We start from the raw sequence: 72,089 nt of genomic DNA, 5'->3' as shown, positions 1-72,089 counted from the left end.
GCCTAAGTAATGAGAAATAAAAGGCTGTACAAAAGGCAGGTGCAACAGCAGGAAGCTGCAGTCACACGGAGGAATCTGCTGTGGAATTACACAGCCCGCCCCAGTGGAGGAGGAGTCTCCATGCCAAGGCTCACCAGCGGCGATGTCCGGCTGGCCCTACCTGTATGTATGATAAGAACATACATTTCTCTTCCTAGCCTCTCTACAGACTATAATGACTGTAACTCTAACTCCATCTGGATAGATATGCACTGCCACAAGATGAGTAGAAAATTACCAAGTAAAGAGTGAGTTCTGTGCAATTACCCTGAGTAGAAGAGCACAAATCTGCTTGCAGTGTCAAATATGGATCCTTTTTCTCCCCCGGATATGAGTAGGGACATGAATAGAGTGTTGTTCATGGAATCAGGCCCAGAGAAACAAGGCTCTCACTATAGATGAAAGAGAAAGTTAATTAAAATTTTAACATACAATACATGACATAAAAATTGAAAAAAAAAAAGGATACAAGAGATTCATGTATTACAGGGACATTGAATGCACAAAATTTGTGACTTTAAGGTGAAGGGAAAAAAGCATTCAGGAAAATAGATTTCCATTTTTAAACAAAAGTGTTTATTTGAAGAATACTAGCAGGTAGCTAAGCAAAAAGAAGTCTTCCTAAATTCAGACTCTAGGTTCTTCAGTTTCAAACCTTGAGTTTAAACTTTTAGTTTAAAACTGAAGAAAGTTTTAGGCCATCTGCAGATGGGGACCTCTGTAAGAATACAAGTGTATTACCACAGTGCAAAATTTATGTATTTTTTAAAAAAATTATTGCTAATACAAAGTTATCTCAGTCTACACAGGATAACTCTGTAAGGTAACAATGCTAGCAGTAGATAAATTAACTTTTGTTCTTCTACCTGGTAACAAATATATTTATCACTTGGTTTGTGACCTGATTCCTGACTTCTGTCCAAGGGGAGTTTGCCTCACTTCTTATTTCTTCATCTTCTTAACTCCAGCATTTTCCAGTCATCCTACTTCCTACTAGCAATACTAAAACCAAACGGGGCATATGCTGTCTACAATTATTATTCACATTTGCTAAGCTGCCCTTCATATAGCTCTTTCTCTTAAAACTATCCTATAATAGTTCTTCTATTACCTTACACTAGATAAGGCGCTTTGGCTTCCTAAAAAGTTACGCTGGAACATCAGGCTTATACTCCTCAATTCTCTGGTCACCACAGCAGCACAAGGCAGAGCAGTCTGGGTATTAAACCAAGCAGTACCAGCTGCACATGTCCTCACTGGAGTATTTATCAAGTAAAGACACTTCTCATTACACAACAACTAAATGTGTTTGCAAATAGAGTGCTCCCTCCACTTGTACTCAGACAAAGGAGTCTTCAGATGCAGCTACAGTTCCAGAAACGTGTTTGTAAGGCCTCTCCAGAGCGTGCTTGCTTGCACTTCACTACTCACATAAACCAGCACGGACACTTTATTCCTTCAGTGAAAGCAAAGCTCACTCCATAAACCAAACATCTATCCTGCAATAGATTTGAATTAAAATTGAAATCAAATTGTCACCAAAGAATGTTAAGAGGCAAATACAAAAATCCTCAAAAAGTGAAACAATTATATAAAAGATCACTAGGACAATAATTTCATTTTGTAGATACAGAGGGTAGTGGGGGTTTTTTTCAAAGAAAAATGGTTTTGAGAATCCAGACAGCAGCATCTGTGTGAATTCAGGATAATTCCTAGTCACATTGCTGCCATCATAGCTGTACCAGCCCTGTGTTACCCCTGAGTTTTAGAGAAGAGCAGCACTGAATCTGTCAAAGAAACTGTTTTTAGTGAAAAGCTGCTGGGATCCCAAAGAACATTTCTCATTTAAAGAGTTCATATACACATTTTTCAGTGTTTCCAATGGAAAAACTGCAAAATTTCTGTTACTCCTTTTGGCTTCTTATTTATTTCTTTCTCAAGCCAATTAGACATCACAGCTAATTTAGTCTTTCCATGTACAGTAATAACAGTACATCAGTATATCAGCTGCATATCACCATCTGCTGTGAAAGAGATGATGGATCACAGCTTCAGGAGTCAGTGTGTCTAGGAAGAGTAGATATATCCAGCAATAGCTGCTGTCTTTGGCTAGCTTCCTATCTTTTCCTGCCCATTAGATCTCTGAACTTCCTTTGCATTGCTGAGCAGGTGAAGTGGGATACCCATATCTGTTTTCCAGTCCATGCTGTTGAGCAATCCCGGACCAGGAGTTCCCTTAATCGACAAATGCAGAGGAAAGTCTGAATAGCAGACCTTTGAACAGATCATTCCTTCTAGGCATCAGGAAGGAATCTCTGGTCTGACATTCCAGCACAACAGTGCCACCTGCCCAACAGCTGTGAGCAGCCCATATTGAGGACAGAAGTGGGACTGGATCGGAAACAGGATTTCATAATTACAATGTCAGTGAGAAAGAAACTCAGTCGTATTGAGCTATAGCAGCAATTCCTATGTGAAATAAAAAAAAAGTGCAAAGTGCCTGACACATGCACCATTGCTAAGCAGAAGCAGAACATTATCCCTTCCAATCTCAAGCACTATGGAGGGTAAGCAGTAGTCAGCCACTATGCAAATAGAAAAGGGGACTCTGTCTGCTCTCCCACTCCATGCCTCTCCAGAGTATGCACAACAATTATTTGTTTGAGCACCCTCATACACCTGTCCCTTTTTGCAACCAAAACCATAGGTGGCTTTAGAGAAAAGTGAGAGAGGGAAAGGGAAATCCCACCCTCCTCCTCTCTTCATTTCCAGTCAGAATCTTCAAGAACTTTCATTAGCTACACTAAATCAGCCTTACTACTTTGAAAGCCATATAGAAAACTAAAGGAAAAATAAACTCTCTTCCATTCCCCTTCTTCTTCCTCAGACTCACATATCCACACAGGTGTCCCTCCCTAGTGCCCCCCCCAACATATGACATAGAAAGAGAAGGGATCCTATGATGTATTTCGTTGCACTTTCAGAGAATACGGTATCGGAAAAGCTCAGGTTTGAACTGGACCACAAGGACAAGAGACCTACATGAATGGCAGCTAAACCAGGGAGCTGTTTTCTTACATAGTAATGTTATCTGGACAGTTTGTGGCAGAGTAAAAGACCAGATCAAATCCAAAGCAGGGGAAAAAAAAGTTCCACAAGAGCAGAACTGACGGTCCAGTGGGACTAGCTGAAGGTTTAGGTAATTTAAGAGGTGCAGATTGAAGATGTAATATGGCAAGGAATCATAAAAAAACCTTCTAATTCAGCCTGTACTTAATTGTTTTAAAATTATTTGTGGGCTAGACCAGACTGTGACTAAACTGTTTAAGCGGGGTCTTAATTCACGTAAGAGCAGCTGACAATGTCAAACCAATGACTTTGTGCAGCTAAGACTGTAGAGAACTGTAGAACTGTGGTATATTGTAAGTGAAAAGCCAAGTTTCACAAGCCTAGGAGAGATTAGTGGGAAGAGCAACTTTCAGACATGTAACGGTTCTAGGCTGCTAGATCTAAACATTTGGAGAACTTACCTTAGTCACGCAAGCAACCTAGGCAAGCAATCTGTTTGCTGCAATGGATGTGAGGAAAGCATGCTGCATTTCCAGCAACGCCCACATCCACCCTCAACTAAGGATCGACACTTAAGAGAAACACCATCTTGAAGGCAGGGCATACAGTGGGACCGCAGTTGGGAAAATATTCAGAAGCTCGGCAAGTTTTCTTGCAAGTGAAAACCAGAACAAAATTTGAAAGAGATGAAGAGCTGAGGTTTCTGCAGGCCCCAATTACATTAGGAGAACGAAAAGCTCAATCTCTCTTCTCTTGCCCCCTTTCTTCAGTTCCCTCATTCCTCTCCTTTCGGACACCTGCCTTAGCCACCTGGCATCAGCTGAGATAATACCAAAATAAGCCTGGAATGCACATGGGAGATCATCTATTTCACTTGCTTTCTATAGAGAATATATACACACTGTTTTCAGAAAAGTGTGGACTCCAAAAGGCTGAACTATTCCAGCACATTCACTGAAGGCTGGAGTCTTTAAAAATCAGTGGCATTAACTACCAAAAAGCCAAGTGCTGCTCATATTTACTGACCAATTTCTTCTGCATAGCATTGCAAGGGTTCTTAAGTGGTTACTTTTCAATACACTGTTGACAATATTGAGGTTTTCCGTGAATTTAAAAAAAGGAATTAAATCCTTGGAGGAACTAATAATTTAAGTAGTTGGCTACGTGACCTAAATGAATTGAGTTGTGGGCCATTTAATACATTCGACACTCTCCTTTTAGGACAGAAGGTGGCACTTGTTTTGTGTCTATTGGGCAATAAAGCCACACAAAGAAGTAGGCGGACAGATGAGAGTGTGCACAGCTTGGCATCAAGCATCTTGATCAGATAATATAATTACTTTACAAGCATCATGCGATAGCCCTGGTAACTGTGCCAGAGCCACTGCGATGTTAAGGGGACCTGAAAACAGAATGAGGTACCCTAGATATGCCATGGAGATAAATGACTAGGCAATTTTTAAAACCTATGTATAAAGTAGATTATTTAGGAAGCTGAAAAAAAAGGCGGAGGTATAGCTTTTTGACATTTCCCCCTCCTCCTTTCCACTCCAATCCCCTAACCCATGATCATCTATACCTGTCATTCACTCACTCCTGTCAAGTCCAGGAAGATAAAAGCGTAATAAAACAGTACATGTGCTAACATGCTTTGCTTTGTGTTAGCATGGTTACTTTGCTTCTCTGTATTCAACAAGTCAATTTGTGTCCCATTTTGTTTCTACTGAGCAAGCAAAGTCATTCTGTGGTCATTTTCCTGTGACTTTTCAGAGGGTGGAACTAATCGCTTCTACCTTTATCTGCTTGGCAACTGCATCAGTATATATTGTGTTATTACATTACAATGCAATATGATTGTTAGCTGTATTTCCTTTAAATAGGCCTAAATGTGTGATGACTTTCACATAAGTAGCATGACAGTGGTAAAGTAATTCATAGATGCTCCTCTCCCCCTGCTTTATTTCCACACCTGTGGACTTTGCCTCAAATCCTCTACAAGTTCATAGTTAAGACTGGAATTTGAATAGCATGCTGACCTATTGTTATCTAAAATACATACAATTTAAAAGTAGCACTGAAAAAGACAAATTGAGACTTCTCATTTCCCTTCTCCTGTTTCTTTGCAATGGAGAATCCTAAAAAACTGCTTCTTCTCCCTCTGTGCTTGACCTATTGTGCCTTCCCCAGTTCGTTCTCATGCACTTCAAGTACTCAAAAGGATCAGATCCCCAGAGAGAGGGAAACTCCAGGTACATTTCTCTCAGCACTACCCCATTTCAGTATACGCAATAGAAAACATCAGACTGGCGTTGCTGCTGCTCCCCTTACAGGGCTGACCTCCCAAATACAGCATTCTGGATTTAGTGATATCCATTTAGTGATACACATACTGATGGCCACACGTAGCCCTCAGTAAAAGAAGAAAGCAAAAGTTTTTTCTTTGTGAGTGCTCAGAGAAAGTATGTTTAAAAAAATGACTGTTTGCTGGAAATCCACCTTTGTATAGTGGATTTCTAATATATGAGAAATGGGTCGAGAGACCCAGAACACCTTGCAGAACACTAACATGTTCTAAAAAGAGAAAAAATGTTTCCTCAGTCAGACACCTTGTTTTTCAGTCAGTATCCCTCAGTACCACTCCTTTAATTTTTTTCCTTTTCAGAGAATAAATTCTTGGCAAACAAATAAATGAGCATTATCTCTAGAGTCTGCTGGTCTCCCAGACCTAGGTTTAAAGAAAATGCAAGGGATACAGACTTCTACATTATACAGTATCAAACACTCCTTTAGTCTGATTAAAGTTGTGATTTTTTTCTTAGACCATATGACTGGTAGAGTCATAACTCTACCAGTGCTGAAAAGATGAGGGCTGTGCAATTTTCATCCTGTGATGAGACAACGGTTGTTCCATAAAAATAAAAGTGCCAACACTGTGATGGATCTGCAGCTGAGAGCATACCCTCTATGTACCATTTTAGCTCTGGTTCTCTGTGCATATCTTAGGAAATATTCAATATCCCTCTCCCTTCTTCCTCTCCCCCTCTCACTTTCTGCAGTTTTTGATTAAGTATGTGCTTTACACTTGCAATCTGATATCTAAATCCCATCCCTCAGTGCAGCTACACTACTATTATATTAAAACTATGTCGCCCAGCTACACACTGCTCCCTCTTTTATCAGAAAGATGTCACGGATGCATTAAAACCTCTCCCTAACAAAGCCATATCAGTTCTTTAGGGCCAGATACTGCTGGATCTTTTATCCAGCCAGGGAACTATCAGCCCCTCAACACTGTTAGGAAAGTAGCAGCTGGCTAGATCAAGGCTCTGGAAAGGTCACTATAAAGATTAGTGATCAGTCAAAACTATCTGGCTACAGCAACAGAAAAGAGTTGTGTTTGACCTTTATGCAGCAGGAAGAAATTATACTGCAGTGGCACGTTATCAAGGTAGCTTGCTCTTCACGTGACCCATTACACTCCTAGTTTCTTTGCAGGAAAACAGAAAACAACGATCCACATTGCAAGATTCCAAATCATCAACATATCCTTGGCACCGTCAGAGTCTTCACAAAAGGAAACCAAGAAAGGAAAGATTAAGTAACCTCCACAAGGTCACTAACATCCAGCAAAGAGTGAACCCAGAGATAAGGCTCCAAGATCTTTAAAAGATATCTCCCTGATGGGGACAGAGAGAAAAAGCCACTGATTAAATATGACCTTCCCCAAACAAGGTATCAGCCCCAAATCCTTGTGCAAAATGGAAACCTAAACTTCACCAAATACATCTGGACCACTACATAACAAAATCAGGAAATTGAGTTTCTTCTGATATACAAGGTGCATTTAACAGTTTCACTCTGTAGTTGTTAACGTCACTCTTCTGATAGAAGCATTAACAATAACTCTCTCATCCTGGCCATATTCATTGTTTTTCCACTATTGTGACTGTTTCAGTTCTTGAAAACTTATTCACCTCTTTCTCAGAGCCAGAGGCATTTTTTTTTCATTGCTACCCAACAATCAGAGTGTAGTATTTATCATGACTTTTTGCCTATGTCTGTGATATAAGCCCTTAGTATATGAAAGCAGTGCATATGCCACTCTGGCTCATGCTGACTACTCATTTTGTTTTCACAACACATCTCCTACTTCATCTGTAAAAGCTTTCATTTTTGTTCACAGTATCACATAACCCAGCTGCTACTTTGTCTCAGAAATGGGAGGTTTTTGACATTTTCTTTCCAGTGCACTGTTTCCACTCCTTCAGTCATATAAGCCAACCAACTAGTCTGTCAAAATATTTTGCCTCCTGCTGCTCTCTGAACACCTCCTTTAATGTAACACAACTGGGGTCATATCTGCAAGAATGTAATAACTAAAAACATATTCCTAATAGTTATATCTGCAAGAAATGCCCATAAACTAATATTGCTACGTAACACAACCAAAACACCTATGCACAAACGCAAAACATGGTCAGTGCTCCAATGGTCTCTCCTCCTGTGCTCCCCTTTCCACTGCTCAGCAAGAGCAAGAGGTGCAGGGTCCCACCAGAACTGTATCTGGACAGACAGAAGTAACTGCAATGCCTACTGACAAGCTAGCAGCCCACTTAGTGCTCCGACAGCAGTGCAGTACCAGAATCAGGCATCAATGAAGATTAGGGACCCAGGAACCGGGTCTTGCTACTGCCTCCTGTTAGCTTCATCTTCTACTGCCTCCTCCCTCCTCGCACCTGTTAGCAGAAGACACTGGTTTCATTCTCCTTTAGGACAGGGAAGCTTTGAATCAACACCTCATCTCTTCCACAGGCTATGTAGCCACAGCGTGGGAGGACCAGCCTCTGTGTTAACTCCCCTGCTCTGATGTGTCCCAAACTCCACTTTTTAGTCAGGGCCAGCAGGGACATAATGGCCCTGGGCAACCTGGCTGGGGACCCCCATCCACCCCTTGCCATGGGCTTCAGCTCAACTCAGGGCACACTGTCCAGCCCTGCTCTATGTCAGACCCTCACTGCAGGCAGCTTGTCTCCAGCCTGGCCTTGGGTCCTTTCTCCTCAGCACATCTTGGACACACAGTGCTGGAGGGTCCAAGTCCAGCCCTGCCTCCAGCCCCGTCTCCTGCTGCTTTTGGCTGGACCCCGGCCAGACCCTGGACCTGGCTCAGCCCCAGCCGTGTCGGGGCTGTCGCTGGAGTCTGTCACCTGCCCCCAGCTCTGCCCGCCTGGCTCAGACCCCAGGGGACAGCACCCCATCAGCAAGGGCATGGCCCGCCATGAGCTTCCAGCTCAGCCCACCTCAAACAGCAGCCCTGCTGGCACGAGAGGGAGGGTGTGGGGGAAAGAGCAGAGGCAGAGATCATAAGGATGAAGACAGTTTGACAAAATAGCATCCCAGCCTCCAGTGCATTCTCCCTCCCGGGTCTAGCACACTTGACAGCTCCTTTGAGCCAAGCATCTGTTAGCTCCTGCCTAGTCCAAGAAAACTTGCAAACCCAAATCCAGCTATAACTCAGAGGCTAATGAATTCTCTAGCACTTGCTGCTGCCAAAACTCAGGGCTGTCTGCCCTCTGCAGTGTTATTTTTTCCTCTAATGCTAGATCACCTAGCTAGATGGATTCTGCTACTTACGTTAACCACGGGGCTGCTCATGCTGTAAATTAAAGATCCTTTTCTGTAGCTTTGCATCTTTTGCTCTTTGTGCCAAAAAATCCCTCCAGCTGTGGTGTTGATATACCAAGCACTTGGCAAATAATTTGCGTAGAAACATTTTTCTACAGCTAAAGCTGTGTCCATAGCTAACTTGCTGTCACAGCTTGTGTCTGTAATCCTTCTGTGCTCTTTTGAAGCTAGCACAGGATTGCCACATGGCTAACTTTCTCTTCTGCTCAGCTCTACAAGCAAACAGCAAGGCACTTTTAAAAACTTCTATCCTTGCACTCTTTTGTTCAAGCTCTCTGCCAACTATGTGGTCTACAAGGCCTGGCATCTAGAGTAACAATGCCTAGGTACCTAGCCATTGGCAAAAGACACATAGATGAGGTGTCTTCTACTCTTGCCTTGTCCTTGCACAACACATTAGACCCACAGTCCGAGTGGCTGCTCCCTTTTTATTCTCATTTTTTAAATCAGGGCTGTGACAAATCCTTCTCTCTCAAGTAGTAAAAAGACTTTCCTGTAACAGGCAATAAAACCAAGGGTTGATTACTTTCTCTCTCACACTTAAGCTTTCTCTCTTTTGGTGCTGCATCTTTGGTGCTGCTCTCTCTTTTATTTTGTTTTTGGATTGCAGTCAGTACTTCTAATACCATAAAAAGATTAAAGAAATCAGTCATAACAGCCCTGCTAGTCAAAGCGGCATCAGCAACACTGTCCTTGACCTTTATTTCAACAGGAAAGCAGTTTGGTTAGAAAAATATTTTATGTTTTCCCCAAAACACTGCAACACAACTCTGAGCAAAACTAAATAACTTTTTCTGTAATTTCACCTGCTATATTAACAAAAAAGTAGTATACAATCTTCCTAACTGCTCACTTTGAGAGCATCAGCCACAGAAACCACAAGGCAACTCTCACCTTTGTACAGAACATCTTCCTGTCAGTGTGCAATCCAATTCAAGATATGTAAAAGGTGTGCTCACAGCCCCACCACACACTCTTGATTAATCTCCTCTAGAGACTCACAGTTGGAACAGGCTAAGTATTCATAAGCATAATCATAGGAGAACATTTTTCCACAAAGACAACCTGCCTATCAAATCATGCCAAGGAAACATCCTAGAGACAACCTGCCCTCTGACAATTGCTAGCTAAACCTAGCTCATGTTTTATTTCTGGTCACATGGTATCATGACAAGAGGTATGGAATATCCCCTGCGTCAGTTGGGGTCAGCTGTCCTGGCTGTGTCCCCTCCTAACACCCCAGCCTACTCACTGGTGGGGTGGGGTGAGAAGCAGAAAAGGCCTGGCCTGGGGCCTGTGTAAGCATTGCTCAGCAATAACAAAAACATCTCTGTATTATCAACACTGTGTTCAGCACAAATCCAAAACACAGCCCCATACTAGCCACTACGAAGAAAATTAACTATGCCAACCAAAACCAGCACAGATATGAATATGGAAAAGGTATCCTGAGATCTCCATCACCCAGAATGGTTTTCATGACATAAAAATGACAGTGCTCATCAGCATCTCCTCCCTACCTGCACCACCTCTCCCTCTGTCACCTAAAAACAAGTCAGAATATAATCCAAAGAAATGACAAACAGTCCTCTAAGGATGTGGTCTACACAGCAGTCTTGACAAAAAAGCATGAGCCATGCGGAGAAAAGAAACTATTAAAAAGCTAAGAGATGACACCTTCTCTCATTAGTCCGGTTGAGAGCTTACGAATTGGTATTACCTCCCATTTCAGCACAAATCACGAGAGCAAGGAATGGAGCCACACAGGAGAAAGGGGCACTGGGAGACCTGCCATCACCATGGTAATGCAGGCACAGCACTCACACCTTCTCAGCAGTCTTGGTTCTCTTTCTCTCAACAGCAGTCAGCAAGACTTCCTTTTTTTTTTTTTGACAGATTGTAAATCAATCACTGCACAAAAGCAAGAGTAACCCCTCCCTTTACTCTTCAGCTGATGATATGCTCTGAATGGCTTTTAAACTGCATAAGGTACATTGGAATTAGCCACTGAGGCAGACATCTGCAGGCACCCACACATATCCACCTTAAGAACTCCCCAGAAAAACCCCTGGCAGAGATCAAACCTGTTCAGGTACCTGCCTAGAGAAGCAAGGCCTTCGGATCGTAAGAAAGCTGTGAGATACTAAGAGGTAGTCTGGAACATGACAGGGGACAACATATAGTTACACCATGTAAATAAAATTAACCATGCACAAAAATGATAAAAAGCACTGAAAGAGTGGTTAGCTTTTCATAAAATCATAGAATCATAGAATGGTTTGGGTTGGAAGGGACCTTAAAGATCATCTAGTTCCAACCCCCCCTGCTGCGGGCAGGGACACCCTCCACTAGACCACGTTGCCCAAAGCCCCATCCAACCTGGCCTTGAACACTTCCAGGGATGGGGCCTCCACAACCTCTCTGGGCAACCTGTTCCAGTGCCTCACCACCCTCACAGGGAAGAATTTCTTTCTAACATCTAATCTAAATCGACCCTCCTTCAGCTTAAACCCATTACCCCTTGTCCTGTCACTACACTCCCTCATAAACAGTCCCTCTCCAGCTTTCCTGTAGGCCCCTTCAGGTACTGGTAAGCTGCAATTAGATCTCCCTGGAGCTGCCTTTTCTCCAGGCTGAACAATCTCAACTCAGCTTGTCCTCACAGGAGAGGTGCTCCAGCCCTCTGATCAGCTTCATGGCCCTCCTCTGGACTCTCTCCAACAGCTCCATGTCTCTCCTGTACTGGGGCCCCCAGAGCTGGACGCAGTACTCCAGGTGGGGTCTCATGAGAGCAGAGTAGAGGGGCAGGATCATCTCCCTCGACCTGCTGGTCACACCTCTTTTGATGCAGCCCAGGACACGGTTGGCTTTCTGGGGTGCAAGCACACACTGCCGGCTCATGTTGAGCTTCTCATCAATCAATACCCCCAAGAACTTCTCCTCAGGGCTGCTTTCAATCCATTCCTCACCTAGCCTATAGTCGTGCTTGGGATTGCCCCGACCCACATGCAGGACCTTGCACTTGGCCTTGTTGAACTGCATGAGGTTTGCACAGGCCCACCTCTCCAGCCTGTCAAGGTCCCTCTGGATGGCATCCCTTCCCTCCAGCGTGTTGACCACACCACACAGCTTGGTGTCATCGGCAAACTTGCTGAGGGTGCACTCGATCCCGCTGTCCATGTCGCTGACAAAGATGTTGAACAGTGCCGGTCCCAGTACCAAACCCAGAGGAATGCCACTCGTCACCATTCTCCACTTGGACATTGAGCCGTTAACCACAACTCTTTGGGTGTGACCATCCAGCCAATTCCTCATCCACGGAGTGGTCCATCCATCGAATCCATGTCTCTCCAATTTAGAGACAAGGATGTCCTGCGGGACAGTGTCAAATGCCTTGCACAAGCCCAGGTGGGTGATGTTAGTTGCCCTTCCCTTATCCGCTGACGCTGTAACCCCATCGTAGAAGGCCACCAAGTTTGTCAGGCACAATTTGCCCTTAGTGAAGCTGTGTGTTGGCTGTCACCAATCACCTCCTGATTTTCCATGTGCCTGAGCATAGTCTCCGGGAGGGTCTGCTCCATGATCTTGCCAGGCACAGAGGTGAGACTGACCAGCCGGTAGTTCCCTGGGTCTTCCTTTTCACCCTTCTTAAAAATGGGAGTTATGTTCCCCCTCTTCCAGTCAGCGGGAACTTCGCTGGACTGCCATGACTTCTGAAGTATGATGGAGAGTGGCCTGGCCACTACATCCACCAGTTCCCTCAAGACCTGTGGATGCAACTCATCAGGTCCCGTGGACTTGTGCACCTTCAGGTTCCTTAGATGGTCTTGAACCTGATCTTCTCCTACAGTGGGCGGTTCTTCCTTCTCCCAGTCCCTGCCTTCTGTGACCTGGGCAGTGTGGCTCAAGCACTTGCCAGTGAAGACTGAGGCAAAGTCGTCGTTGAGTACCTCAGCCTTCTCCATATCCTGGGTAACCAGGTCACCCACTTCATTCCAGAGGGGACCCACATTTTCCCTCATCCTCCTTTTATCACTAACATACCTGTAGAAGCTTTTTTTTCTTGTCCTTAACATCCCTGGCCAGACTAATTTCTATCAGGGCTTTGGCTTTCCTAACCTGATTCCTGGCTGCTCAGACAGTTTCTCTGTATTTTTCCCAGGCTACCTGCCCTTGCGTCCACCCTCTGTAGGCTTCCTTTTTTTTTGTTTGACTTTGCCCAGGAGCTCCTTGTTCATCCATGGGGGCCTCTTGGTGTTTTTGCTTGGCTTGCTCTTTGTTGGGATGCATTGCTCCTGAGCTTGGAGGAGGTGACCCTTGAATATTAGCCAGCTGTCTTCAGCCCCTCTTCCTTCCAGGGCTTTGTCCCATGGTACTCTACCAAACAGATCCCTGAAGAGGCCAAAGTCTGCTCTCCTGAAGTCCAGGGTAGTGAGCTTGCTGTGCACCCTCCTCACTGCCCTGAGGATCCTGAATTCCACCATTTCATGGCCACTGCAGCCAAGGCTGCCCTTCAGCTTGACGTACCCTACCAGGCCCCCCTTATTGGTAAAAATAAGGTTGAGCATGGCACCTCTCCTTGTGGGCTCCTCTATCACTTGGAGGAGAAAGTTGTCATCAACAAATTCCAGGAACTTCCTGGATTGCTTGCGCTCGGCTGCGTTGTCCCTGCAGCAGATGTCAGGGTGGTTGAAGTTGCCATAAGGACCAGGGCTTGTAAGCATGGGGCTACTCCTATCTGCCTATAGAGGGCTTCATCTGCTCGGTCTCCCTCGTCAGATAGCATGTAGCAGACCCCACTATGATGTTCCCTGGCCCACCCTTCCCTTTAATCCTAACCCATAGGTTCTCGGTTGGCTCCTCATCCATCCCCAGGTGGCAAGTCTTGGTATATGAAGACAAAAAGAATCAATGGAAGTAGGTCCACCTGCCACAGTGATGAACAGGCACTACACCAGTACAGAGAGGCTCCTCCCCTGGGACAGATTGCCAAAGAGGTTGCAGAGTCTCTTTCTCTCGAGATACTCCAAACCCGCCTGGACGCAATCCCGCGCAACAAGCTCTAGGTGATCCTGCTCCAGCAGGGCGTTTGGACTAGACGATCTCCAGAGGTCCCTTCCAAGCCCTACCGCTCTGTGAATCTGTGAATTGGGAGACCGTGGGAGCCTGTGTCACGCGCCTTGCTGAAGTCAGAGTAAATGGCAGGCCCTGCTCCCCCCTTGTCCCACTAGGACACCCACCTCCTCAAAGCAAGGCTCACGTTGGTGCCAGCACAACTTGTCCTTGGCAAAGCTGTGCTGGGTGTTCCCAGATGTCACCTAGTCCGTCGCGTGCCTCCAACTGACCTTCTGGCACATGTCTGAGAAGGGCAAGAGCTTCTTCCTGGAAGCCTGCCGGAAGGCTCCGGGAGAGCTCTTTCTCGGAATGGGTAGGCAAAACCATGAGCAGCTTTGTCCTTCATACTAGTGAACAGAGCAAGGGTGCACCTCAGACTGAACCCACCCCCACCTACAGGTCCCAAGGACCTCCCTCGGCAGCCTCCGGCAGGCTCCCTGCGTTGCGCTGGCACAGCAGCTCGATGGAAGCCAGGCCCTCTCCTCCCCTCTGCCTGGGGGTTCCACGCAGAAGAGATGATGGCACCTCTCCACGCTCCAGGGGCAGGGCCGGGCGGCGGCAAAGGAAAGAAGGGCTCACACCACACTTGGCAATCCACAACTGCTTTATGGGGTGCTGGCAGACCTTGCGCAGCCCGGCTGGGCCTCCCTTTCTCATGCCACCGGCGGGACGTCCGGATGCTTTGGCCCCTCCCAGCCACTGTCGAGCGCGGGGGGGCTGTGCCACTTGCAGGGCGCCAGGTCGGTGGGGGTCACTGAGGACCTCCGACCTTCCTGGAATGTTGTTGCCACCATCTTGTCGAGGGGAACCCGGGCACAAGATGAGGAGGAGGCGAGGTGGAGGGCGGTCCCTGTGCCCAAGGGGCAGCCTTTCTCTGGGGCAAGCACGATGGCAGGTGGGAGCCAGCCCCTGGAAAGGGGCCCTCCGCCCTCACGACCCTCCTCCTTCACTCACATTTGGGCATCTTTCAGGCCACGGGGCCCCCATGCCCAAAACTGCCATATTGGGACGCACGCATCAGCCACGCTCACAATCGACATCACAATGGCAGCCTGCTGCTCGGGGCCTATAAAAAGAGGGGCCCCTGCAGCTGGCCCACAGTGTGCCGAGCTTCGAGGCCCTCAGACGCCAAGCATGCTTGGAAGGAAGAGGAGCCGGAGCAGCGAGGCCAATGGCTGCCCACCTTGCAGTGGGACGCCACAGAGCCGCTTCCCGCAGTCACAGGGGAGCAATGCACCTCCCAGGAGGAGGAAGCGGATGCACCGGAGGAAGAGGAGGAGGAACCAAATCGCACCTCCTACCACAAGCACAACGGACCACGCTTCTCTGATTAAGGGCATGCAGCGCATGGCTGTAGGCCCAGCAGGGAACGCTGCCGGGCCCAAGCGTGTCTGCCTGCCAGGCAGCACCCAGAGCAGCGAGGCGGGCAACTGCCCACCACAGAACACCATCCAGCCAAAGCGGGTCTGCCAGCCAGGGAGCAGCCGGAGCAGCGAGGCGGGTGGCTGCCCACAACGGAACGCTGTCAAGCGAAAGCAGGCCTGCCTGCCAGGGAGCAGCCGGGGCAGCGAGGCGGGTGGCTGCCCACCGCAGAACGCCACCCAGACCAAGCGGGCCTGCCTGCCAGGGAGCAGCCGGGGCAGCGACGCGGGTGGCTGCCCACCTCTGCGCAGGACAGCACAGAGACGGTTCCCGCAACTGCCACACAGGAAGGTGCCTCCCAGGAGCCTGAAGATGGCGCAGCAGCGGAGAAGGAACATCACCGCTTGTGCCAAGAGAGCCATCAACCGCGCTCGTGCCACCCGCGTCAGCCAGCACACGACTGCGGCCACGCAGGGCGGCAGCCTGGAGCGCTGGCGTGCCTACCTGCTCAGGCATATTTTGGGGACCGGGCGTGACAACCCACCAAAAGGCAAGGTGGAGCCCATGGAGGTGGATCCAGCACAGCACGGCGTGGGGCTGACAGCTGTTAATCCACCAGACAACAGCGTGGAGCCCATGGAGGTGGATCCACCTCAATAACAATCATCCATGGCAGTGGGTCCACCTGCCTCAGGGGTCACCTGGCAGTACCCCAACCATCCAGGCTCCTTTGCGTCAGACCGTGCCAACAGCAACGCAGGAGTGCCCGGGCAGATCCCTACCAGCGGCTCAGCCTCCGCACCTTCATGGCTGGGCAATAAACAACAGCAAAAGATTAAAGCCTCTTTCGTCCTCTCTCATTTGTCACTTTGGCAACTGCATCTGCGCTCCTGTGTGCCGCCTTTGACCATCCCAGACCGTGCAGTGTCCTTCTCCTGTCTTTGCCTTACCTATCTGGAGACCACGGAAGGCTGTGTCACGGGCCTTGCTAAAGTCATAGTAAATGGCCGGCACTGCTCCCCCCTTGTCCCACTAGGACAGCCACCTCCTCCAGCAAGGCTCACGTTGGTCCAGGAGAACTTGTCCTTGTTGAAGCTATGCTGGGTGTTCAGTAATGCCACCTATTCCGCATGTGCCTGCAAGAGATCTCCTGGCAGATATGGTCCCTAGTCTTCCCAGGGAATGAAGGGAGGTTGATCAGCATGTTGTTTGTGGGATTCTCTTATTTGCCTGTCTTGATTTTGGGCCCAATGTCTGTCTTTTTGTAATGCTTAGGAACTTTCCTTGATTATGATCACCTCTAAGGTTAGACACAGCAGCACCCACATTGATGTATACCAACTCTGCCAGCACCCTTGAATTCAGCCCCCTTTCGTTACTTGTACTTGTGCATGCCTGTTGGGCTTACATACTCCCTAACTGTATCTTCTGTTGGCAATGCTTCATAGCATAGACTCTGCTAACAGGCTTGGGAACTGGGAGGCCTGAGGACACACTTTACTCCTGCGAACTAAGAGAAAGTATTACTCCACAGTTTATAGGTCTAGTTTCTTCCTCCTGAAGACTCTCACCACCTTATATGTGCTGCCAGCATTTTGCCTCCCTTCTGACTTGGACAAATACCTTTCCTTTCAAAATGGGAGAGAATGTTAGTGGGTAACTGCTTCCTTTCAATTCCTTCAAAACTGCTGTAATGTCAGAACAGCTGCATCTTATTTTCTCCCACTTCAGTATATTTGCAGATTAATTTTTTTATTACCAACAGTACTCCTAGCCATATACACTGCAACCTTACCAGCTCGTGATTAAATTCTGATGTCTCTTGCATCACAAAATTGTAGTTTCTGAAAAGAACAATAAAGGGATTTCATTCAAAGTCCTCCATTATTTCTGGCCATACTGCACACGGAGCAAGACATGTCCTACAGAACTGCTGTCTTAAATAACTATTTCTATATTGATCATCTAGACATTGAAATTATTTTCCTCACCCTACATCATGTAGAAAATCATCCTTTTTATTTCTTACATGCACTTCACTATTACTAGTTTTGGTGTTCAAAACAAGCAATGCCTTGCGTCAAGAAAAATATAGAGCTTGATTTCTCTCTAACTTGCATCCCTACTCTCTTTGGTATGATACAATCCATGGTCTCATCTCTACTATCTGCTTCCTGAGTACTAATGATCTAAAAAAATTCAAAGCTGGACTGTGTTTTCTAGCTGTGCTCCTCTCACTTCAAAAGATGACAGGCATCACATGTGCAACATTTTTTCAGCTTCACACTTACGTACATGTAAATAGTAGACCATTGACAGATCAAGCTGGAATTAACAATGGGAGCAATTTGCTTTTGGGCTCAGATGAGTCAGACTTTTAATAAAATACTGGCAGGTTCTTGCAACTAGAAAAGTTTCAAGCTCCATGGCTCCATGTTTCTTTAGAAATAGCACATTAATTGCACATCAGTTGCTTTGGTCCCCTTTTCCTTTCAGAAACTCGAATATACTGCAAGATAGTTGTGGTCACTTTTTTATTCCCTAGTCACATACCCTGCAACAGTAGTCTTACTGGAATTGTTCAGCACCAGTACTACCTGAACATTTTATGGGTCACTGCTCTCTCAAAGCTCATTAAATAACTAGCTTAGTGCTGGAACAACATGTTAGTTGTTTTCAAGGTTTCCCTCTGAATAACACATACTCCCAAACCACAACAGCAGCAGCAGACTGGTTAAAAAAAAAAAAACAACAAAAACCAAAACAAACAAAAAACCCCCACAAAAACCCAAACAACCCCAAAAGCCTAAATTTGCTAAGACAAGCAGGCACATAAAGATTATTTCGGGCTTACAGTACAACTTGGACAGCTTATAGTTTTCTTTCTAGAAGTTCCTGTTCTCATTCAACATGCACACAAACGGCTCTGTGCCCAATCACGCACTTTCCAATTCTGATCAACCCATTTGCCTACCTCAGAACTTAGGCAAAACATTCTCACATTTGTGGAGAAAAAAGAAAAAAGAAAACCACCACTTAGAACTCATTATGGAAGAGCAGCAGGTATCTTCAGATTAGATCCAAGATCTGATTTTATCTCCAAGGGAAAGACTCCTGGCCAACAAAAGAAAGACAAAAGGAGGGACACTCACTATAATGCTGCAAGAAAGTGTTCTTCATATTTAACTCACCTAGCCTGGGGAGGTTTTACACAAAGTTATCAACGGTGTTCCTTTAGAGAAATTATCTAAAAAGAAAAATGGGCAGGTAAGGAAGATACATGGCCCACTAACAGAAAATTAAGATTTTTTTTTTTTATTCTGTCCTTGGCGTCTGATTTTTGAGGAAACAATGAAAAATAGGACTGGTGAGGGGGTTTTGCTGCTTGTGTGGACAATAATGTTATTTATACATGGTGTTGTAGTGGAGACACTTGTATGAAAGGAATGGCACAGAAGCTTACTGGAATACTGGTGGCCACCACCAGTTCTACTGACAGAGATTTGAGTCAGTAAATCAGGATTCTAAAAATCCCTTGCTCACCAGGACTATAGACATGTAAGAAAGCTGCAAGCCCTGACAATATTTAGATGCATGAGAGTCATTTCTGCACATCATAAAAGTATCAAAAAAGTTTCAAATAGATGGACCATCTTGGACTTGAGCATCATTCATGCCTCAACATAAATGAGAAATGACACATTCCTTTGCCTAAGTCCTTGAGTGCTCAGTCATGTCACAAATCTCAGAGTTCACTGAATATTCCTCAACAATGTCCATGTCCCACCAAATTACAGCTTTTTTGAGAGTGACTTCACAGGAGAAGTAAGGCATGAAACACTGCCATCAAACCAGAGCATCAGTTGTCAGAGCTCTAACCTAGGAAATGGGATTCATAGGTTCAGCTCCTTCCTCAAATTTTTTCACAAGTGACTACTCCTCAGACAAAGCCTAAATAATAATTTTTCATAATACAACATACTTAAAAATGGCAGCTTGAGTGCTGTGAAATTCAAGTGTGGAAGGCGTACTATTCAGCAGTTTCAGGAGAAAGACACTGCAAAGCAACACAATCCAATTCAGGTTTTTGGAGTATGCAAAAGCAGAGTTTTTGTTATAGTATTAATCTGACTTAGTACAGCACCCATCAATGTATTTCTTCTGTTCAGACTTTAAAGGAAAACACGAAAACCCCTACACAACCCAAAACAGCCAAGAGCACAAAAAATATCCTTTCTTCACTATACCAGCACAACTGTTCCCTCTCATAAATGTAGGGTATAATTTAAATGCTAGTCTCCTTGGAATGCTTATATCCTCTGTCCTCTAAAAAAACAGATGAACTTTGACCATAATGAATTAAACTAATTTAATATATATACTAGGTATTTATATGAGGCTGCTTCAGTCATTTCCAGATGGCAGTCTTTAATCACTGGAACACTGAGATTCCCTCACTCCCTGCAGTGTCAATCCCCACACAAAAAGAGGAAAGGCAATTCATTTTAAGATATTTTAGTTTCACTTTGAAGTATGGAAAAAAGTTATTTGGAAGATAACAGTTACAGCAAAGGTGGCAATTTCTATTCCTAGCCTTCCACGTATTACATAAACCATCTCATATCAGGCTGTTATTTCTGGGACTTTGGCCCAAGCAAAGTACGTATGTCAGTTTGTTTCTCCCAGTTCTTCCATATGTCACATCTACAATCATCTGTAAAGGAGACAGCTAGATACAGCTTAACCAGCATTTTTTAAGTTGCTTTCATTTCAGTCACGCTTCCAATTCTACTTGGAATCCAAAACCTTTGCATTCAGACTGTCAGTAAAATCCAGAAGTAGTTACATCACTCAGCTCCAAAAAAACTCCAGTTTTTAAATTGGTGATGTCCACATTTAAGGAGGAGGGTTTTCTGATTAAACAACATGAATCAATGTAATTACTACAAATAGGGTTGGCTGTGGGTATTCAATCACTCTTTCTGTGGCACTTCCTTCCAAGATCTAGAGGTATTTAAAAGATGTGTAGATATGGTGCTGAAGGGCATGGTTTAGTGGTAGACTTGGCAGTGTTAGGTTAAAGGTTGGACTTGATGATCTTAAACGTCTTTTCCAATCTAAATGATTCTGTGATTTTTGGACTCTTACTAGACTTTAAGTTTTTAGTTCCTCCATAGGCTCACCTGTCCCACTCCAAATCACGTAGTGCAGTATTTTCCCAAGACTTTTGCAAATAACATCAGTAAGTAGAACTAGGTCTTTTTTCTCCTGCCTAGCAGCACAGGCAGACAGGGAAGTTGGGGGGCAGGGAGAGGAGGGCTAGCAAAGGGGATGAACTCAGGTTCCTGAAATGGCCAGACAACACTGCTCTACCATAGCAACTGCAATAGCTGCCCACTGGCAACAAATAAAATGGTGTCTGCTTTTTGGATAGGCATTTTTCCAAGATCAATATTGAGAGAATCAAGTACCAACTCTTTCCTCCTGGAAAGGAATTCAGATTTCTGTACCAAAACAGAATAAAGAAACTTTCAAATTTTTCATACAGAACAATCAGTTCATTCTGAAGGGGAGAACATAAAAATGAACAAATAAATCTCCATATGAAAACTTCAGAGTCACCCTTAAAGAAAGGCCATGACTGAACTAATCTGAGCCACATAGTAAGTCTGTGTCCAGGTATCTCTTGCTTTCACTGACCAGTGTCTGCATAGATCAAGCATTTGGAAATTCTTCACTGATTTTTAAAAGTTCCACATGAAGTTTTGTAATGTTTTTACTCCTTCAAGTTTACTCTTTTACTCCATCTGCTCCAGAGATGCAGATAGAATAACCTATTTTAAAGCTTTCTCTAGCATATGCCAGCATAAGAGCATCAAAAATCAGATTCACCCATATGTTAACAGGCAACAGAGGAACAGAATTTGTTTCAGGCCAGGAAAATGCCTCCTCTCTTCCCCACTCACCAAAAACCTGCAGACTCTGCAACACTACGTCACTTTATCTAATCTTATTTTTCAAGAGCCTAAACTAAGAATTTCCTAATTGCATGCTGCATTTCAGACTGAGCATGCAGATATATTCTGCCTCCCCCCATTTACCCTGCTAGTGGGATATAAACACTGCCTCCTACCCCAACAGCTGTAGTGGTGGTGTAAGATGTACACAACAAAAGTTCTGAAGCGGCTCATGAGACATGGAAATTGGCAGTTACTTCATATTTTTTTCAAACTCTGTCAGCAGGTGTTTATGATTTTTGTCTCAGGTCCTGAGAAGTTTGGTGGTTTTAAAACCCAGCTTCTAGAAAGTTCAAGTGGGAATGGTATCTTCCATTCAAAAACAAAACAGTGCTTTTTTTTTATATCTTACATTTGCAGAGAACTTGGTCATACCTGGAAGAGGAGGGGGAAAATTCTAAACTGTATATTATTTCATTATTATATACCAAAAGTACATGATTAATTTTGGTTCAGGATGATTGTGGATGGCAACACTGTCCTGGTTTCAGCTGAGAGGATTGATTTTCTTCATAGTAGCTAGTGTGGGGATATGTTTTGGATTTGTGCTGGAGACAGCATTGATAATGTAGAGATGTTTTTGTTCTATGAACCTGTTGTTGAGCAGTGTTTACACGGGGCCAAGGCCTTTTCTGCTTCTTGCACTGCCCTGCCAGTGGGATGGCTAGGGGTGGACGAGAAGTTGGGAGGAGACACAGACAGGACAGGTGACCCAAACTGACCAAAGGGGTATTCCATACTATATGACGTCATGCTCAGTTTATAAAGAGCTTGGGGGAAGGGGGGGGGGGGGGGGGGGGGGGGGGCGGCGGCGTTCGGAGCAATGGCGTTTCTCTTCCCAAGTAACCATTACGCGTGACGGAACCCTGCTTTCCTGGAGATGGCTGAACACCTGCCTGCCCATGGGAAGTGGTGAATGAATTCCTTGCTTTGCTTTGCTTGTGCGCGCGGCTTTTGCTTTACCTATTAAACTGTCTTTATCTCAACCCACGAGTTTTCTCACTTTAACTCTTCCAATTCTCTCCCCCATCCCGATGGGGAGGGAGTGAACGAGCGGCTGTGTGGTGCTCAGCTGCGGTAAAACCACGACAAACACAAAACACAAAATATACGAATTTATTAATGACTAGCACCAACCTAGATTCACAAGCAGGCAAAGTGCCAGTAGTGGCATGGGGGCTGTAGTCAAGCTGTGTACCTAAGCCATGTATTCTTCAGAGCACTGAAAAGTCACGCTGTTTCCTACAGATTTGCCTAAGCTTCTGAGAAGCCTTAGACCAGATCTGTCTGCCAGCTCTTGCTGAAGACAAAAAACCCACTCAGTTACAAAGAAATTTGGTCATACTCTTCAATGCCTTGTGAAAATATTGCTAATCAGTCTTGACAATGTACACAGAAATTAAGTCTCACCTCCATAAGGGTATTCTCTCTGTAACAGAAATTAAACTGAAAGAAAGAAAGCAAATCAGAGTGACTCCTTCTCAAGCCCATAGAAGAGATCAGGTCCTCAGCAGAGCCCTGAAGTTTTTAGCTCTGCATTTTGCACTTCCCTGTTCCTGGCACCTCTAGTCCCAAGGGCAGCTATGACATTAACATCTACTCAGGATATTGGCTGGGATGTTCAGCAACAGACACAGGTTAAGGTTCTTTCATATGTCCTTGTCATAAGAAGCCTAGCGGAGACCATCTAAATTTGTTTTTACATCTCTCGCTAGAGAGTATGATAGAGTTTCTTTACAGGAAAGATAAATGCTAGTATAAAAGTAAGCAAGCAGCCAGCAGATAGCAGCCAACGTAATAAAAAAATACAGCATGATTTAGAAGTATTCATTCATATTTTTCCAATATAAGATGAAAACCAGTGCCAACTACAAACTCCACATTGCAAATGGTACTCCATCTACTCCACAGAGAATGACTAAGAAGTCTGGCTGGAAAATATAGGTGTTGATCAATATTGTTATTCTAACAAGACAAATAAATGGCTCCACACACAGGCACCCATTTAGTGCTTAACATTACAATAATACATTTTTTGTTGCTCTTCCACAGAACAGCTATGAAATAGAGAACAATGAATTTAAAAAGTGTTCCTGATTTTCATTATTCCACCACAAAATGTTAAAATCCCATCTTGAAGTTAAAAGCTTGCACCACCAGCAAAGCCAGAGCAAGCTGTGATGACTGAAAACATATTCTATTCATCCTTTTCAGCTGCTCATCCTTGTCTACACCAGATTCCTACCACGACTGCTTAGCCAGCAGAAGGAATCATGGAAGTGATTTGTGCTCAGCTATAAGTAAAACCAGCCAGCTTGATGTTGGCTGTGCTCAAACGTGGTTCTCCAGTTGCAGCTCAGATTATAACATCAGCAAAACCAGGTGGTTCTCAGCTGCTGTTCACCACCCACCCCAGCCTGCTTTCTCTTCCTCCCAGTAAACGTTAGTTCCTTCTCAGACAAGCTGGCACAGCCTTGCAGAACCCAGTTCAGCCAGAAGGACATGAGCTGTCCAACAAGAGCACAAGCCCACACGGACAGAAACCTGGGAATGAATGCCCGACCTCACCCTTGAACAGCTTCAGCCAGTGAATAGGCCCTGGGAATCAGAGTGGGTTTCATGGGATGGCTGACAGGAGCTGACGGCTTGCTAGTATGGAAAGGACCAGTCCCATTCCCAGTCATACATCCCCACCCCTTCCCTTGGACAACTTCTGGCAACGAATCATCTCACTATAGGGTTAAAAGAGCTCAATGAACAACTGCAAAGCTAACTGCCAACAAAGCGGAGAGTTTTCTGCCAGTTGGTGTGAGGTGGGGAAGCATGTGGCCAACAGCTGGGAAGAACAGGTATCAAGTCCTTCTATTCTGGTGACTAAGAGCTATTAGACCAGCCTAGACTCTCATAGTGTAGCATCCTATGTCTTGATATGACCTATCCTACATAAACCACAATGTATTAGTATAACAGTAAGACCCAACAGAGCAGGGGAAGTTTGGAATCCACAGAAGAGCATGTTTTTATCTCTATTATCAAGAGGCTCAGACAGACTCACCCTTCCTTGCACCCACTGCAGCCACTGGAAACTGCTCTCTGTGAGGTTCTGCCACAGCTTCCCCTTTACCTAACATTTTCTGAAGAGTGCTAGGTCTCTGAAATTCTCCAAGACACCTTTGCTTCCCTCAGTCACAGCCAGGGCAGCCAAACCATCCTGGGGAACATTTGCTATCCACAGTCCATTGATGGCTGAATTTTGTTGTTTGTCAGAAGATGTGAATATCAGGATAAATGCATGCTATCTTGAACTTATTTCCTGGCAAAATTGTTAGCTAATTAATATTATGTGCAGCAAACAAAAACTTGTTCAGCACATGGTATTTATAAATTATTCTCTGCAACTCTGAATCTGTCACGCTAACAAATCAGTAAATTAAGTCATTTAGTGATCAGAGCCAGGAACTCAGATCAGAGATTGCTGAATACTGATCTAATCAGCAATTTGGTTGCTGCACAGGAATTCAAAACACGCAATTCATTGCACCTTGGCAAAACTCAACATACTCATCTATGAAAAGGATGCATTGCCTGCTTTGCAAACATCCTGCACATTTAAACAAATTAGCCTTGAGATTAAGAGCACCTAAGCACCAAGTGTTTCTCTCAGAACCAGTTCAGCACATTTTCTCTTTTAAATACAAGAGGTGTTTTGCAAGTGTAGATTTAATTTTCCTGCACAGTTCCAACCTGGTGAAATGCCATATATTTTCCATATGCTAGTTATTCTTTAGTAATGCCATTCGATGGAAACAAAACAGGTTTTCAAGTAAATGGATAACAGTCCTACACATGTGAAAGGTAAAAGCCTAAATTTTATGTTATGTTATCTTAGTTTGCTGTCAGGATCATGTTCAAATTGCTCAGTACTCAAAAAACAAAAAAACCTTGGAAGTTGGTTTTTTTTTCCCTCCTATTGACACAGTAAGGTGGGTACCACTGCAGAATTAAGCTGGCCTAACTGCCAGAAATTGCAAGCAGCCCAAAATGAATGTGTTGCAGCTGGTTGTCAGTACCATGTCACATACCTGATAGCAAGAGAAAGAGAAGTGATACTAGTGGCCTTGCAGCTGATCGGAGGTGGTGATAGAGTGGTGATGAATAATAATCATTAGCATGACAGAACAGATGTTGCAAGAGGCTTGTGGTTTCACTTCAGTATCTACCTTTCACAGGCAAAAAATGATGTGTATGTCTGGCACGTGAAAGAACAGAGATGCATGGGAGATTTGGCAGTTTTTCTTGTCTCCCTCTCCCATGCGCGCTGTGGCATAGGTTGTTCCCAATTTTCATTAAGAGAAATCCATGCCACAGGGGCTGCGATGTGGCCCTCTATTAGCTCTCTGTGTCTGTACCAGAGATGGTGATGTTGCCGCAGCTAACTGAGGAAAGCTAGATTTCACAGCTAGGACACAGCCTGAAGACAGCATTTCACACTTACAAGGTCACAGGAAACAGCCTTGCTGCATTTGTGTAATATCCACCTCCCATACGGAAGTGTTCGGCCAAAGCTCTCCAAGTGGGGAAATTGGAGGGATAGGGTGATGAGACAACTAATATAACTTCTTACAAGTGTTGCTATTTACACCTTTATACAGTTACCGCTGTCTGCAGGGAAAATTCACACTGTTTATGTTCACACATCCAACTTAGGTGCCTGAGTGATAAATCTAGACTTTCTGGTCAAGGAAACCAGATTCAGATCAGGTCTGTCTCTTTTGGCTTGTAATCACAACTGACAAATCCAATAGGAAAAAAAAAATTGGGTGAACAAATTTTCAGCAGTGTGAAGCTTTAAATCCTCACATAAATAACACTCCAACACCTATTTTATTCCACACCACCTCTGACTCCCAGGCCCAGTCTCACCACCTTCGTTCAGAGGCACTGTTCCTCCAGTCGCTGCCTTTTACCACCCCAACCAGCTGATCCCTTTTCAGTTCCTCTTCAGCCTCCCCATGTATTCTGGGCTTACCTTCCTGCGTGCTCCACTGAGGTCTAGGACCGAAACGTGTCCTTGGGAGGAACAAAGAGGAACATCCTGAAGATGGTGAATGTACCTTGTAGCAGAAGTAGTGCTGTCAATCATGATCCTCTTACAGGATAATGGGTTATTAGTTAACAGTACAGAGGGGGTTACCTGAACCACACAGACCACTCCAACTCCACTGATGGGATGGCCTAAACTCCTACTTCAGGCATCTAAGCAGAATGACTCAATTTAGAAAGTGCTGCCAGTATATCTCCCTGCCGTGCAGGCTGTCTTCTCTCACCTAGTTTAATAATGTTTCTCAAATTTGATTAAATGATATAAGAAAAGGTCTCTTAGAGAGCATCCTACTGAAGTACATTCCACAGCTGGAGACCTCTGCATCTTACAGGGTGACTGACACATTCCCAGCCTTTCCATGATAAGGAGCTCAGATTCTATTCTCCTTCTCCAGAAATGATCTTTATCCCTCCCCATACCTACACTGTTTCCTTTAAAGGCAGGATTTTTCCTTTTCCCATCCCATTCCTCTATGGAAACTGTCTTCTCATCCTTTTCTGAAGAACTATGTTGTGACTCTAGTAATATAGTTAGTTATTCACCTTATGAGAGACCAAACAGTTGTGCGTAACTGGACAGAGGATACACTGTTTCTACTATCAAGGAGTAGTAAAGCATAGAAATTTATAATGTGCTTATTTTCATAATGCTACTCTGAAGTAGGGGGACACTACCCCCTTTTGCTGAGACACAGGTAGCTACTACAGCCTTATCTAAGTGACTGGGGTCTTGCAACGTGTCCCACAGTTTTGGTCCTCTAGATGTCCGTATCAAAAGCCCTAAAAAAAGTCAGGCACATCGGAAAATGCTGTGTGCACAGCTCTTGTCTCAGCAGTCATGACTGTTCAAGACTAGCATCTGCACTTGGCAACTGTTCCTGGTTAAAAGATATCAAGTGTGATCAGTATCCTCTCTGAAAAAGATGTTAAGTAAGTCCCTAATTCTTAGGGTACGTGTGCTGCTTTTGAGGTTAGGTCTTTACACTTAGGTCTTTAACTGGCAAATGTTACATGGAACAGCCTCCATCCCACTCTTTAGACTTTATCCTGTAAAAGCCTTTGCGGTTTCTATGGGAGACGACATATCCACCCCTGCTCTGCTCACCCTCAGGTGGTCTCCCACTTCACAGTGGATTCCACTTCCACTTACAGCTGTTATCTTTTCATCCTCAGTGGAAAGTGGGGGGACTTCACTCCCACATGGGACAGAAACAAACAGGCCCAACACCACTCAGCATGATTAAGAAGAGTTGTGCTCCCTTTTTTCCAGCCCAGAACTCACAGAGTTGAAGAAGCCTGTAATGCAGTTGTGCTGTTCTGCATCTAATTCAGGTTTATGAAGGAAAATGGGCACAGAAAGATTTCCCTGGAGGAGACACCACATATACTCCTGTGCAGTCTTCATAGTTTCTTTTTTACCATGCCTGGCACAGTTATACACTAAAATAATCTAACAGCACAGCCTACTGACTATTTCTCTCCAGTAGACAAGAGACTTATTCTCCAAGGATCACATTGCTGAAACTTGGGGAGTAAAAAGCAATCTGAGGCAGTTTATGAGGGCTGGAGGGACAATTATGTACTCAGAAAACAAAACCTCAGAAATTTTCCTATGCTGCTTGGGGTCCAGGCTGTGACTCTCTTGGTGTCTAGCCACGTGAAGGTGTGACTCTTCCTAAAGCTGTAGCTGAAAGAGGTAACCAGCAACATCTCTGCTACTCAGGGCAATAATTCAAAACCATTTCATTTGTTTTACGGCAACAACTGAGCTGCCCATCATCAGGAAATGGGGAGGCAGAGTAATCAATTAGCCTGATTGTTAACCTCCTTCTGATGTATGCACCAGTGCTCCACGAATGTGCTCAAAATCTTTGGGGCTGTAAATTACGTTTCCATAGGTATATTCTCAGGTGCATGTCACTTTGCCCTTCACAGAATCTGAAAGCACAGATGGCAGGTAAGGTGAGGACAAAGATGATGATTTAGGAGGAAGAAGTACAGCAGGAATTTTCTCTTCTACAGCTACAACAGGTCACACAGAGGCTTCAAGCAGTCTAGGCCTATGCAACCAAATTCTGAACCCACCCAGCTCTGAACCGCTTCAAATGATGCCTGGAACCCCTAATTCTGTTCTAAGCTACATCAGTGTAGCCTGAAGTCACTCCACTCTTTCATCTTTCTTGGAGTTACTATGTATTTATTCTGATGTAATCTAACACTGGACATGTAAACAAACAGGAATTCATTATAGTGACCCTGTACAAAATCCACCCTTTACTGTTTACCTCAGAAGTTAGATCTGTGGTTAAATTTTCAGTACCCTTGAATATTTATAACAGGCTATCAACGTGTTTTCAACCACATCTCTTGAACAGTTTGTTACGCTACTTGTATTTTCAAGGTGACTTCTCACTTGCAGAAACGGGTCAGAAAATTTCCTTGCATCTGAACAATCACTTGGCGGTTAGAAAACTCTATCAGTGATCATAGACAGAAGATTCCTAAATTACTGGTGCTTTTCAGGAAAAAAATGTGGTAATAACTTTTAATTATTCCAGATCAAATGTGCAGAGAGTTTAATTGATCAGAATAAACAACTCATATTTTAAAAAAAGCCACAATATAGGAAAAGGAACAAACAGGGAAGCCACAGGAAAACAATCTCTTTAATCAGTTATGGAAGACTCATTTTGTCCCTTCCTAATTTTCCTCTGTAATTTATAAATGTTAATGATTCTCCTACATGCATCCCTGCCACCCTTAAATTTATTACTGTGGGAGGGAGAAAAGGAAGCGGCATTGACTAAAAGTCAACACTATTTGAATGGCATTGTCACACAGTAACACAATGCAACAAATTTCCCTGAAAACTACTCCCATTATGAAATAATAAATCCCGGTGTAACCCTAATTAAAACCAGACAAACAGGACTACAAAATGACAGAGGATTTGACCGCAGCATTCAGCTTAGTCAACAGTTACACTGGCATGAGAGAATAGTAAGACAGAAAAAATGTTGTAAATAAACAGTGCCTAAGATGACAAGCATCTATATTAGTAGGCTGTTGTAACACTCTTGGTAGGCTTTGGGAGTCAGAGCCAGTGCTTTGTGTGCAGCCACCTTGATGCAAAGGCTAAGACTGTTTATCAGCATAGATGTGGGCTCTTCCGTGGCAGTTAGCCTTTGCACTCAGGTCTTTTATTCATAGTCATAGTTGAAAGTTAGAAAGCTCTTTAATCTATCCCCCCCCTCTAGTCTCAAGTCTCACAAGTTAGAGTGTTCGCCCTGGTTTCACTGGTGCCTACGTCCCCAGCATTGCAGTGCTTAAAATATGTCAGGCGATGTGAATATGAGTGAATACACCAGTATCTGTACAAGTATTGATGTGAACCTGAGTTGACTCCAAAGTCAGAATCACAGGTTTGGCTCCTGTTTACAGCTGTAACAGACAAGTCAACCTTTCTTTTTCCTCTTTCCCTGCTCTGAGTTTCAGCCCATGGCACACCTTTGCCAGAACTCGGTCCGTAAAGTCTGCTCCATTTGGAACAGCAGCAGCATACTGCAGACCTACAGGCAAATGGGCAGTTCCATAATAAGCCACAAAATATATTAAACTATCAATATTTTCTTTTACTAGTTATTTAGTTATTCAGTAACAAAAGATGGCAAGTCAGAAGTGTATATATTTGCCAGTAAGTTAGGACTTGTCCACAGTCTTCTGCAAAAACAGTTTTCCCATCTGAAAACATAATTCTTGTTACTGTAACGCTTTTACTTCATTCTGCTTCTTTTTGTCATTTATTTTTTCATCTCATTTTTTAATTCTCAGTTTAAGCTGACATTAAACATTTCTGTGCTGAATCACGTCAACTTTTTCCTTGGGAAACGCAAAAACCAGCTTTTTCATTCAAAGTTTCTTCTGGGGGAAACTTCTGACTTCCCAATCAGCTCTGCTCTTGGCTTAGAGAGTAAAAACTTGATTAAACTTCTCAACACAACAAACAACTCCATTTCATGAAGCTATCTCAGATTATGACACCTCTTTCTGAGAAACACAAACATTGGTCTGACATATAGGCATTTAAATTACCACTAAGTCCATCAATGCCTCCAACAGGCTTCAGAGGAGAACTTCAAATGTGTGAAAGTTGTGGCACATCTTCCTGTTTTTCTCATTGATAGGAGTGAGAACCCACTGCTAAGAAAAATCTAAGACTGTACAGAGCTGTGGTCCATGCTATCATGTATCAAAATATTCTCTCTAGCCTGCAAGGGGATACGTTGGGGAAAGCTCTTTTGTAGTGTTATGCTATGTTTCTATGGATATAAATAGAAAACAAAATGATTTAAATCTCACTCAGCCAGCAACAAGATAAAGTCAAGCCATTTTAAATTAAATTAATCCAGGGCACATTTGAAATTTAGCATTTAAGAAAAGGATTAAAATTCAACTCTAGCTACCCTATGTCTTTCTGGATTCCAAGAAACATTTTTTTTTTTCTATTTTCAATGCAAACAAAGTAAGTCTCTGAAGTTACACAAATGAATTTTAAAAATGCATTTGCCCAATGACCATGTGACATCTTGCTAAAAAAAGAGGAGGTACTGATCTTACAATAAAAACTAGCTAACATGTTTTGAAACTTACTTTCCTCCATCTAAAAACTGGTTAGGACTAAGAATAGTCATCGTTTACATTTGCTTAAGATAATAATTCTTGAAGATGTAAAAATTACAAATATTATACTGAGATAATTATATGAGGCTCTGTCTCTTTCTCAGTGTTGCACATGCCTCTGTTCACTTACCCCACTTCCTGACCTTCCCCTGAAATCCACACAATTCTTCTCAGGACCAAAATCAGACCCCAAAATGAAAAGACACAAATTGTGTTTCTCTGAGTACAGCTGTCTCTCCTCAAAGATGATCAGCTGTCCAATGCAAATCTTGGGCAAAAAAAAAATATTCCATAATGGAGGAAACATTTATGCATCATGAAATCTAATGTCCATTTGGTTGGAATATGAGCGTCCCTTAATTTTTGTGGTTTTTTACTTTTCACCCTTCAGCTGGATATGAGTTTATCACGTGCTCTAGTCATGTCTGCTGGTGTCTGCATGCACTTCCTGATTAAGCCTTATCATCTAGCATAATCAACTTAGACCTTCTCTGTTACATTCTATTATCTCTCAGGCTTGATGGAGTTCTGCTATCAATACCCACCTCATTTTATGACAAATGGGAATGATTTTAGCAATCATTTTTGTGGGTCTTGCATTCACTCTCTCAAAAGCTTTTCATTTCTTAAAATTAGAGATGATGATCTGATATTTAGTAATAGGTTTGTTTTTTCTCAACTAGGTTTTCAAAACCTGGCAGGCCTAATAAGAAAAAATGCCAAACAGTATTTCACCCCACTTGGATTAGATTCAAGTGAAAAGCTTACACCAAGATGATTCACATTCAGAGAACCAGCCACAGAAGGTACTTCACATTCCTCTTTTCCAAGTAATGTCCCATTCATCAATGCTAGAAACCCTGATTCCATTTCCTGTTGAGGATGTTTCACGTTTGTGGACAGTTTTTTCCGATAAGGTCAATGCTGAAATATAGCATGGAATCACAGTATAATTTAGGTTGGAAGGGACCTAAGGAGGTCATTTAGTTCAATCTGCTGCTCAAAGCAGGGCCAGCTACGAGATCAGGCAAAGCTGCTTAGAGCTCTATCCAGTCAGGTCTTGACAACCTCAGTTGGGTAGAGACTGCACAACCTCAGTGAGCAGCCTGGTCCACTGTTAATCATCCTCACAATGAAAGAACATTTCTTTCTATCCAGCTGGACCCTCACCTGCTTCAATTTATTTCTCTTGCCTCTCAACCTCCTGCCATGCACCACTACAAAGAGCCAGGCTCCATCTTTTCAATCTCCTTATAGGTATTGAGGAAGGCTACTATCAGGTCTCCCCAAAGCCCTCTTCTTCAGGCTAAACACCACCAATTCCCTGAGCCTCTCCTGACAGGCCATATCCTCCAGGCCCCTGACTATCTGAGGGCCCCCTGCTGAGCTTACTCCAGTTTGTCAGTGTCTTGCTTGTGCTGAAGGGCCCAAAGCTGGATACCAGTACTCTAGATGTGGACTAACAAGAGCTCAGTAAAGGGGGAATAATCCCTTCCTTCAATCTACTGGCTGTGCTCCTGTTTATACAGCCCCAGATGTTGTTGGTCTTCCTGGCTGCCAGGGCACTCTGCTGGCTCACATTCAGCTTGCTGTCTACCTACAACTCCGGGGTCCTTTACACCAGAGCTGCTTCCAGATGTTCTTCCTTCCCAGGAGCAGGAACTTGAATTTGTTCTCGTTGAATTTCGTAAAGTTCAAACCAGTCTCCAACCTGTTGCCTTCTTTAGGTTACTCACTAGAAATACTGTTGCCTTCTTTAGGTTACTCACTGGAAATAATCTTAAGGATGTTATCCTCTCAAAGACAGTGGCTTCCTGCTCTGGAAGGAATCTTAACTGCAGAAAATTGTGCTAGATTTTTGAAAAGCAGTAATTCCTAAATAAAGGATCAAAATAAATTGTAAAATCATTTGCTGAAATAAGGGTCAGACCACCTAATTCTTGCTCATTTTGGTAATCATGTTATGTTCAGCAATGAAGAACTGATGCTTGCAGACTCAGCAGTTACTGGTGGCATAAACACACAAGGGACAGAGCATTTTGTTTCTGAGCAGTGTAGAGAAATGCTACTCACCTTTCTAGTCTTCAGCCAACCATTATGTGCTGGAACATACTATTCCTTCTCTTTGCCAATAACAGAGCCGATAGTAAAAATTATGTCCAATTTTGTTTTCCTTTGGGAATCTCTGTTGAGATGAAAGAAAGAAAACCCAGACCCACACTGAGGACAGAAAATGTCCTTGAACTAGAATACACAGATGCTGTCATCTTCTGTCAAAAGAAGCAATTAGGGAAATGTTATAGTAAAGATTGCTTCAGAGATAAGGATGAAATAACCTCAGGAGATTCCACCTCATTTTAACATCCTTCCTTTATAGTTTTATTGTGCTACAGAAGCATTATATTTAACTGGTGGCACCTTACCATTTCTATAATTTTTCTGGTTTTGGTGTGTGACATCACGAAAGGTGTTACAAAGCAATATACAAAACAGGCATCACTTCTTCACACACAGAGCCCCCGCTTATAACAACATCATCACATCCATCTAAGGTTAATCCACAAAGGGCACTGCCAACAAAGCTCTTTCTGAACTCAAGTCATTGTATCTTTTCTGTACCAGAACAAGAGCTGCAATTGCCAGGCAAGTTGTGGTTGTGACTTGCATAGATGATTTTTTTTTTTTTCCTCAAGGATTTTTCCTGCAACTAAAGGAGCATTTCACAGACAGCTTAATAATCTGGAACCTAGATGGCCCGGATCTTCCAGAGACTCTGGTAGATTTTGGTCACATAATACACTTTGTGCCTGTTTCTTCTCCTGTCCTTTGTCTGTTTGGTCTGAAAACGTGGTGTGACAGAATCTCGTTACACACACAGGTCACATACAAACAATAGGGCTTTTATTGGCAGCTGCTTTGCAAATCACATCGCCCATGAAATACTATTCCTCCAGAGACTTGAGATCCACTACCACTTCTGACACGTAAATGCATTGGTCCTTCTGAAATTGCAGTACTCACAAAAGAAAAGAAAAAACAAACTACCTTTTGCTTAGTCATTTCATCGGGCTACAGATTAGGAAAATGGCAGAAAATGTAGGGTGCATCATCATGTTATTGGCAACAAACCAGCAGTTTTAGGATCCCTTTCATAAGACACGAGGAAGCAGCAACAATGGCATCTGCAAAGTACAGGCAGAGTAGGACACGTCCAATTCCTCCTCCTCTTCTCTCAGGAATAATACAAAACCAGCAGCTCAGTGCAATTCTGCAGTCTATCAGATAAGATATATTCAACTACCTGCCTAGTATTGTAATAACCTTAATCTTCCTCTTTGCAAAACATTTACCCAAAATGAGTTAAAATACTAAGTAGCATACTTCTACCCAACTCCTTCCAGTCATGTTCCCTCCCAGTGCCCCTAAAAAATCAATGCTGTAAGACTTTAGGGCTTTTTCCAGTAGCCAACACAAGCAAATACAAATATAAAAATCCTGTTTTGAGGTTACCTCAGAGGGCAGTATGGCTGCAATTTTTGCCAGTCTAGTATTTTTCTGATATGGACCAAACATTAGGCAGGGCTAATGTAGACAGACTGTCAAGGAGATGGCCAGCTTAGCATCACACGCAAATTTGTGTATTTTGCTAGTATGGTGGTTGTGTGATTCCCTGCCCACATTGCAATAAAACTGCAGCTCCATGCAGTTTGCTCACTCACACCCCAAATCAAAAGAGGCCTTCAAATAGATGTTACATTTATATGCTAAAAGTAGCACTCAGCTTCTGGCAACATGGAGTGTTTGCTGTTCTCAGAAGTGGTGCACACTAAAACATCACGGGAAACATTAACAGGAAAGGCTTGATAGGAATATGTATACACATATTGAATATTTTTTGTCTCTCTGAGATATGTTGTTCAAAACATACACAAATCCCTGAGATCATTGGTATTGTCTGCAAGTCAAAACATTTGTTGTGACAGTATTTCAATCACCAGGCAAGGCCTAGACTGTACTCTGTCTGAAAAAATGGCACCCTGTCTTGCATCAGCTTCACTCCAATGGCATACGATGAATTACATTTTCAGTAGCCAACCTGTCAAATGTCATGGTGAGTCAGCAGGATGCAAAGATGAAGACCTACTGAAACACTAGATGGATTTGCTAAAAAACTTCTCTAAAAAGAGTACTGCACTGAAATGATAGAAACAGAACTGAAGGACGTGGTCAATATGAAAAAAGAAAGCAAGGTTAGGAGATAGTAGAGGTGCAGCAATATGAATACAACTATGAGACTGGGTGGTAGTCATGGTTGAAGATAATGAAGATGAAGAAGGCTTTATTACCATGCTGACTACCAGACAGCTAGATAGACGTACCAGATTTGCATGTCTTAACCTTACATTAGCAGCTGCTGGCATCCATATCTAGAAATTCATGTTATTTGGTGTTTTTGATTATTTTGACCTAAATGCACTGATTTACAATACAGGCAATATTTAAAAAAAAAAAAAAAAAAAAAAAAAAAAGTCTCCAGGGTTAGGGATTATCCCTAAACATAAAGTGTAACCAGAAACCTGCTTCATTGACCCAAAACTCAAAAAGCATTCAGGGCAAATGCCTCTGACACGTAGGAATCTGCATATGTCTGTGAAGCGGCCAAAAGGTTGAAAACAGTGCAGCGCCAAGCAGGTGACTGTTTGTTTCAGGCCTTCATGAACTGCTCGTCAGTGAAGGAAAAGAAATGCAACAAGCAGTTGCTGTTTAAGTGCTATTTAACATTGGTGGGCCCACACGACTAACCACCTAGTTGGCCATGGCCAGATTTGAATGATACTACCCATGTCCTTCTGGTATCACAATAAAGTACAGAAAGACAAAGTATGAAGTTACTAGAGATTGAGAGGTGCAAGAAGGCAGAAGCATTCAGACACTGCTAGAATCCAGTATTGGAAAGAACTGAAGCTGGCTGGTGTGAAGGCTGACCCACTGCTAGAGACAAAGAGCTCCATGGGATAGGGATGCTGCTGAAATCTCACAAGCCTCACTACTGAAAAGAAGTGACGAAAGAGACTAGAACAGAATGATTTTAGTGTTTAGATTTATGTTGGAAGGTGGCAATGCCTGCCACCTAGTGACTCTAAGCCAAATATAATCACAGACCTTTGTAGTATTGTAGGGATGAGGCTACAACAGCTGGTTCTAGAGTTCTAGGTGGTGGGCAGCTACTGACATAGCTGTACAATCTCTTTGCAAGTCAATGGAGAGAAGCAGGCACATCTCTCCACAGACTGTAAAAAGGCAGTCCCAGTGCCCAGCTCAGGTGTAGTTAGATGAAACGAGCTTCATCCTCAGAAGTTATGCTAAGCAAGAACCAAAAAATTGCTAAAATGCATACATTGGGGTGACGTGGAGAAAAAGGGGCTACCAGCCCCACTCCATAACATGTGTCTACCACAGGGTAGATCCAGGTGAGAAATAAGGAACCTAATTGCAACATGTGAAAGTTTGTTACAGCTTGCACGTGTGTCAGAAACTAAGTTACCAGGGAGCCATGAAGAACCATCAGGGTGCTCAGACAAAATTGAGACACTCACTGTAGACATGTTAGATTTGCAGGCCTTGCAGACTGCTATTGTTCCCTTCTGTGTCCTGGTGGAGAAAAACAAGTACTTAAGAAAACAAAAAATTATTAAGCTGACAACTAGCTTGCACTCATGACTTTTTCTCTGAGGGAAACAATCTTCAGAAGTCCCAAGTACTGGCTGAATATTGAAGCTAAAGGGACAGCAGCATTACCTTGGGCAATTTATGTGTAGATACATGCTGATGATGAGTTTTGTTGTACCCTGTGTGAGTGTATTTTTACCTCTCAAGGATTTGTTGTTGCAAGACTTCACACAAGTGCTTTTGTTAATTTACCTTCAAGAAGGGATACTTCTGCTTCAAATGCATATTATTCTAAAAGCAGAAACTGAGAGTATTCAGCTAGTGCTTATTCATCACATGGTGATTGTGGAATTCATCATCATATTAAAAAAACCCTCAAAATACATGAAGTTGGGATGATTATTTTAATTAAGTTTTAAATAGCAAAATAGTTAATATTTTGTCTATCAATAATTAATGTCTGCAGTTAACATAGCTGTGCTGTGCAGTAATTAATCTTCCTAGTGATATCCTGATGGACAGTATTTCTACTAGAGAGCTTTCCCAAACACTACATAAAAGGGAATTTTTGAAAGGTCAGTTGATATAGTGGAAGCCCTAGCAGTAACTTATGCTTAAATTGGTAAAACACTGGCATTTCTTAATCAGCCTGTTAGAATTTAATTGTATTAACTTATGCTACAGTGACCAACATTAACTCAGGTTAAAGTAAAATAATTTGGCTTAAATTTTCCATGCACTAAACTCATAGTACTGTCTCCATGAATGGTAATTTGCCAGGACCTCTTAGGAATGCTACTAGATCTCTTTATTTGGAAGCCAGGAATAGATATAGGAAATGGCAACAATTATGAGCTTATTTCACTGATTCGTACTAGGTGCAAAATACTAACAAAACCACTAGCAGTTAAGTTTGAATTTGCTTTACCTAATCATACTCCTGTCAAAATTAGGGATTTAGAAACAAGATATTCAAAACAACAATTAGAGAACCCTTATTTGTCAAATACACTTTACTGAAAACATTTAATTTTAAAATGACCAGATGTCTAATCATCATTGAGAAGTACTCACTAGGACTTTCTTTTGCACGCATGCCATAAAATGGGGTTTGAAAGGAGATTCTGCAGATGAATTTAAAAACCCAAATAGTATCCAAAGCGTCAATCTAGCAATCAAACCTTTTTCAAATCACTAAGATCTAGAGATCACTCGTCTCTCTTAACTGAAGTCAAATAACTGATTTGACACTGCTATTGATAGCTAATGCATCTGATGCTGGGACAAAGAATTACTGAAGCAATTATGTGACAGGCGTAACACGTAACAACATTACCATGATACACTGCAAATGATAAAATGGCTAGCCAAATCTAATGATTCACTATTATTTACTACAAGCAGCTTTATACTGATGACACCAGGAATTTGAGAGTGAATTCATCTAAAAGCTATGAAAACAGCACCTTTTCTACATGCACTGTAACAATGAAAGAACTAGAAGCAAATGAAACATTTTGTTCTTGCACAAGTAGAGCATCTCTCCATCAGGGTGGTGTAACTGCATTAGAAACAAGTGAAGATATTTAGATAATTATCATTAGTAACTTGGAAGACCATATAAGACAGATGAATCAGAGAAAATTCTGTGACAGCTGCTTAGCCAAATCAAAACATTTCAAGTGTCCCAGAGATTTAATAATATGAATACATTTTCCTTCATTCAGTAGATACTAGATATTCCTTCCCTGAATGATCCTACTCTTAACTTGGGGAAAGCAAAAAATGATGAGCGTCTGTTAGAGAAAGAGGATTAAAAATGCTGGATGTGTTTGTAACAGGGCACCCACTGAGTGAAATTTAGTTCTCATGATTCTTTGAGCTGGACGCTCAGACTTGACCGTTCACGAGTCAGGAAGTTTCTAAACAAAACAAAACAAAACACGAACCCACAATCACCAAAATGCAGCCTTTTTCATGACAAGCCAAGTCTCTTCTCTGCATTTATAAGAGGTATTTTCTCCCCTGAGAGGCCACTACTGGGTTTCATTTCTTTGCCTTTAAGAAGACAGCCACTGATTTTTACCTAAAAGCTTGAGTTTCTTTTTTATTTTTGTGGGGATTTTGTTATTGTTATAAAGTTACTGACTTTCAAGTAACGATACAAAAGAAACAGGTCTGTCACAAACTTTTGCATTGTGCTTCCTACAGAGAGGAAGATCTGAAAAGTGTTGTTGGCAGCAGTTCTACTATTTCCAAGCCAAATTCACTCAAAGCCAGGAAAAACACCAGTACATAATTTCCTTCAGCAGCTACTCTTCCATGCCCTTTTCCAGTTATCATCGTCTTTCTCCCAAACCATCTGTTTTCTCTTCCTTGCACTACTTGCGATTTTTGCACCTCCCTTAGAGCTAGACCTGCCTCTAAACTTCCAACCCACAGCCTCACATTCCATCTTCCTCTTCCCATCTACACTCCCCCAAGCCCTCAGACCAGCTCAGGCTCAAAGAACAACTTCTCACCATTCCCACTCCTGCTTCGTGCCAATAAAGTCATCCTTCTGTGCATCGCCAACTCCATGGCTCTCCCTCCTCAGGTTCCTTGCTCATGCTCTGGGTGCTCCAGCTCTTACTGTTTCTCGCTGTCTGATGTTAATAGATCCCATTCTTTGACTTCTGTAGCCAAGCACTATAACACCCATCAATATCTTACCACATCTCTAATAGTGCTAGTTATCAAAATATTGGTAGTTATGTTCTTACTTCTTCATATCCTCTGCTCCACTCCAAATACCTTCACTGACTCACCATTTATAAACTGCTCAAAATCATAGAATTACAAATGGACCTTTTTTTTTTTCCTTGCCTCTAGTTAATTCCATCAAAAAGGGAGACAGGACTCAAGCTCTGCAGAAAGATTTATACTTCCTCCTGACATCATTGCTGCTGAGATGATTCAACAAGTTACAGCTCTGGCTGATGTTGCGCGAGGTGCTTTTATACGACACAAACAAGGCAATCATACTGCCAAATTACCTGCGTTTTCCCACACTGCCCAGTACAATTTCCTTGAATTCAGTTTTCACAAACTCATTTCTACCTTTTCCCTTGCGGTACATCTCATTAGCACCCGCCAAGCCAGAGGAACTGAGAAACTCTGGGGACTTGTAAACGAAAAGTGAACAGTGAAATTAAATTAGAGTGTGAAAAAGGATAGCAAGATTGATGGGAGACTGCTCGTTTTAGTACTAAAATGATTTGTAGGATGAGTACCTTCAGAAGAACATATAATTTTATGCCATAGTACTCTACCCAAGGTGTTTGCACACTAAAACACATCTACAACTTCAAAAAAGGTTTGCTAAGTGTTGATTATATGGCCTGGAAACTCCAGTTATACTATAAACCTGGTTATGAAGTCATTCATTCTGTGCTTGCAATGTTCTCGATGCAATTTTTATTAGCCTTTAGAGCACGCTTTCCCTGTCTCCTTTATCAGGAGACTACAGGGTGACTCAGCAAGCAGTTTGCTGCAACCCTATTGCACATAAGGCCATTCTGATCTAATCAATACAGCTGTAACTACACCAAGGTTGTCTTACTGTAAAATCCCTGGAAGTCTTTGGCTCATGAGACACTGAGAATTCATGGTTCAGGTTTTCAAATAGTTACTGCATCTAAGATTGGATGCTTCAGTGACTGTAGCATTATGGAAATAGAGAAAACAATTCAAAAGACAGTAACTGTAATGAAGAAACAGAGAATCACTGAGGGGTTGGGAGATGACTCATGTAGTTTTCATATCAATTCTGCTCCTAAATCTTTGTTGATCTGTAAGAATAGACGGAAGACTTCTAGTAATTTTTGACAGAAAAATAAATGCAAATTGAATCAGCTTCTTTATCTTCCAACTCCTCATATTTGTGGGAGAAAGGCACTGCCATTTGAAAACATGCATTTTTAAACCTTAACACTCACTTGAGCCAGCAATACACCTCTGCCCAGGGCTTCACTATAATGCATATTTCTGACTGCAAATTTAGATCAAAACCTAATTCTCTCTTCTTCCTGAAATACACTTGTTCTGCATTCCTCAGTTTCAAGGAAAACTGGTTTCTCAGAGGCCTACTTGCTGCTTCACGTAAGGGCTCTGCAACCTACTAACTCCTTCCATGTTAGCAGACGTCTGTTATAAAGGGTATGCCACCAACACACGGCTGATACAGGATGTGGCCACAGCCAACTCAAAAGTTTGGTGTATCAGAAGATGCCAAAATGTCTGGCTGACTTAGGTTTAGCCTGAACAGTATCTGGTAGGAAAAAAAGGTTTGGTAATTAAAACCTACTATGGGAAGACAGGTTACCATACTCACCTCTGACACAGTTTGGAAGTGGCATCAATAGTATCCGTATTCCTTACGGAGGGTGGCTGCAGCTAAAGGAATCAATGCTTGTCACTGCTTGGCTGGGAGGTGCTTTCTATCTTTCTTACTCTTTTTTTTATTTTGAAGTATTTTTGTAAGGATATGAGGAAAATTATGCTTCCCTTTAAAACAGCATGAATCAAGTACTAGAAAAAATAATCTGCAGTATATTTGCTCTTGTTCAAATAAATTAATTTTGCTAGGCAAGAAAGGATAGGAAATGATACGTAGGAGATACAAATATAGGCAACTAAACATTAAAAAAAAAAGATTATATTGCACTAGAGAAAGAACACTGTGCTTACCATACTAATAATTGTACAAACTATAGAAATCAGAGCCAAATTCCATCAAATACCCTTCCCTTCCTATTCTGCAAAGAGCATGAAATCCTCTCTAAATCTCCAATGGATTCATTGCATTGTACCAATCAGCTGTCTAATCCACACGCAGTTTTCCATTTCCACAATATATTGTGCTTAGCAATAAGACATGCTTTTAACAAGAACGACTTTTGCAGTTTACTTAGAGACATGAGGCTTTTCACGTCTTGTAATGCTCAAAATTGCCACCATTAAGGAAAGCGTTCCACTGCATTCAAACACTCTTCCCCAAGAGATGCAGTTTATTAACACTACCCAAAAAGCTCTTCTATCCCCACAGGTCGAAGGCACATTGCAGCTCCTAATCCTAGCCTTCAGCAAATCCATGGATATTAATGACTTCTATGTGAATTAAGTCAAGCCCCATATCCCATAATGACCATGTCATGATATGATATATTCTCTGCCAATTTATATTATCAGTTTCATAGCCTGTGCCTCTACGGCACTTCACTCTTCATCAAACTGCTCGAGACATGCGTAGGTTTTATAAATAATAAAGATGTAGAGCATTTAGCTGCAAGCAGAAAATAAATTAATACATGAAAATTTGGTCAGAATTTATTTTCACCTCCTTAGCTGATCGCTCCAACAGCATGCCTATTTGCAAACATTTCCAGCTATGCAATTAAAATATGCTGAAAGCCACCTCAGCTTGCATGAATAAAAGCATCTGAACTGACAGAAACATGCAACTCCCTCTCAGTTGGGTTGACCCATAGGTCTTTGCTCTGTATGTTAAAGGTTAAGTTACCAAATTGGGCTGAAAAACAAAGTTTTATATATTCAGTGACCTCCCAGATAGCTAGATTATCTAAACATGAATATTATCAGCTGGCTGTATTTTATATAACATTCTTGGCTACAGAGAGCTACAGGAATAGCCTTCTCCCCTGCCAGCTGTAATAACTATAAATGAAACAAAACCAACCCCAAACTCATCCCAAATTCACACAGTCTTACAGACAGGAGCACTTCATTGGGATCTATCCGTAACAAAACACTGCACTACAGGCTGCATCTGCACAAAAGGAACTAAAAAAGTATCATTTTATTAAATGACTGTCACAAGCCTCCTGGGACTTCTGAGTTTCATTGGACATTTTTGGATTTATGGCTAAAGTATGGTGGGAAGCGCAAGCTGTGGAAACCTCAAATAAGTCTCTTCCACAACCAGCCACCAGCTTTACCCATTCGTACTGATGGTAGCACTATGAATGCCCATGTCTGGCTTGACATTTCTTCAGTCCACAACATATTCTTCCCAGATTTCCCAATGAGCATCATAGTCAATATCTGAAAATGAATGTATCTTTTACTCAAATATCAAGCACTGGCTTAAAGACTTCATGTCCTGTCACAATTTGTTCTAATACTTAGTTACCCTTCCTGTCAAAAAAATAATTCTGTAACTACATCATAGAACAACTTGAGCATCTGAAACAGAATCTCTTCTTTTTTTTTTTTTTCCTTTTTTTCCTTTCTTTTTTCTTTTTTTTTTTTTTTTAATGGTTTCAGACAGCAGGTCTGATATGAGCACTGAATTGAACAGTCTCTTTTAATATTTTCCCATTTGCATCAAACACTTTAAAAAATAGCAATGAACTTTTGCTGTATTAAGATCCCATCTGTGCCTGGGAGCTATGAGGAATGAGCCTCTGACTGCACAAGGTAACACACATGCATATGAAAGGCAGCAGCCTCTTCCTCAGAAAGTCCCCATCCTAAACAGGGAAGGCAGGCAAGAAGTGGGAAGAGACATGAAGACACCCATTTAGGAGTACTTCCTTCCCACAGGAAAATGTATTGTTTCTTTTCTCTCTCCAGTGACCATACTGCCCATTCCCCCTTTGGAGGGCAGCGAAGGAAGAGACGCTCCCACACACACACAGAGTCTGCCATGCTTCAAGGCTCAGGGTGAAAGCAGGACCCTAGTAAACTTCTGTAACACGCATAATATTACCAAAAATATCTATATGAAACAGCTAATTAACATTAACTGTACCAAAAGAAAATTGTCATGAAAAGATTCACATCCCTGACAAATATAACAGAGGCCTGCCTGCCTTTGTTGAAGCTTGTCCTTAAGAATCTTAGGTTCAGACCATCAGATCACTACCACGAACGTAGCTTATAAGAAATACCTTTTTAGCACCCAAATAGGAACACTGTACTTGAGCAAGATCTGTATGGTCTAAAAAGCTTATTTCTAAGTTCAGGATAAATTGATTATTTCAGTTAATAACTCAGTTAAAAATGAGTGTTCATGCATACATCCACATACACACACACATTCAGAATCAAATGTCTCCCAAATGACCTCAGAATGTCAAATGTTAGAAGAACTGTTTCCTCGTTGCTCTAGAATATGTGTAGGGCTCATAGGAAGAAACTTTTTTTAATAAACTCAATCTTTGTGTCAATAACAAAAAATGAAAGATAAAAGGACAAGAAAGTCACAAAATTCAATGATTTAAGAAAAACAGTGCACAAACCCATGTATCTCAAAGGCCAATGAAAGATATGTTTGTCTATTAAATGAAATCAAAGTAATTCTGTTGTGAGCCACTTGAAAGGTTGGGTGCTACAAAGCACTAGTTGAATATTAACATCAAGGGTATGGTATTATATGCTATGAAATAAAGCTATAAAGTACATTGACATGAGCTGCCATCCCTCCTTCACAGTTTCAGTAATCACAGAATAATTATGTGAAGAACCATCAATGTCAATCCTCATTCCTTTAACCACACGAATTAAAATGAGTATCAATGGGAGAAAGGGGAAACCATTCGTGGTAGTGCAGGCATAGAATACAGAAGAGAGGCTACAGCAATATTTTTCATTACAGGGATGTTGGCAATAGATGTTCTTTCTTCAATTAAATATTTATCAACCAAAATAGAGCTCTAAGTTAATTGCCTATTCATAGACAGAAGAAAAAATAGAGGACTTAATACTGAAGCCTCAAAACCTAAAAATTGTCAGCTGTATATGCAGATCAGGACTGCCTGGAGTTCACCTTCAATGAGACCATCTGAAGAAGTCAGCTGATGCAACCATCTGACCACGAATCTGGAAGGAAGAGGGGCCCAAGACAGCTGGCTAATATTCAAGGGTCACCTCCTCCAAGCTCAGGAGCAATGCATCCCAACAAAGAGGAAGTCAGGCAAAAACACCAAGAGGCCCCCATGGATGAACAAGGAGCTCCTGGGCAAAGTCAGACAAAAAAAAAGGAAGCCTACAGAGGGTGGAAGCAAGGGCAGGTAGCCTGGGAGCAATACAGAGAAACTGTCCAAACAGCCAGGAATCAGGTTAGGAAAGCCAAAGCCCTGATAGAAATTAGTCTGGCCAGGGATGTTAAGGACAAGAAAAAAAGCTTCTACAGGTATGTTAGTGACAAAAGGAGGACGAGGGAAAATGTGGGTCCCCTCCAGAATGAAGTGGGCGACCTGGTTACCCAGGATATGGAGAAGGCTGAGGTACTCAACGACTTCTTTGCCTCAGTCTTCACTGGCAAGTGCTTGAGCCACACTGCCCAGGTCACAGAAGGCAGGGACCGGGAGAAGGAAGAACCGCCCACTGTAGGAGAAGATCAGGTTCAAGACCATCTAAGGAACCTGAAGGTGCACAAGTCCATGGGACCTGATGAGTTGCATCCACAGGTCTTGAGTGAATTGGCAGATGAAGTGGCCAGGCCCCTCTCCATCATATTTGAGAAGTCCTGGCAGTCTGGGAAAGTTCCCGCTGACTGGAAGAGGGGGAACATAACTCCCATTTTTAAGAAGGGTAAAAAGGAAAAGCCAGGTCAGTCTCACTTCCGTGCCTGGCAAGATCATGGAGCAGACCCTCCTGGAGACTATGCTCAGGCACATGGAAAATCAGGAGGTGATCGGTGACAGCCAACACACAGCTTCACTAAGGGCAAATCATGTCTTGACAAACTTGGTGGCCTTCTACGATGGGGTTACAGTGTTGGTGGATAAGGGAAGGGCAACTGACATTGTTTACCTGGGCTTGTGCAAGGCATTTGACACTGTCCCGCAGGACATCCTTGTCTCTAAATTGAGAGACATGGATTCGATGGATGGACCACTCAGTGGATAAAGAACTGGCTGGATGGTCACACCCAAAGAGTTGTGGTTAACGGCTCAATGTCCAAGTGGAGAACGGTGACGAGTGGCATTCCTCAGGGTTTGGTACTGGGACCGGCACCGTTCAACATCTTTGTCAGCGACACGGACAGCGGGATCGAGTGCACCCTCAGCAAGTTTGCCGATGACACCAAGCTGTGTGGTGTGGTCAACACGCTGGAGGGAAGGGATGCCATCCAGAGGGACCTTGACAGGCTGGAGAGGTGGGCCTGTGCAAACCTCATGCAGTTCAACACGGTCAAGTGCAAGGTCCTGCACGTGGGTTGGGGCAATCCCAAACACAACTACAGGCTTGGTGGAGAATGGATTGAGAGGAGCCCTCAGGAGGATGGACTTCGGGTGGTGGATGAGAAGCTCAACATGATCCAACAATGTGTGCTTGCAGCCTAAAAAGCCAGCCATATCCTGGGCTGCATCAGAAGAAGCGTGACCAGCAGGTCAAGGGAGGCAATTCTCCCTCTCTGCTCTTGTGAGACCCCATCTGGAGTACTGCATCCAGCTCTGGGGGCCTCAGTACAGGAGAGACATGGAGCTGTTGGAGACAATCCAGAGGAGTGCCATGAAGCTGATCAGAGGGCTGGAGCACCTCTCCTATGAGGACAAGCTGAGAGAGTTGGGTTGTTCAGCCTGGAGAAGAAAAGGCTCCAGGGAGATCTAATTGCAGCTTACCAGTACCTGAAGGGGGCCTGCAGGAAAGCTAGAGAAGAACTGTCTACCAAGGCCATGTAGCAATAGGACAAGGGGTAATGGCCTTAAGCTGAAGGAGGGTACATTTATATTGGGTATTATGAAGAAATTCTTCACTGTTAGAGTGGTGAGGCACTGGAACAGGTTTCCCAGAGAGGTTGTGGATGCCCCATCCCTGGAAGTGTTCAAGGCCAGGTTGGATGAGGCTTTGGACAACGTGGTCTAGTGGAGGGTGTCCCTGCCCAGAGCAGGGGGGTTGGAACTAGATGATCTTTGAAGTCCCTTCCAACCCAAACCATTCTATGATAAACTCAACCCCTAACAACCAGAGGGCGAAGTGTTACCTTCTGCTGTGCCTTAGCAACACAGATGGACACTCTTGTGAAAATATCTTCCATTAAAAAAAAAATATTTATCTAAAACCCAGGCAAAGTCCACACTATATACGTCCTTCTCATGAAGTGAACTGGACGGAAGAAAGGTTGAATCTCCCCTGACAGCTCTGAGTTGCTTCCTTTTAATGGACAACTGCAAGGTACTCAAATTATCGCGGGAAAGGCTGCAGAAGAACTTATGCAAAACTATATTTAAAGTCTGTTTTTCAGAGGTTTTTAAATGGCAAATGGTAGGCAACAGTTAATTCTTTCAAAGGGTGGAAAAAAAAGAATTAATCACTTGAGCTTGAAATATACTATCTTCTACCAGAACACTGTACTTCTGGTGTATTACCTAAACAGTGGAACATGCCTGCCAGGTGCTTATTAGAGTTATTCATTTTAATGGGATTGTGCATAAGAATGAACACTAAACATATCATTTATTTATCTCACTAATACAACACCTGTTGCCATGGCTCTTTATTAGACACAGTAACATAAATCTGCAAAGGACAGTGCTGGAAAAAAACATAATCAAAACCAAAGCAAAACAACTAAATCGAAAGGCAAGCAGATGAGGAGAGCTTTTCGGTGTGCCCTGAAAACCTCTGTCACTCGAGCACTGACAGGCTGCCTGAGTAACGCAATTCCTCAGGTATGAAGCCTTGAAAAGAGGACTATCATGCTGCAAGTCATGTAAGAAAACTGGTTCTGATTTCACATCAGCATGGGATCTCGACTAACTCTCCTGAACACCATGAAGCATTGCATGTGAAATTCTACATTTTCCCAATGTATTGGTGGGCTGTTCAAGGTTTTATGGTACTCTAAAGGAATTCTTCAGCCTCAGCCACAAGCTTGCGAGCTGCCCACACAACTTCCTTCAAACAGGAAGCATCAGAGACTAGTGTTTATGGATGAGCCACCTGCACCGTCTTCTGCTTCCTCTGAACACTTCCCTCGGACCCAAGAAGTACTTGCAAGCAAAATACTAAGTTGATGTACAGGTCAGCATATTGGCTTTACTTGTCTTTTTTTGTTTTTAAACCACTTGAAAGGTAAATCTAACAGATCCACTACAGAAACTGCAACTGAAACATTTGTCTCATGAAAAGTAATTGGAAAACCAGAATTTCATCTTTAACAAATCTGTTGTTTGATATATGGATGTGAGGTGCCTTTTATAAATAGTTCTAGACAGGCCCTATATGTAATGCATTCATACAAATTCCTAGCATAACTCTGAAGATCAGGGTAGGACTACATGTTAAATTCATATTTCAATTCTATCACCTTTGGTTCAACTGAACAATCTTAACAGCTTTCTGCAGGTTTCATTTCTTGAGCTCCCAGTTCTTCAGAGCAGAATAAAAATCATAGGGGATTCATTCTCCACCTATGCTCATACCTTACCACCAGTGTAAGTGTAGGATATGTCTATTTTTTAACTGCAGGAATAAGCCTACCTTATGCCTTGAAATAGCAAAAGAGAGCCAGAGGGTGCAGGTTGTGAAGCATGCTCAGTCCTGTCAAGCACTGTGCATTTGACCCTCATGTGGATCTCTGCCTTCCGCTGCTGCTGACCAAAGCAGGAACCATCCCTCATTACCCAAATTAAGAGCAAATCTTCAAGACAGACAATTTTAGAAAATTAATTTCTGTATGTGAGCCACTCTATCTCATCTGACCAAAACCGAAACTAGCCTATAAAATACATTCATAAAACAGTTGCCAACTTTGTGTGTGAAACACTGTTTTTAATGTTTACTTATGTTGCTGGAGTAGCCATTGATTTTCCATGGAGTACAGTAATTACATTCTACCCAAAGTTTTAACATTATGCATCTTAATTATTTACAACATAATGTGTTTAATGGTGCACTGTATTACTTACTTTGGGTAATATCTCTCCAACATTATGATACATCAAGCCAGGCAATAAAATTATTATGCAGAAAGAGACAGCTTAACACTTATCCTTCATTGCTGATGTCCCTACTTGTTTTCTAAGCCTGTAATTCCCCTCTTTAATTTAGTCAGCTGCTTGGAGGGTTTTCTAGAAAACTTTGAGGACCTCAAACTTAACTGAATATGAAATGGAAAGGACATACCATGCAATTTAGGTTTAACAATTTTATTACTGACAAAGCTGCTCCTTTGATGGACCATTTTGCATTAGCAAACACCTACAAAAAATGAAGCCTTTTGGCTAAAAAATAAATAAAAATTACAGATCCAGTAGCATGATGACTTAGCAATTTCTTTTTCTCCTTTGGTAATTTAAATTTGTTTTTCCCTTTGGTAGTCTAAATTTGTAGGTGTTATTGTAAAAAAAAAGAAAGAAAAATATTTATTTCTAGTGAATACATAAGACTTCTCTAAATCGTATGTTCCTACAATAACAAAGTGTTATTGTACAGAAGCACACTACAGAATTTTAAAATACTCAAACAAAAACATGGTTAAGCTCGGAGTTTGGGCTCCAAACATACTTTGAAAAGTCAGAGGGACAATGTTTTCTAGATGTGCAATTTTTAAGCCACTGAAATAGCAAGGAATAAAAGTTAGTCTTATTAGTGGGATGCTACTAGACATAACAATCCACAAAGTCCATGTTCTGGGGAAAAAAAAAAAAAAAAAAAGAACAGTGAGCTGAGGCCACTGTATACTTAAGACATTTTCTTTCCTCACCAAATCCTATTTCTCCCTACTGCTCTGCACTCAGTCTCATGCAACTCCAGTATTTCTCAGGTAGAGTAGCACTCCCCAAAATTGAAGTGTGTGCATGCATGGTGGTGGCAGCATGCCCAAAACATAGTGTGTGCATGCACGTGTGTGTGACTGGAGAAAAGAAAATTCATTGAAACAAACTTATTTCAGCTGTCCAAAGGTGCCAGTCCTCACTGGAAGACATGGAAGCACTTTGACCAAGCACTGGAACAGGCTGCCCAGAGAGGTTGTGGAGTCTCCTTTTCTGGAGATATTCAAAACCCACCTGGACGTGACCCTGTGCAACATGCTCTAGGTGATCCTGCTCTAGCAGGGGGTTGGACTAGGGAAACAGTGACAGTGCATCCTACCTACAGGAGCTTGGGAGGAGTGGGATCATCATACAACAAGGAAGAAGATAAGGGGGGGATGTTATTTGTAGCAATTATAAACAAGGGAAGAGGAAGAAATTGCATATACGAAATAAAATGTTTCCCTGATGGTACTCATAAGATTATGCAGTTTATACACTGTAACTTTCTGAGGGCTGTATTTACATAATTGTAATTTTAGTCCTAAAAATCAAAGGAAAGAAAACTCTTCAAGAGAGGAAAAAAAATTATAAATCCTAAGCTCTCTGGAACCCCTGACTTGCTTTCTTGAGTGTTTTAAGTCTAGGCATACCTAACCACTCTCCAAAATCGGAACATGTAATTCCTGAAGTGTCTGTCTGTTTCTGGAAAAATGAAGGTATTAGATGATTGCAGCAGGGAACTAGCTCAGATATGAAATGTATAGGAAAAAGCTCATTCTGTAATAAGCATTAAATGGAAGAGAGAACAGTGAGATCTAAACAACAGATACATTGCTTACTGTGTTTAAATCAACACAATAAGTACTCCTGCATTCACTAAAAAGTACCATTTAAAAAATGTAAAGCAGTATAAAATATTGACAGAAGTTCTGGAGGTTTTCTACAGACTGATAATATTCTCTTCTCTCTTTGCCTTTAAAAGACAACAACTAGAAGCTGCAATGCTATGCAAACACAAATCATGCTGAAATACTGTCCAGAGGATGGATGTAACTGGCAACCCAGAGTGACAGTATGGCTGTTCTGCAAGAACGGGGCACTTGTGTGAGCTGCAGTAGTGAAGTATCTAGTTCGCGTTAGTGGAGGTCATTTTTTTCAGTGACCTCAGTGGGGTCCAGGTTGCACTTTGTGACAGAAAAATGATGATGATAAGAACAATGATTATCTTTGTACACTTCTACACGTGTGCATGTGGAAAGGAAGGACACAGGTGTGTGCAAATACACACGCCTCCTAAATCTCACAGCAGTTCCCAAGTGGCTCAGGCGATCAGTGACTTCATCTCATTCAACCATGTGTCTGCCTCCATCTTCAGCCATATCTTTCCTCTTCCTCTCTGCTGCAAAGAGGAAGGAAATGACATCATGCAGTTCCTCACCTTCCTCTACATTGCCATTATGGCCCAGCACCCAGTGCTGCTGGGGGCTAAGGGCAGAAGAGAGCACACAGCAGGGTCAGAGGAGCAGACAGTAGGAACTTCGTTGCCTGCTAGAGGAATGAGAGCACTGCCTTAGGCTTAGTGCTTGAAGTGCTGGACAATGATGCTTGGGAAAATATTCTGCTACTATCCAAAACTGAATTTGGCTATTTAGCTTAAAAGTTTTAAATTGCTCTTGCCTTAAACTGATCCTAGGATAGGAAAAAAAAAAAAAGGTATGTTTGGGAAGGGGAAGCAACATCACACAGGGGTGTTGCCTTTCCAAGAGAAGTAACAAATTCTGAGAGAAAAATTAAAAAGCTGTGAAAGAAATAGATAAAATACAGGAGCTCTGAATCAAAGGGTGAACCACAAAGCTAGTAGACTGCAAGGACAAGAATTCAATTATATTTGCCTTTCATATCATTTCTAATTGCTAAGGATCTGTGTTGAAGCAAAGCATAAAGTACTCTGATCTCAGATGTATAAATTCATGCTCTGATAAATAAAACACCTCTGAAGAGAAAAGAAGGGAAAGTTGCAAGAAGAGTTTAAAGGGAAATAATTATGCCTTACTGCAAGGCATGTTAGCAGTATGCTAAATGGGAACTCTAAAAGCAGACACTGATTTGGGGGGGGGGGGGAGGAATCTAACCATCTTAAGAGAAATACGGCATTGGAGATACAAAGGTACAACTGACGCTGAGTGCAGGTGGAAACATCCTGTGGTACAAAAGGAAATTTTCCTGCACAGTGCAGCATAGTGTGGACATTGTTAAGCTACCAGTAAATCTGCCGCATAGTCTACATCCCAGATCAGACAAAGCAATAACTCTGCTGGGCATTCACTGCCCTGATTCCCTCCCCTTCCCAACTCTCTTCTCCGCAAATAGAAATCTGTCCTCGCTTAGTTGGTCAAGACCGCAGCCTCCATAACACTGCCCTAACACCAGCTACAAAGCTTGGCCAAGAGCAGTATTTTACCACAGGCTAACACAAATACAAGTCTGCCAGATTTTGGCCAGTCTCAGTTAACTCCATGTTGTGTTTACCTTCCAGAAGAAGGTCAACAGAAGAAAGAGGAACCACTTTCTTTTTTTGTTAAGCAGATGTTTTAGTTACCTAGGAGAACACAAAACCCACCCTGAGCAGCAACATCACTAAGCCACCACAGCTAGCTTTTCTCTTTCCCTCTCAGAAGGACAACCAACAGCAGCTTCCAACAACTGCTTCCTTGGATGAGAAAACTGTGCTCTCTGCTCCCCTGGGGCTGACAAAATTTGTCCAAATCTCTTAATTATTTTTTTTTTCCTAGGAATGTCTTTTCTAGAAATGAGTTCAGATGCTGGACTAGCTAGCAATTAAGATCTGGCTTGCTAATGACAGTAAATACCTGTTGTCTGTAGGTGTTTCTAGTTTTTAACCATTTTTCATTATATCAGTGAGATAGAAGCCTCAAGATAGAAGTCTTCACTCCCTCCCCCACCCACATACATTTACCCAGTGGGACTCCTGCAATTTTCCTTGGGGTGTAACAGTGATTGCATTTGTTCTGTGCCTTTGTGGGACAGACAAGAATTTAAAAGGTTTAAGCAAAGTTACAAGGGAAAATGTAATGGTATTTGGAACTTTTAAAACAATTTACCTTTCATGTGTCCTTTTGAACTCAGCTCAGAGACTACCCTTTCACAGTCAATCTACCCCAGCCATCTCTCAATACACTGCAAACAAGATTAAGCTTTTGTTAGTGTCTCAAAGTCAATCAAGGGTCATCTGCAACAGACAAGGATTGAAGGTGTTTTTAACTTTCTCCTTATCCTTTGGTGATAAGGTTCATTCCTTTTCAACTACATTGCAAATTAGAGGAAATATTTTTCTCTCACACTTCTTTGCAAACTTTGGAGGCTTCTTCCCTTCCTTTGGAGCCAATTCACTTTGAAGGACATTTTGTCTGTGGAACCTAACTTTGAAATATTTTCAGTCTTTTAACAGCAGCAATGGATCCAGCTCATTATAGTTACCTTAATACACAGGTATCCAACTCTCAACTTTCAAAAGATTGGTTCCTCTCCTTGCTACTATATTAATTCCACTGATATTGCAGTTCTTTGTTGTTGTTGCTGAGTTGGTTTTTGTTTGTTTTAAAGGATTGTGGTTTGCCTTTTAGATATAGAGCTCACCCACTGTGTATGGTACATTCCTTGAAAAGACCTGTTACACAGATGGGCTCATAAAGGACATAACTGAAGTCTGCAAAGGTAATGGTTTGCATTTCAAAGGGACGTTCAGATGGAAAACATTTATTCCCCTTTTCTGAACACGTTTCAGGAATGACTCTTCATCGCACAAGCACTTCACCATCTGTCCAGCCTTGAGAAGTCACACAAAATGCAGATCACTTATGTCTACAAGCTAGAGACTCACCTCTCTGGCATCTATCACACACATACACCTCTGCTGTAATGGCTTTCATTCACTGTTCAGTATCTCAGCTTCTTTGCAGCTCTACCTACTCTTGGCATCAGTGGTCCAGGGGCAGCAAGATACTACTTGCAGTAAGAATGTATCTCTGGCACAGCCTCAAGCTCAGAGTGGTCCAGCCAAAAGACTTGTTGCCAAGCTGCAAGCTATCTTGAACTTTCCTCCCTCGCTGACTCTTCATGCACCGACATTAGCAAAGTGCTCGTCCCATACCATGATCCAAAGTGCAGGGACTGTCATGTTAGCTCGAGGACAGAAAGGTTCATTGAAAGAAACTAAGTTCTTCTCCAGACTCTTTCATGAGTGAAATCAAACTGATGTGATTAAATGTCCGATAAGACATCTGGTGCGTTCTCTGACCCTGCTAGGCATTGCACACTTTACACTCTATGACTTATTCTATTGGCTTCAGTTAGCCATAAAGTTCATAAAGCTTTCAGTGTATGAAGTTAAACATTTTTACTGTGATTTTGTAACCTTAAGTTGAGGGCTCAGCTGCTAGATGTAAAGAGCAAGAAAAAAACCAAAGAAGTGTGACAGGAGAAAAACATTCAGTCCGCAAGAAAAAAGGATGTCAAGGATTCTATCTTGGAAAAGGGAGAACGTTAAGTTTTGCTTTTCTGCTCATACACTGAAATGTTTTTTCTTGAGAAGATTAAAGCCTTAGAAATGAACTCTTGCATGGTTTGTGAGAGCATTTCTTCATTTGGAGAGAACAAAAACTAAACATAGCTGCATACTGACTTGAAACACCCCCCATTCTCCTTTCAGGGTGCAGTCCCAATGCAATGCAGTTAACATAAAACTCATCACAGACATGTACACCCAGAACATGCAGGGTGAAATTCACTTATAAACAGAATGGTAACTACATTCATGAAAATCTCACAATTTTAATAGGATTGTGGTGTATAGCTGAGCACAAATGCATGAACCCTGATTTCCCAGTGTTTCAGACAGATTTCTAGATTATTGCTAGCAAACAGATAGGCATTGGACCGTTAGGACAGATCAGGTGATGAGTAGTGAAAGAAGGCTACCTTCCTCTTTCATGAAGCTGTCTGTGCCTTTCCATATCTCCTGAGAGCTTCTTGTAGCTTGTGTTTCTGATATATTCTTCCTCTTGATGCTTCTATTTCCTCTGCCATTTTCAGTCATAAATTTTTCAACATCACATCTCAAGTTGGAGTGAAGCAACATATATAGATAAAAATATATGCATGCACGCACACACACACACAAGCATGCATAAACACAAGAAATATATAAAACTGTATAGTATAAACTGCATTTCAAATGATTGTGTACCAAAGATGATACTTGGCATTCTCACTATGTCACACTCTTCACTTTCGGGAGATTTTTTCATTCTCTCTTCCTTTCTGAGCATATACATACATACGTGTGCGCGTGCACACATGTGTTTGTGTGCATAAAGACTTAAACAGCAGGGTATCTGCAGCACGTAAGAAAACAGAGGAGCACAAACTGTCCTGTTTGCCTGCAGTTCTGCTTTGAGGCAAAGCAAAGGCTGTGTGTATCCCTTGTGTACTGCCTCCAGACAGGAGCTTTCAGAGACTAATCCTGAATCCTGGCAGTAAGATTTGTCAGGTTTTCTAATGAAGGAAGCTGCCAGGCAGAACTGGCTGAGTTACTGCACCACTGCTGTCCACTTCAAAAGAATGAAAAGGAAGATACAAACAAGTTCAGAGCCAGGCAAAAAATTGAGCTATCTCTCCTCCACTCATGCCAGTGGGGCAGCAGGACTATTGCATCTGTAAGGAGGAATACAGAGTGGAAAAACAGAAGAACTGAGCATGTGCAGAGGCATTCTGAAATGAAGAGCACAAAGAGCAAAAATTCTAGCTTATAGTTACCTTTAGCTTGCACTTTTTCCAGCTGCAGCTAGCAATTACACCTGGTCTACAACCCAGTTCTGCACCAGCAGAAGCCATTTGCTGAAAGCAAGCTGATTCCCATTAAGAGAGGAAAACAGACATGTTTCACAGTTGCAAAAAAATCCAAGAGCAAGATTCAACAACTAGTTGGGAAATTGAGAAATGCCTTTTCCTCTCCCACCTCAGCAGTTCAGCCTTACATCGTTAATTCTGAGCAAAGTGAGAACATACTACATGCCACTATCAAACTAGGCACCTTCAATATACATGTCAGCCACAGTACTGGAAGGAGACACAAACCCTGACTGTACCTTCACAAGTTCACCTCTTCTCATTTGGGTACTTAGTACTATCACCAAGTTTTACATCGTCTTGCACAAGGGGAGTCCGTGGTTATGATCCTTCTTCACCTGGCTTCTGAAATAACTGAAATGACAGCCTTGAATATTGACAGACGGAGTTGCCAAAATAAATTTGATTGATTGCTTGGGGACATCCATCTTTACTCATTACTCTCTGAAATTGCCCTGTCAGTCAGAGTAACGCAAGTTTTTTTGCATGGAGGATATAGAAAAATTGTACTGAGCTAGAACCAAAGGGACCTTCTCTGCTCAACTTACAGTTGATATTATTCGCAAAGCACTTCCTTCAAGGAATAAAACCCTTGTCAGAGAAGAGATCAATGACAGGTTGCCAGATCTTTTTACCCCTCCTAATCACTGCAGTAGGAAATAGGAATTGGGTCTCCTGAAGACATTTCACTGCTCAAAAATGCTGCTAACCACACAATAAAACAAAACAAAACTTCAACCCAATCAACAAAACAAAAGTCCTCCACATCTACAACCTTTGACAGAAAGAGTTATGCCAAACAGTATCACTAACTAGACATCCTATCTCAGCAGGTACTCATAGCCCACATAACACAAAGATTTAAAACACTCCGAAATGAAATCCTTGCACCAAATGAAGTTCCACTATAATACAACAAAACCAGGAGCCTTCACAATTACACTGCTTGTTTTAGAAAGGAGGGGAGGGAGAAGGAAAGGCAGAGATCAGCATTTTTTTATCTCCTCTTCCTCACAGTTCATTGAGCAACATGACTGGACTCCAAGCCACTGCCTTTGCTAACTTTTTTGTGCTACGTCCAACATCTGCAGAGCTCCTGAACACCACATGATCCATCTGTAGAAGAGTACTACTAATCCACTTCTGTACACTTGCCCAGAGCACATGAAATGTCACACACTAGAACATGTAGGCTCTTTGTTTGAGCTGCAGAAAGTTGGCAGGGGTGGGCGGATTTGGGTTTGGGGAAGGAGTGTTAGTAGTTCTTCTTTTTTAATCTCTGGAAGTTCCTGTTCAAATGCCGTGCATCGGTTACAGACACCTGCAAGGAGAGTACACTGAGGCAGACCTGAGACTCACTGCTGTACACACAGGCATGGCTAGAGATGACTTTCCCAAGTGCACCTCTGTAAAAGTCGACCCATGATGCAGGTACCCAGCAGACACAGAAAATTTACCTGTGTGGTTCTCTGCTCTATGCCTTGTAGCATGCTGCAGACATACCCTGATGCAGTCCTAGACAGCACAGTTTAAGACATCAGTAACAACTTGCTTAGGCTGGTTGGTCACTACTGAGGACCAGCAGAGCTTTACTGGTGTGGTATAATAATGGGAAGTTTCCTAAAACATTCAAAAAAAGCAGTCAAGGTGAAGTTTGTGTATGCTTTGGATATACCAATATTCAGTGCAACCTCCATAAAGGCATTTGGCAATGGTATAATGCTTCACTTGACATTTTTTACAGATAAACTTACAAAACATGAAATCTAGATAATTCTTCACTTGACTCTCTTTGGATAGGTCTAAGTGCTTAAAAATGTCAAATGAGGCTAATTCTTAATATGACGATTTTACAGAGAACTATCAAACACTGTCTGACATTTAGGATTCAGTTCTCTAAGAAATGAATCCTAAATGGGCACTTTAAAATATTTAAAGGCTTATTTTTTTCCCTTGACATTGCCTCTTTGTGCAAAGGCATGAGACAAATAGATACCGAAGAACAAATAAGTCTTTGAAACGTTGCAAACTTCACCTTGCTACTACACTCCTGTAACACTCGCAAAATGTCAAAAGGATCTTCTTGCCTCACTATGTTATACTGTTGTCTTTGAAGACAATAAATGTTAGCAAGATATTGAAGCAGAGTATGCTCAAGGATGCTATTTGAAAGAGATAATGGTTTGTTATTTTTGGTTTCTATAGTAGTAGAACTACTTGCTGTGAAAGTCTACATGGCAGACATTTACAAAACACAAAGACACAGCATTCTTTTCAAAGCTCTAAGCTCATAATAGTTTAGGATGCTCCAGCACCCATCCCATGGCTCCCTATACAAACCAACTTCCCACAAAGCAAATAAGAATGTGTAGTTTTGTAATTAAAGACAGCATCCCTTAGTGCTAATATTCTTGTGACAAGAGTTCACCCTTTTACTGTCCTGGGAAAGAGACTGTATCTAAAGATGCAGTGCAGCCCTCTCCCTCAAAGACAACAGCTCAATAGAAATCTGCAGAAAGAACAGTGGAGTGGCTTTGTCATCAGAAATATACTGCAGCTCAGAAACAGAAAGAGGTGACAGAGTCAGGCATCCAGTACCTTGCCTTTGCAGAAACACCTCAGGTCTCCATATTCCATTTTATTGACCACATATATTCACTGGAATCTAATTTAGTTGGCTGGGACTGACCCATATTACATTTTAAAAGTGGCAACACACTTCACGTAAGCTAATGTCTTGACTCAACCCTTGACTATGAGGCATTATAGGCTCTTTATTCTGCATTTGAGTTCAAGAGAACCTTACTCACCTGTGAAACAACGATCCTCTGTGAGAAAATACAGACTATTTGACATTACAGGGTTTCTGGAAAAATCCTAAGTAAGGTACTTTGGAGAACAGTTGCATTTTGACACCAAATGACAAATCTCTTCTGAAGTAGAAAAATAAGTACTCTCATTGCTGGCACAAACTTTTGGGTCTGGAGGTGGAAAGGGAACATCTACAACTGGCTGTAGGTTGTGGCAGACTCTGACAAACGTAAGCCCTAGAGACAGCAGCCTGGGAGGCGGTAAGTTAGCAGAAACAATAGCAAAGAGGAATGGAAGGAAAGACACTAAACTCTCTCTGTCATCCTCCTTACCACAGCCTAACTTCTCAGGTGTGGAGCGTGGTTCTAAGATGCAATGCATTTTGAGATACTTATAACCCTACTGAAAGATATTCTGAGGGATGGTACCCAGCATTTCTTCTCCTCCTCTTAAAAGCTGGGCAGGCTTAATCCCAAAACACTCCTTATTTGAGTATGAGTAGCTTCTTGATTCATCTTCGTACTACTAAACTGCATTGTAGAGCTAGAAACCAAGACAAAGCAAGCCTGAGATCTCCAAGGACAGTACAGATTAGAACTGCTCAGTAAGGAAAGAGCCATTACTTTCCATTTCAAGAAGCCTGTGTGTATCTCTAACACCTTGTTAAGCAAAACAGGAGGGAAGAAATGACCTTTAAGCTGAGCTACCTAACATTTAAACAAGAATAAGTACTCATACTGGTTCGTCTTACTCTCAGCTTGATTGCTTAACATACATTAAGTTAGTATCTCTCCATCTGTGTAAGCAAGGTCTAGGCTTTTCACTGCAAATATTTCATATGAAGGTGGACAAAAGAAAAGCCAGCTCATTTCTCTCTCATCTAAGAATATCAAGTCTCTCATTTAAGAAACCAGCTTGTGCAGGTCACTGATGACAACAAACATTTATGAAAGCACCAGCACATTCGGCTATCTCAAGGGCTAACGAGAAACAGAATCCTGCATGAAGTTTGCTGGGCTGCATGAGCTCATGACATGATTCAGCAATAACACCGTAAGGAGAATGAAGTACGTCCTTCAAGTGACTTGGTCAGCTATGGGGACAAAGACAGCTTGAAACTACCTGTGTCTCCATGAGGAATTTGAGAAGATCTCGAGCAGACTGTGATGCTTCTGTCTGCCAACTGTTCTATCCCTCTGCAATGTACCTGCAGAGTGCAAGAATTCTTGACTTACCTGATCTAGATAGTGAAAATAAAATAGTTATAATCTTTTGGATGATGACAACTTTCCTACAAGGGAAAAAACAAAACACGTCTTAACTGACAACAAAGTATTTTTTCAGAAAAATACTAGTTTAGTCATAAGGAAAAGTCATAAAGAAAAATCCAACATATGATAAGAAGCCCTGAAAGGGAAGCCAGCATTCCAAAATACTTTTGATTAGGCTAACAAGTCGTTTTCCTTTGTTCAGGTAATACCTGGGAGCTCCCAGAACTTTCTGGATCTTGCAAAGTTTCAGTACCTTCACTGTCCCAGACCAGTTTTCAGCTCTGGGAGTCCTGACTCCAAAGCAAAAATCAAGCAAGCCCCAAAGTCCTGGCTCAAACCAAGCCTCTTGGCATACCTGCTACGCAGTTCAGAAATCCTCAGGTGGCCACAGAGCTCTTGGGTAGCCTTTCTCACAGACAACTGATACTAGGAGCAGCTTCTTGCCTTACATACTGGCAACTAGCTTCTCAAGCAGCCAGATACCATCAGACAAGTTCAGATTTGCGGGTGTTTCCAAACGAAAACTTTTGAAACATGAATTTCTGAAAAGTATTCACTTTGGATTGACTCAGACCAAAGAAACCACAACTTCTGAAATGTCAAAATTCCATTTCTTTAACATCACAGAGTAGCCTTGAAACTTGGCAGGAACAGGCTGGTTCATCAGGTCTCTACTTGGTGGTTTCTAAAAAGAAACAAAAGATTCACTGAGAGGGATATTCTTCTTGATTTTTATGGCTGATCTCTCATTTTTAGACACAGCTGGACATTTGCATATAAGTTTATGACCATATGCTTTGTGCACTGTCAAGAGAAGTTATCTACACTGTGCATAACTTTCATCTTTTGATGATGTTATCTCTGGAAAATCACTCTCCTTTTCATTATTTCACCAGCAGGTCCCATTAGGATGTTCCCTATAATCAGATCAAATTCTCTTTCACAAGAAGGTACAGTAACAATGCAAAATAATCAACACAAAAAGCAACTGGTAATCTACTCCCAGAAAACCTCAGAGGATGTCAGGCTTTCATCAAAAGCACAGTGGATACCTAAAAGTAATGATATTCTCAGTCTTGTATGATCATACAGAGCTGATAAAGGCAGTGCTGGGACTGTCTCGCAACAGGGAGATTATATAATGGACTTTAATTTAATGCTAGAGGAGTTTTATATACCAGGGTAAACTCATCCTAGAGAGCTTTTTAGAACTAAATTTTAAAAAAAAAATCTCTATATCCATGAGTCTGCATTTTCAGGCAGGAAAACAGGATTTAGATCCAAAACTGTTAGAAGGATCAAATGCTTGTGCAATGCATAAAACTCTATTCTATTGCTTCTGCCAACCACAGGTAGGTGCACAGGATAAGGATTTGGTGCAAAACATGCACATCCCAAACAAGGGTCTGCACTAGCTTTGCTTCCTGCAAACACTGGGAAAATAAAGCAGTTAAATGTCTATTCAGAGATGCAATGCTGTTCTCTCTCTCCCTCCTAATTTTTGGCGCTGATGTTTCCTGGCTCACATTTAATGCGTCCACAACTAATCAAAAGTTCATTAAGACATCAAGGAGACAGGTACAACCAGAAATTTCAAGGCAGCATGTTTTTGTCTATAAATTATTTAAAATTTAGTCATTATTATGAAGTAAGCACAAGGCTGTCACAATGAATCCATCTCTCTTAACATACGATGATTATTTACTACATTTGGAAACAACTCAGTAACACTGCAGAGGAGACCCAAGGGGACTAAGACTGGAGCATGACCTAATGGTTTTTAATTGCTGAGGCAACAAAGGCTAACAGAGTTCCTGACTTTGCATTCCTACCAGGTAAAAACAGTGTAGTAAGTCAGCCACAGAAGGAGAAGAGAAAATAAAAATAGAGGGTAACTACAGAGAAATTAGAAAATCAGATATTTTTTGCTACCAAAAGTTGAGAAAACAAAACATATTGAAGCATGAAAGAAAATAAATATTGTATTTTGTAATAAGCATCACAAGGTAAAAGAAGTCTAAGAAATAAGCTAGAACACCACAAACCAGCAGTTCACACAGGAGGACACACAGGGAGGACACATCTTCGCAGGAGGGGCATTCCACTGGCCGAGCGGGAGATTTGAGGTACACATAACCCAGCAACCAGCACCGCTGTGTGACAGGCCGAGGGCACCCATCCTACCTGACCCTCAAGGCAGAACGGCGGGCACTCGCCTGAGAGCAAAGGCTGCAGCTCCAGCCGGGGGGTCTGCGCCACCTGCCCCAGTGGTGGCCGATGCCCCCACCCAGAGGGAGCTGCTGAAGGAGAGGCTGCAGGGCTGACCTCAGGCTGCAGGACGTGCCCAGACCTTTCTCCCGGGGCAGGGACAGGCGGCAGACCTGCCTGCAATAGGTGTGCCCAGGTGGAGGACCTCCTGCAGCAGGTGGCTGAGCTGCAGCAGGTGCTGAGAAGGCTGTGTAACATCAGGGGGAGCTGAGAAAGAGTTAGACAGCTGGTTCCAAGCACAGTCTGCAGTGGACCCACAGCCCACGGCCAAACAGCCAAAAACTCCCCCACCAGCACACACAGAAGGGAGGGGGGCCAATAATGCAGAAGAATGGAAGCTTGTGATGGCAAGGACCTGCAGGAGGAAGAGACTTCTCTGGAAGCCTGAGGTGCCCTCACAGAACTGCTTCACTGCTCTGAAGACTGAAGGGGAAAGACTCACAACATCAGGAGAGATGCTGGAGCTTAGTAAAGCAGTGCGATCTGCTCGCCATGTAACAACCAGCACAATTAAGAAAAGGCAACAGGTGATAGTAGTAGGTGACTCTCTTCCAAGAGGTACAGAGGCATCCGTGTGCCCACCTGATGCACTCTCTAGAGATGTGTGCTGCTTACTGGGGACTTGGATGAGGGATGTCACTGGGAGACTATCAAGCCTTGTACAGTCCACTGACTATTATCCACTGCTGTTGTTTCACATGGGCACCAGTCATACAGCCAGGGGCAGTCTGAGGAACATCAAGAAGGGTTATAGAGCCCTAGGAGTGGCAGTTAGGGACTCTGGAGCGTAAATCATTTTTTCTGTCAATCCTCCTGGTCAAAGGGAAGGGGTTTGAAAGGACCAGTCAAATCTGGCAAACAAATTGTTATGGGTCTGGTGCCACAGCCAGGGGTTTGGCTACTCAGATCATGGGACTCACTTTGAAAAACCTGGTCTGATGGAGGCTGATAGGGTCCATCTGTCAGAGAAGAGGAAAAGCATCTTCAGCCATAGGCTTGCCAAGTTGGTGAAGAGGGCTTTACACTAAAGTTGATGGGGGAAGGAAACCTCATCCATCCCACTCCTACCAGTTTGATGCCAGTGCCAGCACTAGATGCCCAGAGCCTGAAGAAGAATCACAGGTCAGCAGGAGAGCACCTGAAGGGCAGCACAAAGGAATTCCAGCCACTCCAGCCAGTCAGCCAGCTTCATCAGGGGCTCAACTTAAATGCCTCTATGCAAATGCACGTAGCATGGGGAACAAGCAAGAGGAGTTAGAGACATGTGCATGCCTGCAGGGCTAAAATCTTACTGGCATCATGGAGGAGGATGGCTCCTATGAGTGGAGTGTTGGAATGGAAGGATACAGGCTCTTTAGGAAGGACAGACAGGGGAGACAAGGAAGGGGGTGTTGCTCTCTATGTCAATGATCAGCTGGAGTGCATGGAGCTCCACCTGGGGATTGATGAGGAGACAACAGAGATCTTAAGGGTCAGGATTAAAGGGAGGGCAGGGACAGGGGACACTAGAGTGGGGGTCTGCTACAGGCCACCACCCACCTAGCGGATAAGGCCCTCTATAGACAGATAGGAGCATCCTCATGCTTACAAGCCCTGGTCCTCATGGGGGACTTCAACCACCCCAATATCTGCTGGAGAGACAACACAGCAGGACATAAGCAATCCAGGAGGTTCCTGCAATGTGTTGATAATAACTTCCTCATCCAAGTACTAGAGAAGCCAATAAGAGAAGGTGACATGCTGGACCTTGTTCTCACCAACAAGGAGGGGGCTGGTGGGGAATGTGAAGCTCAAGGGCAGCCTTGGCTGCAGTGGCCATGAAATGGTGGAATTCAGGATCCTCAAGGCAGCAAAGAGGGCGCACAGCAACCTCACTATCCTCAATTTCAGGAGAGCAGATTTTGGCCTCTTCAGGGATCTGCTTGGTAGAGTACCATGGGACAAAGCCCTTGAAGGAAGAGGGGCTGAAGACAGCTGGTTGGTATTCAAGGATCACCTCCTCCAAGCTCAGGAGCAATGCATCCCAACAAAGAAGTCAGGCAAAAAAACCCGGACACCCGCATGGATGAACAAGGAGTTCCTGGACAAACTCAAACAAAAAAAAGAAGCCTACAGAGGGTGGAAGCAAGGGCAGGTAGCCTTGGAGGAACACGGAGAAATTGTCCAAGCAGCCAGGGATCAGGTTAGGAAAGCCAAAGCCCTGACAGAAATTAGTCTGGCCAGGGATGTTAAGGAGAAGAAAAAAAGCTTCTACAGGTATGTCAGTGATAAAAGGAGGACGAGGGAAAATGTGGGTCCCCTCCAGAATGAAGTGAGTGACCTGGTTACCCAGGATATGGAGAAGGCTGAGGTACTCAACGACTTCTTTGCCTCAGTCTTCACTGGCAAGTGCTTGAGCCACACTGCCCAGGTCACAGAAGGCAGGGACTGGGAGAATGCAGAACCGCCCACTGTAGGAGAAGATCAGGTTCAAGAACATCTAAGGAACCTGAAGGTGCACAAGTCCATGGGACCTGATGAGTTGCATCCACAGGTCTTGAGGGAACTGGTGGATGTAGTGGCCAGGCCCCTCTCCATCATACTTCAGAAGTCATGGCAGTCCAGCGAAGTTCCCGCTGACTGGAAGAGGGGGAACATAACTCCCATTTTTAAGAAGGGTGAAAAGGAAGACCCAGGGAACTACCGGCTGGTCAGTCTCACCTCTGTGCCTGGCAAGATCATGGAGCAGACCCTCCTGGAGACTATGCTCAGGCACATGGAAAATCAGGAGGTGATTGGTGACAGCCAACACACAGCTTCACTAAGGGCAAATTGTGCCTGACAAACTTGGTGGCCTTCTATGATGGGGTTACAGCGTCAGCAGATAAGGGAAGGGCAACTAACATCACCCACCTGGGCTTGTGCAAGGCATTTGACACTGTCCCGCAGGACATCCTTGTCTCTAAATTGGAGAGACAGGGATTCGATGGATGGACCACTCAGTGGATAAGGAATTGGCTGGATGGTCACACCCAAAGAGTTGTGGTCAATGGCTCAATGTCCAAGTGGAGAACAGTGACGAGGGTGGTGTTTCTTAAAGGGGTATTGGGACTGTCACTGTTCAACATCTTTGTCAGCGACATGGACAGCGGGATCGAGTGCACCCTCAGCAAGTTTGCCGACAACACCAAGCTGTGTGGTGTGGTCGACATGCTGGAGGGAAGGGATGCCATCCAGAGGGACCTTGACAGGCTGGAGAGGTGGGCCTGTGCAAACCTCATGCAGTTCAACAAGGCCAAGTGCAAGTTCCTGGATGTGGGTCGGTGCAATCCCAAGCATGACTACAGGCTTGGTGGAGAATGGATTGAGAGCAGCCCTGAGGAGAAGGACTTGGGGGTGTTGCCACACAAGAAGCTCAACAATACCCAGCAACGTGTGCTTGTAGCCCAGAAAGTGAACCATATCCTGAGCTGCATCAAAAACAGTGTGACCAGCAGGTCGCAGGGCGGTGATTCTGCCCCTCTACTCACCTTTGTGAGACCCTACCTGGAGTACTGCATCCAGCTCCGGGTGCCCCAGTACAAGAGAGACATAGAGCTGTTGGAGCAGGTCCAGAGGAGGGCGACAAAGATGAGACAGGGGGCTGGAGCATCTCTCCTGTGAGGACAGGCTGAGAGAGTTGGGATTGTTCAACCTGGAGAAGAGAAGGTCTTGGGGAGACCTTCTAGCAGCCTTCCAGTACCGAAAGGGGGCCTACAGGAAAGCTGGAGAGGGACTGTTTACAAAGGCATGTAGTGACAGGATGATAGATAATGGCCTTAAGCTGAAGGAGGGTAGATTTAGGTTGGATATTATGAAGAAATTCTTTACTGTGAGGATGGTGAGGCACTGAAACAGGTTGCCCAGAGAGGTTGTGGATGCCCCATCCCTGGAAGTGTTCAAGGCCAGGCTGACAGGGCTTTGGGCAACCTGGTCTAGTGGAGGGAAGGGATGCCATCCCGAGGGACCTTGACAGGCTGGAGAGGTGGGCCTGTGCAAACCACACAAAGTTCAACAAGGCCAAGTGCAAGGTCCTGCACGTGGGTCATTGCAATCCCAAGCACAACTATCAGCTGGGCGAGGAATGGATTGAAAGCAGCCCTCAGGAGAAGGACTTGGGGGTATTGATTGATGAGAAGCTCAACATGAGCCAGCACTGTGCGCTTGCAGCCCAGAAAGCCAACCGTGTCCTGGGCTGCATCAAAAGAGGTGTCACCAGCAGGTCAAGGGAGGTGATCCTGCCCCTCTACTCTGCTCTTGTGAGACCCCACCTGGAATACTGCGTCCAGCTCTGGGGGCCCCAGTACAGGAGAGACATGGAGCTGTTGGAGCGAGTCCAGAGGAGGGCCATGAAGCTGATCAGAGGGCTGGAGCACCTCTCCTGTGAGGACAGGCTGAGAGAGTTGGGATTGTTCAGCCTGGAGAAAAGGCAGCTCCAGGGAGATCTAATTGCGCCTTACCAGTACCTGAAGGGGCCTACAGGAAAGATGGTGAGGGACTGTTTATGGGGGAGTGTAGTGACAGGACAAGGGGTAATGGGTTTAAGCTGAAGGAGGGTTGATTTAGATTAGATGTTAGGAAGAAATTCTTCCCTGTGAGGGTGGTGAGGCACTGGAACAGGTTGCCCAGAGAGGTTGTGGAGGCCCTATCCCTGGAAGTGTTTAAGACCAGGTTGGATGAGGCTTTGGGCAACGTGGTCTAGTGGAGGGTGTCCCTGCCCACAGCAGGGGGGTTGGAACTAGATGATCTTTAAGGTCCCTTCCAACCCAAACCGTTATATGATTCTATGATGACTGAAGCTGAATTTAAGCTTATAGTTTAATTTTGATAGAACAAACATGAGCTGGCATACTCAGAGACACTAAATTCCCCTTACTTCCTCAAAACCTTACAATTTATTCTATTACTCAGTGCCACTGCTTTATTCAAGCAAGTGGGATACGTGTGTAACCAAGCAAGTCCTAGACTTCTCCTTTAACAGCCAGTATAACTAGCAAGGAAAGAAGAGAGAAAGGAGAAGCAATCTTTCACCTATTTTGCTGTTGTAGGCAAAGGGCTCCCCATATACTCACTGAGCCACTGGAATAATGCCAGTTCTTTTCTCATAAGGAATTTCAAACCTATGGAGCAAAACACAGACAAATGAGTGTGAAAGGATTCAAGACTGACTCATGCCAGAGCACTGCAGCTGAGCCAATTTTGAATCGAGCAGGGAACTCACACTTGGAGGCAGCCAGCCTAAGTGCCCAGGTAGCCACCGAAGCTCCTAGTTTTGAAAGTCAGGCCTATTTACAGAAATAACATTCTAGAGCTGCCTGCCCTCTAAAAATAGCACACAATGGACATGATCTGTCCCATGAAGTTCTCTCAAAGAAATGGCCAACATGACTGCTTTACTGCATCTTTCTGTAACAGTCTACTTATTCGGAACCTTGCACTGATTTAAGCCTAATATATATATACACTGATGTCTGTGTAGGTACCTCTGATGAAGGCCCAAGAAAGCAAGTCCAGAATCAGACCAAAATTGTTTGTTATAACTTATGGAGAGCCTGTAACACACTTTACACAATTCTCAATTACCATGGGACATGATGAATGAAGTATACTGTGCTAAGTCGCTTTGGTTTAGGTGCAACGTTCAAGCCAACCCCCAACATAAAGCAACAGTAAACCTGTTCGGAAGCATCACACAAACACCAGTTAGGGTTTTTTTTCTCATTGCTTATTTTAAAGCACACAAAAAATTGCTTAAAGAATAATCTTCCCCATCCACAAGGTGTAAACCCATAGTTGCACATACCAAAATTACTCGGAATTTACTTCTTCAGTACGTCCCCATAGTCAACAGCACTTCAGAATTTAACATTTTTGGCTGAGCTTTGTGAAGAGAAAGTTGCAATGAAAAAAAAAAAGTGACCTGCTACTAGCATTTTGCAGAACTGTAATAAAAAAAAATTCTCATCGCTACTGTCCCAATGTTTTCCAAGTTCAAGGGGCCAGGAGTGCCTCAGGGACAGGACCTCGAGGCAGCACAGAGGAAATAAATATTCCCCGTGGGTTTCCCTAGAGCAGCCATTCTAGCTAATGGAAGGAAAAGAGGAAGGAACACTTAGCCAAAGCCAAGGGAAGACCGGAAACCTCCCCAAGTCCAGAGCAGTGAGGGATTTGAAGAGCGTTAAGTGAAGGGTGAGCCCGGGGGTGCTGAGGAGAGGCAGAGAATAGAACTGTGAGGGAGGAAGAGCAACATTCATATTCAGTGACTGACACAGGGATGTGCACAGAGAGGGATGAGGACAATTTTCGAAGATTTTCCTCTAATCCCTATAGCATTCCTCAAAAACGGACCTATCCCAGGTGATTCCAGCTTCAGACTTTGTCAGTAAACCCTTGATAACACAAAACACACAGAAAGTTTGGATTAGAACCAGAAACATGTGATGGCAATATATTAATCCAACAGTTTGTCATTAAAATCAGTATTTCAAGCAGAAAAACCTGTATTACTGACTTTTTTGTACTCCCTCAGGAATTAATTTTCCTTTGCTGTCTAAGTCTCTGTGGCCATTTTTACCTGCAAAGTCACTTTATTTATCTGAAAAATTACAGATTCTAGAAAAATGAAAAGTACCTTTGGTTCAATTTTCTCCCTCAGTCTCCATCCACAGTCACAACTGCTCCCTGTATTATTGCCCTCAGGTTTTGGCCTGAATCTAGCTCTAGCTTGCAATCTGAGTCAAGATTTCTACCACTTCTTTTATTCATCCAGTAGATCCCACTGCTAGCAATGCCACGTACTTTGCAACTGCAACCCTGTGAATTGCACATAAATCTCACATTAGTACCTGCAGGTCTTGAAGAACTGCAAAAGTGGGACTTCCCTTTCTGCTCCATTCCTCATCTCACAAAATGAATGCTCCCTTGCATGGAAAGATAGTAGGCCCAGGGTATTAGTCTCTCTCCCAACTACAGTTTGGGATAAGTGCAATGTAGAGCATAACGAACTAAATCCAAAGCAGTCCCAGCAGGGCGCACCTCCTCAGCCAGCTGCCCTTTCTGCTCTGTGGGAACTCGCCCGGAGCAGGCACTGGAAACACACCCCTTATTCTATCAGTAGTTTAACTTCTGCTAACAGCACAAAACCATTTGCATATTGCAGTCATAAGCTGCCTCCAAAATAGCTGAAAGACTATTCTAGGTTTTCTCCGAACCTTGAGCTTCTGAAAGCAATTCTTACCAAAAAAAATCACCACAGTCCATGTTATTAATTACTCTTAGCATTGTTCTGATTTGTCATGCCTAATTCTTTTTCTGCAACTTCTATTTGAATTACAACTGGTCGTATTTATAATGTGTTTTCATTATTTTAGCATGTTTGTGTTTCTTCCACTTCTAACTGTGGTTGTTCCATTTACATAACATTTCAAATTATAATTCAGTTCTCCTGGGGTTTTATTTCTGTAAGATTTTTTTCTTGAGCTAGAAGATATAATAAGCATATGGGATTTTCTTTTTTTTCTAACTATTGGTAATAAGACCATATATTTTTTCCACAGACATAAGTAACTCTAGGGAATACCACAGGGTAACAATTACATGAAATTATTAAAAGCATCCTTTTAAATCTGTCTTGAGATCAGTCAACTGTAAATGGTTGGGGTTTTTTTTGGACTATTAACTTTATCAGAATAGTAATACCTGGAAATGTAACCAACTTTAATTAAACAGCTCATTATGATGGAAACTTGTTACTTATGGAGAGAAACTGTGTGTATAAATATGCCCATTTTTTTCCATAATTAATGTGTGTGAAAGACAGTTTGGGGAATCTGCCTATGTACAATTCATGAATTTCAATGTGATTTTATGAACCATTTCTATTTGTGTACCTTTCACTGTGTTCTGTCTGCTACTTTGTGTACTTTGGAGAAGAGGAAAGAGTGTTGGAAGATCTGTCTCAAACCAGACTGATTATTAAAGATTATCAGTACCTGAACCAATCCCACCTGGGGAGAACAAAAGAGCAGCAATGTCCTTGATAAAGCTGGTTTTCCCTAACTTCTCTGGAGGGAGCTGAAAGAATCAAGTTTCCATGGAAGCAGAACAAAGGCTGAGGTGTCTGGCCTGGAGAGACATAGCTTAGAAGAGTTTGGGGGTGGCAGGGAGGAGGCCAATACTTGAACAAACAATGGAAAGTTGAGCAACATCGGGGAAAATGGAGAGGTGACTGCCTACAACAGCAGATGAAGAAGAAAGAAGCTGTCAGCAGACACTCAAACACACAATTTAGACAAGCAGCCACACAAAAGGAAATCTGAATCCAGCCCTTTATGTGGGACTTTCTAAGGTGTTCTTTGGAGAGGACTGAATCCTGCTTTCAATTATGCATGGTATGCTGAAGGTATTGATTTGCGACTTTATTACCAATCTTTATTATAATTCTCTTTGTTTTGGGTGCTGTCTTTGCACACGATGAAAACCAGAATATGTTTGTTTTTTTTAATTGAACTTCTTACTGTTGCTTGTCTATTTTATACCTACAACATTCAAAACACTAGCTATTTAATGTGTGCTACTATTAATACATAATGGATGAGACCTTGGTACAATTAAAAAACACAGAATGCAGCTGAGATGAGACAGAGATACAAAACTGTATCTGTCAGCAGACAGATACAGATGTCAGCAGACACTCAAATACACAATTTAGACAAGCAGCCACACAAAAGGAAATCTGAATCCTGTAAAACTTGTGCCTACCACCAGTTAGTACTCCCCAGTAAAAGGGAGACCGAGGCAACATTTTTATTGCTTTGTACACAACTGTACAGTTCTTGCAGTAGCTCAGGTATAAACTGCATGGTTTGGGAACCTTCACGGAGTCTCTTTTTGTCTTCTCTTCCATGTTGTACTGAACTCAAGAGCTGGCATATTCACTGAAGGAGCTGTGGGATACACTGCTCTCTGCACTGGGCTGAGGAGGTAGCAAGGCAGCTGTATCTCAAATCCATTTGCACATATAGACAGTGAACATAGAGCACTAAGAAGCAAGCCAGGAAGCCAAGGAAAAGAGAATGGTAGGGTTTATGCAGCCTTGGAGCAGTGAACACGGTCATCTGGTGTGCTGAGACCCACCAGAACCTGCCTGGCTCCTGCGCCTCTGTGAAACTTCAGCTGGAACCTCCCCATCTGAGAAATGACTGCACAGCAAAGCTATACAGCAGAGCCTGGGATATAACACTGGTAAATCTATTTAATAATAAAGTCTAAAAAAGATCACCTCTAGCAGTTCAATTTCTGAACTTGTAATTGCCTCAAAATGCCATTAAACTACTCTGTTATAAAGGCAGCATTTTAAGAGGCAAAAGCGAAGGAGTGGAAAGCAGTTTAGAGATGTCATTCTTTTACAAATATATATCAAGTAATTACCAGTGAGATCCTGGCACTTAAACCCAGGCATGAATCTCAGGAAACAATGGGTGACACACACCTCAACAAGAGCTGAACTTCAGCCCTGTAAACTGCAGCAGAGCTTGGTCAGGACTGTATCTCCAGGACTCATACTGATCCTCCAGCACTGAAACACAAGGAACATCAGGGTGGTGCATCCCCGTGTTCAGTCTACAAACACTATGACTGCCAACAGCTGTGGCACAAAGAAACTTACTTGAGGAATTCACACTTACAGTGCTGCCAGGCAGTAGAAGCACTTAATTCCATTGCTTTTCCAACAAGCATCTGGGAAGTGTGGAGCACAGATTGCAACTCATGCTGGGAAGCAGTAAATGTTTCTCTGTCTCACATATACAGGCATCTGAAACACAGCTAGGTAACCCATAACCCGAAACACACAGCATAGCACAGCCACCAGGGAAGCAATGGTAACAAGGATCAAGCCAATTGGTCTCCTCATTCCCAACAGCCAGATGCTTCAAATAATCAGGGCAAGGTGCCCTGAGCTTTGGTCCCAAAGGTCCCCAAATGGTTACTTTAATTAACTTCACTCTGCCCACCTCTTTGTATTCCTGAAACACAGGATAACCTAGATCTTGCTGCTACTTCTTGTGCAGCTTCCCAGAGACTAGGAGGATCAGAGGACATGTCCACTTGACCAAAATGGTGCAACCCTAAAACTGTCTAAAATAGGCAGGTTCCAAGTGGAACACCATCCATGTGGGTACTGTCCCACCCTGCTTCTGACTCCAGAGCCAGCTCATTCAGGTCAGCCTGCACGATGCTCTGCAGCACTGGAGCATCCACAGTGTGGACCATACAAATATCTAATTAAT

The sequence above is a fragment of the Balearica regulorum genome, chromosome 2 (assembly GCF_011004875.1).
Source record: "Balearica regulorum gibbericeps isolate bBalReg1 chromosome 2, bBalReg1.pri, whole genome shotgun sequence".
In the NCBI taxonomy this organism is placed as follows: domain Eukaryota; kingdom Metazoa; phylum Chordata; class Aves; order Gruiformes; family Gruidae; genus Balearica; species Balearica regulorum.
Note: the sequence above shows the minus strand (reverse complement) of the source record.